Below are 59,595 nucleotides of genomic sequence, written 5' to 3' on the forward strand. Positions count from 1 at the left end.
GAGGAAGGACGGCCTTTAAACTATACAGCCATTACCATGGCAACTACATTTTCTACACTCCTTCCTCGCTGGAATATATTTTGCTTGTTTCCTCTCTTAAGGATAAACTAGAGGCCACAGAGTGAACTAGCATTGGGATTCCTCAAAATTGATAAAAAAGTGATTTAACACCTGTGAAGTGTTCAGTTTAGCTGGAAAAGTTATTTTCCCATGTAACATTTACATTGTGGGACTTAGACGTGATGAGGAATCGACAGATGTCACTTATCAGAATGTGAAGTGCTCAGAGCTCAGAGCTAGATACAAACACGACTGAAGGTCAAGATTACAGGTCAGTGGAGCACAATGGCCTTGTAATGGGGGAAAATGTGTGATCTCGCAGCAGTGTTCTGGTGTTTCTTAATGGGGGGGGGGGGGGGGGGGGGGGTTATGTCAGGGTTCAGGACTCAGAGCTCAGTGCTGGTTCGAGTAGTAATTGGAATGTGAGCTTTTTCTGTATAGGTCCACAATGACACTGGAACCTCGTGGGAACAGCACAAAGCACAGCACAGTCAACATGACTGTGATATGATTAAAAAAAGAAAGAACATAATGAGAGACTCAAAACAGTATACTTATTAACACAAAAACACAACCTGACCTTGATTTTCAAACTTATATCACTATAAATCTTTTACAGGAGATAAGAGGATCATTTAGTGTGTAGTTTGATGGCACTGGGAGTCATTGCGGCATATTTGCTTCAGCCTGGTGTGTTTATAGCTTGTCCAAGACAAATCAGGTACATTAATGGAAGTAAAGTTCAACCCTCTTCACTGTGGCTTATGTGCAGCGTACTTTGATCTCCTGAGCTTAAACTCACAACAGGGAGAATTCATAATGTTGTCAGAACTGCTTGTTCATTTTCTAGCTCCGCTATCTTTAAAACTTTTAAATCGCACTGCAGTTGGATTGTTGAAATCCTCTGAATCGATTTATATATATATATATATATATATATATATTACACTAGAAAAACTTGTGACAAGTAGGCCGAGTCTGTGTTGACATATCTGCACTTCACATTCCTTCAGAGATGTGGAAAAGGCACTTGAGATGACAGTATGTTTCAGCTCTTGTCCAGCTGATACGGCTCCACACTCTGCTGGTGAATTAACACTGATGGGTGTGGACTAATACTGTACAAACAGCAGTTGCCTTCAGCACATTATAGTGTGCACAGTATAAGAGCAGAATAAGCAGCACTTGTCCATTGAAATTATAGCTCCATGATATAGAGAACAGGGAAAGTCCACTCAGCAGCCATTCATCCTCTTTAGATGTGGACAATTATGCGCATGAATGAACACTGATTGTACTTTAGAGTCACTGTAACAAATCTGACTGTAGCACCATGCGTGTACACGCAGCAAGGGGAAAAGGTGTGTGTGTGTGTGCGCGCGCACATGCGTGGACGCATGTATCATTTCCTCAAGTTCTGTACGCGTGCACGTCTGACTTTAAAGCCTGCGCCGCTTATAGAACATGACAGCAGTCATTCCAGAGTCGCTGCTTGTCCTTTGACCTCAGCAGCTTCCAAAATAGAGAAACGACCTTGTAGAGACTGACGTGGGTCATAGCAGCAGCAGCAGTTGTTTACTGCGCAGTTTTCGCCGTCACTCAAAAAGAGATTAACAGAGTTTTTAAAAAAAGGGAAAAAAAAGTGCACGCCTACCAAGTACTCCAGAGGGAGATGATTGCCATTCCGTCACTACTACTACGGTAATCATTATTTTGCGGACAGAAAGTTTTCATCAGTTTTTCATTTTGAGGAGGAGAACAGAAGACGAGTCCTAAACAGGTAGAAGACTTGACTCCTGTCATCACTTCTTATTGGTGAGTTGTTGCGCACTGAGACTTAAACAAGCTTTTGGCAGAAAGACATTCAGAAAGTGTCAGTTCTTCCTGTTATTTATCACTTTACCGTAAATCAGGGGAACTTTCAGGTGTAGACTTAACACCTGTGTGATCATTAAACAGGGAAAATGAAAGTGTACAGTTGACGTCAAAGTACAAGTCAGAGCAGAAAGCCAAAACAAACCTTAATAAGTTTTGACTGAAGTCTGTATCACATGCTGTCTTCTTCTTATCTCACAAAGGTAAAACACCACGTTTTGTTTCCTTTGAAAGTTGCTGTGATTATTTAGGTGTAGTCTGATTCTCTCAGCTGATTCTTCATACAGTTGTGTTAAACTTGTTCACATTAAGGAAGTGACACTCTGAATTCTTTACATAGTGGGAGATGACATCTGTCTCTGCTCTTCTGTCTGGCCGCTGACAGAGTGGAGACGAGTGGTATAGTGGTTGAGTTGCCCAGAGCGTTGGCCACGCTTTAGTCCTGTGAAGCTGGCCTATTCAGGACCCTGCAGCTTTGTCACAGGGAAATGGGTCGAGTCTCTTTCTTTGTGTGACCCAACTTGACTGAAACGTGGTAATTGGGGAATCCAGGGATCCTCGCTCCCTGTGGTGATGTTGGGCCAGGCTTCCAACAAATGAATTTACAGAACAGCAAGCTGCTACATGAGAATAGGGTCAGCTTTCAATTTAAACTTCCAGAGACATCCTGCATCCTGCTCAGATTGTATCTTCAACGCATTGAAAATCAATTATATCACATTTAATGGAAGACTGCACTTGGATAATTTAACTACAGTTACAGTCGATTAATTATTTCACTAATAGAAAATGTGTTGACATCTACTCTGATGATGTAACAGCTATTTTTTGTTTGTAAAAATACTTGTTACACCATTGTGTAGTCAGATATTTTTACTCAACTATCCAGATTCAGATCGATCGCCCACTTTTGCAATCTGTGTAACAAAATAACTCTCATTGCTCTAACATGCACTGTGAGCTGTAAGGTCTTCTGTAGACAGGTGTGTTTCTTTCCTCATCAAGTCCAATCAGTATCATCAAACACAGTTGGACTCAGATGAAGGTGTAGAACCATCTGAAGGATGATCAGAAGAAATGGACGCACCTGAGTTCATTATATGGCACAGCAAAGGCTCTGAATACTTAGGACCATGTCATACTTCTGTTTTCTGTCAATATGGGGTGCTGTGTGTACATTAATGAGAAAAAAATGAACTTAAATTATTTTAGCAAATGGCTGCAATATAACAAAGAGTGAAAAATCTAAGGGGGTCTGAATACTTTCTGTACCCACTGTATATAAATCCATATATCCACTGTGTGAATGTGGAGTGAATGAATAATGCTTTCAGTGTAAAGTGCTTTGGGTGCCTTGAAAAGCTCAACATAAGATCAACGCATTGTTAATATTATTATAAATCCATGCCTCCAGAGATTGTCTATTTCTAGAAGAATTGTCTATTTCATAGAAATAGATTTCATATTCAAAACGTATCCGCCGGTACATAAAATGAGCTAACCCGATGTGTCAGATTGTTTGTTGCACAGAGGCGTCTTGGAGGTCAAACGAGAAAAATGTTTGTGAAGGAAAGTTGCTTTGAAAAGAATAGCTGGCAGACACCACCTGTCACAGGATGACTTCAACCAATGAAATACAACAAAGCGCTGAAGCAGTAAGTGGGAAGATGATTTCTGCAGAGTTTGTATGAAAAAAAAGGGGAGCGTCAAAAACAACCGCACACCACAGACAACAATCAACGCACAGGAACACTGTTATTGAATAAACTTTTGCTTTTCATCACATCTAAAGCATGCTCATAACTGCCAGTACTGTCTTTACAAGACAGTGATTTGTCCCTACCAGCACATCGCTCAGAGCCAGTTTGTTAAAAGGATTTAGTTTGGACAGTAATGAATGAAGCCCTATAGCACAACAACACCTAATTAATCAACCCATAGATGCTAGCATCAGCAGAGATAAAACAAACATGTTTTGAGCCTGCTTTTAATCTCTCAGCAGTGGGAAGAACCTGCCTTTCCTGGCTCATGTCCATCTTCCCAGCCTTAAAGCGCAGGGGGGACATGTATGAACATGGAAGGCAGTGCGTCATAGGAAATACTTCTGTCCAACACAAAGGACTTCTTATCATTATTATTATTATGTTTTTATGGACATGCGCCTGCTGTAGAGGCAGATGGCGATCATGGTGTTTGTCGTGTTGTGTACCGACTTGAGAGTTCGTAATGGTTGCTCTGCAGGAGGTGACCACACACAGAAAGGATGTTTACTTCATAGGCTGGGACATGCTGTCACAGTTAACAGGGAGATGGGCTGTAGATGTCACAACTTATTTCTGTATTTCTGTCTCAAAGTGAGTTCTTGTCCTGAAACAGGAGGCTTAACAGTGAGAGCGCTGTTCAAAAGGGAGATGCCAGATGAATGCTGTGAAGAGCATTTTAAGTGCCAACAAACCATGTTCCTCACTCACTAGGAGGAATGCAGCCTATTGTCAGCTGAACTTGTCCAAAAGCTCCTGAAAGTGCAGCATGTAGGGGGGCTGGATGCTTAAGAAAGCAGACGTGACTGCCCTCAAAGCCAGATCATCCCAGTCCTTATGTGCTCACTGCAGAAACTTCAGTTGGTCCAGTTCAGATGGGGTGCAAAGTTATTTGTGCCCCCTGTGTGAGGCGTTGATTTCACCAAACATTTGTCGGCTGGAGCGGTCGTGACCTTTGCTCTTGGTAGTTAGGAACTGCTGGGGCTGAGAGGCGGAAAGCCAGGCACCATGGTAACAAGAATGCAAGTATCTATGCTGGAAAAAGTTACTAGGAATTTTAAAGACATTTCCACAGAACAAAAGCTTAATCCTGTGGTGAGAAAAAGTCTGATGCTCTAACAAGTCTGTAAAAAAAAGCAAGAGATGTTATAGCCCGGGAATCCTTTTCTGACTATTTTAAACCAAAGTGTTGATCGTTGGTGAGATTCTGTGCCAGAGACTCCTGTAAATATTTCACAAGCATTCCTCTGAGCAGGCCAATAAATTTCCCCCTCACATATACGCATCTGAGCTTCAGCTTCTCTTTCATGGTCATATACTGATCATCATTAAATTAGTGAGTAAGACGTTTGAAGGGGAAATCCACTGTGTGTCTTTATGGCACAAAACAAGCACGAGCAGCAGGAACGACCATGGGAACGACACAGCAGAACCACCTGCTATTCTGCTTCACACATAAAATTAATTCAATTTGTGCAAAGTACTGTGCAGATAATTAGTGGAACTGTGATACTACTGGAACCAATACAAAAAAATAGACTAAATCCTGATCATTACAAAGATCAATTAAAAAGCTGTTTCTGACAGTCTTCTTTCTCAAAAGCAGAATCAGCACTCACACAGACCCCCTAATTTATTCATGTATGCAGTTTTCTCAGATTATCAGCTTAAACTGTATTTAAAGTGTTAATCCACACGAATGCTTTCTCTGAGACTACTGATATGTAAAATATGTGATTATTGAGCTTCTCTATCAAAACACTTCATCACACTTCTTTCTGATTTTATGCAGCAGTAATGTGAATCCTTCAGATAACTAAGTCATTTGTAATGCTGTGTGATTTGGCAGTTCAGTTGTAATTCTGAACATATTAGTTTATGCTTCAGTTGTTCCCTGCTTCCCTGATATTATGCCTGTTTAACGGCTTTAATTATGCAGCAATGAAAAACCTTTAATTTATCCATACTATGCAGTGAACTGCTGCTTTAACTCTGTAAGGCTGTATTTTTCTCCTGGTGAGTATATGCCTCATTAAATAACTCTCAACACAGAAATTCCAACAAGTGCAGACATTTACACACACATTATGGAAACCACAAAAGAGTAAACATTATGATTGGGACTATTTTTTCATTAGGTTTACTTACGTTCTTACATGCACCGGCTTCATGTTGATGCCATAATTTTGTTAACTGCAATTGATTGGGGTGGGGTTTTACTCTCCCCAGTGCCTAAATGATTAAGTGGTTGAGATTCTCACCCCCTGCCTGGTAAGGCTCTTACACACTAGCTGCTCCTAATGGATAACAGTGAGCTGCTCAGATGCTGACAGCAGCTAAACACTGCATTCTGTCACGAAACATTGTATCTAATGCCTTAACAGGTCATTGTAGGAGCACATTAATAGTGTGTTGTTATATGTTATTGACATATTTTTTGTGTGTTTTTTTTGTGTTCCACCAATAAAGCTGGGGCTGGCATTAGCAGGCTCCAATTGCACAATTACAGAAGTTCCTAAGAAACAAGTATCTCTTGCTTTAAAAGCTGAAGTAAACAGGCGGAGACAGCATACCTAGCATGTCGCAACATATGCTGGATATACCTGTCCCAGTGTGACAGTGTGTACAAAACAGCAAGCTGTGATTTACTGAGACACTGCTACAGTGCGTTTGCATTCTCTCATTGTTTCCACAGAGGAGCTATTTACTTTGAAAAGTTTTGATTTTCATTTCACAGTGTCAAAGCGTAATGGCATTTTCTGCGTGAATCCACTGTCAGTTTGCATTCAGTCACTTTGCTTCATAAGAAGTGCACTCATCTCACATCTGACATTTAGAATAATCATCCTTTCTGTGCCTTTAATAAACCAGAAAATGTGGGCGAGTCATGGATGTGGAAGGCTCAATTCATATTTGTAGAAAACCACAACAGCCTGTGACTTTTAGTGTCTATAAAAAGGCCGCATTCGATGTTCCTTTTGACCCAGCAACATCGTTTTGAGTTGCTAATTTGATAAGCAAATAATGGCAAACATCTTATAAATGCACTACTTTGTTTAACCAACAAATATTTGTTTTTATCTATATTTAGTGTGGTGTTTGCCATGGTGACTGTGGTGATTGTTTTATATTTTTCTTACTTTCCCAAACCCTCTCAAATCCTCAGCATGGCACATCATGGAAGGATTAACTTTGACCCTACTGCTATAACTTTGCTCATCTACCCTTGGTATTCCTAACAACAGTGCCTGAACTCAGTACTTTCTTTTTTTGTTGCTGGAACTTGATTCATATGCTAATGAGTTGAATTCCCATGGATTTCTCTCTCCTGTGCCATAGATATAGCCCCAGAAACTCTATCTTCACGCCCCCCCCCCCCCCCCCCCCCCCCCCGACCCACCCACCCATCCTTGCTTTTTGGCTGTTGTTGTCTCCTGCTCACTACCTCCATTCTCTGTAAGGGTCACAACCTTCCTCACAGTAATCTAAAACAAATACCCAGCGCTGGCTTTACTGCAGGTGTTGATATTCATCTACATTACCATCAGACCCTGTAGAGTTTCTTGTAAATCGGCCAGCATCTCACTTGTCTGAAATGCTTATTTCAAATGAATGGAAAAGATAAGGAAGCTTAAAAATTCTATCAGATAAAAAGATATTTTCAGTTGAGTTGAATCATTGCTTTATTCTGGAGAAATTCCTTATATTAAAGGGTAAAATATCTTGCTTTTAACTGCCTTATTTGTACAACACAAATACAAAAAAGAAATATAAATATAGATAAAAAATATATAGATAGAATGAAAGTTTTTATATACAAATTACAAATGTTTGTGTTTAACACATATGACAACATTGTGTGTCATTGATTGTATGTGTCTGGGGGTGTCCTTGGTTCTGGGAATGGGATATGCTTGTTCTTGTCTTGGGGAGTAGCCTACAGAGTAGGAAGCTGGTAATGAAGACACTTTTGCAAATACATAGTCTTTTTACACTGTCAGTAAACAACGGAGGAAGTAGTTGCATCACATTGTTTAGTGTGAAAATTATCCAACAACAGCCTGTGAGGTGTTCTGTCATCTAAGCTACTTTTAGTGATTATAGCTTGCTGTTAGGACCAGGCTTCCTCAGCCGCGTCTTCAGTCCAGCAGTGCCTTTGTTTGAGAATTTGGTATTTATGAATTATTAGTCAGCAGAGTTGCCTCTGGGAATGTTGCAATCGTACTTCCAGTAAACAGGCTTTGCTCGATACTTGGCTTTAAACAGAACAGCCACCCTTCTGTTTAATCTCAGAGTGCTAACATGTTTAGCGTCTTTGTTGAAACATTTATTAACCTGATTGATGTCACTTTTTTATGTGGCACACCTGTTTGCATGCTGAAAGATGTCAAGCGGTGTGCCATCTGCATATGGATTGATTTTGGGCCACTATGTCCCTCAGGATGTTTTTTAACTGTGCTCTGGCACTCCACACACCAGCTCCCAAACTTCCGACCTAACACAGCGGAGCCCCTAAAACACTCTTTAATAGATCCTTTCAATTGGGTGCACAAACCAGAACAAACACTTTCATTCATGGTGTTCCAAAAATGCTAATGAAGCAAGGCCCTGACACTTTCACAGGGATACCCCTGTCATGGGCCTGCGTTAGACAGCAGTGACGCTACTGCTCACACAGGGTGATGCAAGGTATGAGTTAAATGGTTGTTGTCTATGCAGAATTTGACCCACCAAGACTATTGATTGATGTTGGCTCTGAGCCGGGAGGGCGTACCAGGTCAAAGCAAGAAAGAATTAGCGGTCAGTTTTCAGAAACAGCTGATGAAATTCCTCAGCTGCCTTTGACATTTGATTTACCATGACTGTTTTATTTGACTAAACAAGATCCATAATGGGGAAGATAAAATAAAGTGTCATGGATTTTTTTTTCATTATTACACACTGCCGCTGTAAAAGCTGTCAGTTGTTTCAATTTTGATTAAAAAAAGTTTTTGTCAAAGCTTGCTGCTGATGGAATTATGTTATGAGAGAGACCTCATGGGCCTTGCCAGGTTGCAGCATGTTGTTTCAGAAGTAATTTATTTCCACTTTATCAGAACTTGGCAGATACCAGTAAGTCATTGATTATAACGCATGCATTATAATGCATTGTCAACAGCTGGGACCCGGGGGCGTTAGGGTTGTTCATACATATGTCTGTCCCATTCTCATGAACATGATATGTCAGGCATGCCTTGGGAGAACATTCATTTGAACCCAAGAAAGATTTTGCTGGTCAGAGGTCAAAGCACAAGGTCATGACCTTACGAAATGCACAACCCTCAAGGCCAGAAAGCAGAAATTCAACCTGTAAAAAACATGTAAATAAGATTATTATGTGACTTTTTATACTCAAGAGGTCAAATTCACTGAATCATCATAATGTCCATTCTAGTCTTTACTACATATATCAGTCTGGTCGCTGTAATCTTACCTGTCTCTGTAACTTCCCCATTGCCATCCAATGTAGATACAACCTAATATTTGTAGAGCTCGTGTTACTGCTCATATGAGACTGAAGTCCTGTCTCAGGCAGGATTTTGTTCAGACAAACCTGTTATGGTGAAAAGATTACTCTGTTTGAGAACTAGTCTGCAGGTGCGGAACGTTTAAAGAATGGCCCACATTTCTTATTTAAAAGTGACAAGCAGATTACTCTTTTGACATCCCCAAACTGTGTTTTTGGTGTTTAAAAGGGAAAGAGCACATGAAAAGGTGATAGCGTGCACAACAATGTGTGCATGCAACAAGACCAGGCAGGTTTCATCTGGATGTGAGGCTTCTGACTCAGATCTTTGGAGGAGCTGGTAATCTTCCACTAGCCCTGTACAGTAGAGCCATCACACACCACCTGATGACAATTACTTGCACTGCGTGCACACATTTCAAGTCCTCCACATAGAATGCCTTGTGAATAAACATGTTTTCACTTCTAGTGTCTCATGTTAAGCTAATGCATTTGCATGCAGCTAATCCTGCATGCAAATAGTACACACACTCACAGTGCCAGTGTCCTATTTATAGCTCCTCTGATCGAAGCAACTACACAATATAATACATATTATTGTTTTACATTTATTAATACCTAAGTCTGGTAAATACTATGGACTCCTGACCAGCAAAATATATTAAAAGACTTTGCATATGGCATCCAAGACTGCTTGACACATTTCAGCACACATATTAACAAGCACATATGGAGCTAAATATTAAATTAGAGCAACTGTCAATAAGAGTAATACCTTTAAACATGGCTGTGAAGAGAAATATTTTCTAGGTGTCATCCTACAAAATATTAAACCTCTTGCAAAGGCAGTCAAAACACTGAAGCAATGCAGCTTGTACTTGTATAGATGGCTGTTTTTTTCTCAAAAATTCTCTAGATTTGTTGATGTCTCAAAAATAAAGACTTTACCAGGTCAACTAAATACCACTTTAGGCCTTCGAGATTATCCCATAAACTAATTACCAGCTTAGTGCAGACCATAGAGCACAGCATTGCTCGCTTATCTGCCTCCCTGCAACAGTGGTGAACAATGTGACGGTGTGAAGAAGGTGTGAAGAGGTCTTCTCATGGCCTCAGTGTATAAAGGGAGGAAGCTGACTGTGACTGCACGTCTGCACTCTCTCTTTCTCTGTGCTGCTAGCTGTGGAAAACTGATTAAGCTCCTGAATGCCACTCTTTGTTACTCTACTACTGGAAAGGACATATTTCTATAGTGATTCATGTTGCCTTTGTCAATCAGGGGACATTGACTTTTTTAATGTTTTTTTGTCTTTTAACAATTATTATCTCACAGGCTGAAGGAGTGGTGGAACTTTTTATAAAGGGGATACTCAACATTGAGGACTGCTTTTATGTATAAGGAATTTTCTGTTGTCATAACACGCTATGTACTTGCGTGTCAGGCTAGCTCCTGTTTATTAAGGCAGTTTTTCATGTCATTCCATGCACCACTGAGTACAACTTGACAGCACTTTGATGAGCATGTCGAAAAACCTTCCACAAGCATGCATGCTATGCAAGTGACTTTTCTTTTTATGATTGAGGAAAGATACTACTGTTCTGGCAGTATACTGATTGATGACCTGAAAATGTATGAGTTTTTTTAACTATATCTGCATCTAAGATCATTAAGATCTTTGTTTTGGTCACTTTAAACAGGAATAAATGATATTCCTGTTTAAAGGATATATCACCAAAAAGCACTGCACTGGTAATTGTTTGTTTATATCTAACCTGACACGTGCCTGTGTATTGCTGGCAATATTTTTGTTGCCGTGACTCAGGGTTTTGAAATGTAAGCAGCAGCTACACATGTTTACATTGAACCTGTTAAGCCTGCCCCTTTACATAACACTGGATGCTCAGGTTGGATGTTGATGTTTGCTTGAATTCCAGGCCCACATGATTACTAGCTTGTTGAAGCTCTGTGTGGACACAAACAGAAGCCAGGCACACTTTAAAGCAGCAACTCACGGTAGGACCTGTTGACTGTGGAGGTAAGGTTAGGAGGCATGTTTACAGGAGAAACATGGCTTTGGGCAGTTAAATGCCATTTAGTACGTCTCTACTGCTTATGTTACAACAAAGGCTAGTTGAGATAGGTTTATCTGTGTTGTTGTGTCTGGAATTCCTCTGGAACTTTACAGGAAACCTCCTTGTTATGACAATGATGATGATGATGATGATGATAGCCTTTTTTGATTTGTCCACACTTGGTACTCAAGTAAAAGTACATCTACCCAGCAAAATACTTGTGTATAAGTGGAAGTGCTACATCAACAATCCTACTTAAGTAAAGTAAGCCTTAAGTACTTACTTTTAAATTTACTTAAAGTATTAAAAGTAAAGGTACTCACACAATCAGTTGAGTGCCATTTTGATAAACAGTGCCCGCAACTCTTTTGTTTGAGGCCGACACAGAACGCTCTGATATATCCACCAATTGTTTTTAGGACTTCTAAATTCAAACACATCTTTTAAATATACAAAGGACAGGAGGCCAGAGACAGTCTAGTCTACTGCCGCGCTGTTTCCAAATGCAAGCTCTGCTATCACTGGAGCTGATAGAGCCACCTGATTGGTTTAAACTTTAGAGATAGCAACACAATCTTTTTTTTGTGTGTAAATCAACATTTTAGACAACATATTAGTGAAACTATATTCATAAATGTACATTTGTATGTGGTTTTCGATATTTTGCTGTCTGTTCTCAGCCATAGAAAAAACTATTTGAAATAAATGACACCTGGATCAGGTACCTGTTACTACAGGTTTCACTGCATAATCAGTAGTAAACCATTTATGAGAGGCCAGAACACTCATTCTCTACTGTCACGTGACAGCCTGAATGCTAGGAATGACACCTAAAGGCAGTAACCCCAACTCACTGACGTTACTTTGTCTACTTTACTAATATATAGTGCTGGAAATCTGCAAAAGCACCTTTAGTGCTCGTTTGTCATGTGGAGTATTGAGCATCAGTGGATGTTTTTAGACGACTGAAACCTCCCTCATAGCTGTCATTGTCTGCGTTGACAGCAAAACATCTTTTGTACATATGTCTCCTTCTGTGGAGAGCCTTCATTGTGTTTCACGGGTTACCACTCGCTGAAATCTTTTCCATTGTGATTATCTATTGTGTAAAAGTGAAAGAATTGTGAATGGGTCACAACAGCTGCTGCTGTGATGTAAAGTATATAGTGGGTGCGTCTGTCCTTATGTTGATTACACTTGTCACACACACCCACGTGTATTTTAACCTAGCCCTCTCTTGCTTTTGTTTGGGAGATATTTTGTAATCATTATGTATTTGTGAGCTTTGCCTAAAGTGAGAAGCTAAAAGGTGTAATTATAGTAAAAAAATCCCAGAGGCAAGGTCTGCTTAGGAAGGAGGAAACACATCAAGGCACAGGGCAGGGCAGGTTAGTCATCACTGAGGAATGGGACGCCAGTGGAGACGTAAAGTCAGAATCTAAAAATGTGTCTCTCGTTTGTTTTGCAGGATACAATAATTTAACAAACTCAATAGAAGCGGTCATGAGCAGAGGCCCTGAACAAGCTCCCTGTGCATTCTCATGGATTTTTTTAATGTCACTGTGTGGGGAGTAAAGCATAGTAGTTCATTTTCAGTTAGTACTATTAAATGGTTTATATCTAGTCCTCCACTTATGAGCAGGTCAAAATTTGTTATTCACATTCTATACCACATTTTAATCTACTATTTTTTTTCATGGCAAGAAGACGACAGACTAAACATGCAATATGAAATTAAATATCCTTGTATGCACATGTTATGCTTTTACTGCTTTTGACCTTTTATTTATAATTTTAGCACATTTCTACAGAGCATGTGAAGCCTCGAGTGAACGTGCAGGTCTTTTTCTCTGTTGTTTACAGGAGCCACGGTCTTTTAAACATGGAACAGCCCCATTTGAAGTGATGACAACCATCTTAAATGAAGTGTGTAATTATGTTCAGCCATTCTTCACAAACAGTGACTTTATAGGCTCAACTGTGGGGAAGTTTGGATCAGTTACTTACTTTATGCCACTTTTTTATCCAGTTTTTTTTTTTTTTAAAAAAAGCAGTATAGAAAGGAAGACGTATTATTTAAAAGTAAATCCAGTTAAGCTTGTTTTTTCTTTGTAACTCTTACTAACGCGTTCTTTAAAAGATTAATCCCTTCACTTCCTATCTTGCATTATACATGTGCTAGAATAGGCATCTATAGGACTAGCAAAGAATTTCTCTTAGCTAATTTCAGACTTTAATATGTTAGGCACTGAGTGTCAGCTCATTTTCTTGCTTGGCTGACCCTACAGGGCAGAGTGCACATTGTTTACCCTCTTGGTGTTGTCATTATGGCTTCATTAGGCTCAACAAATTAACTTGTGGGTTCAGCCTTTGGAAACAATCTCAGGACAGTGTCTGTGATGCTGCCCGCATAGCTTTGCAATATAAATGGAGCCCATTGAGAGAATTGCTGGTAGATAACATCAGAGACCTCAACATAGAGAGGCTATTTAAGGTGCTTGAATAGCTGAAGGAGAAATACAGACTGAACTGAATCTTTACATTTCTCCAGATAAGAAACTATTTGCTTCTCTGATAAGGACCTTGTGAAAAGATGGAAAGGAAAAGCCAAATTGTGCCTTTTATCAGCACCATGTTTATTTCAGAACCAAGCCTTCATCTGTCAATACCCCGGAGCACTGCATGGAAAATGAAAGTACACTACCACAAAAGATCTGGTCTTCTGAGAAAAGATGATTCCGTTCCCTTTTCAATAGAGCCAAGACACATTGCATTAAAATCACTGAGACTGAGCTGGGTGTAAATGGGTTTGCATAGTTTGTGGATGGAAGGATCAAGAAAAGAAGGGGTGAGAGAGAGAGTGAGACGGTGTGAAAGAGAGAGAGAGAGACATGTCTGTACTTCCTCTCCACCCTCTCTTTAATGCTCACTGAGTAGCCCCGCAGTGCAGCCTTTGTCCCAGTCATTGTCACAGGCTTAGAGAGCCTCTTTGCCAAGTGAGAGGCTTTGGCGACATATGTCACTTCAGTGAGTCTCCTGTCGATCCTTTAGCTGCTTGAGTGGAGGGGCGGGTGGGGAGGCGTGTCCGTGCAGCAGGAGAGGAGCAACGTGAGGTGGAGGAGGAAGGACATGTCAGACAGTTGTTAGTTCAGAAGGAGTTGTAGGAATGATCCCCTGACAGTCCTGTGCTTTTATATGGAGTTGTAGTGCAGCTGCTTTGGGCCTCTGCTTGAGGTGGACTTAAGATGTAAAATGACTGAAAAAGCTGTAAGTATTGGAAAAGAAAAGTCTGACTTTATTAGTGAGTTTTGATGTACTTACTATACAAGTAGATGCAGTCTGTACTTTGCAGCTACACCTGCAGAGTGTGTAGAGTTGCTGATATGTTCAATGGACGTTTGATTATAGGAACGGGGTGGGTGTGGAGAGGGAGGGTATGGCCATTGTATACATTGTGTGTATGTTAGGATTAGTCGTGTAGTAGTCACACTTGTTGTGCCCTGGCCAACTATTGGCTTAGGTAACACAATCCCTGTGGATTTGTGGCTATGATCTGCCATGTGTTCAGGTAATAGATCCCTTGGCTCCAAAAACAAATGCTTTGTTATGTGTTTACATAGAGACTCCACCCCATTTTTACACTCTGAGGATTTTTGCCCTGAAAACGGACTGTCAGCTTTGTTTGAGTTATCTTTAAAGTGGCAGGTTTGCAGATCTCCATGTGCATAAAGTTCGGTAATTTGTCATACTCCACAAAGTTCTTCGGGTGTGCACCAGGCAGCGGATTTACTGTACATGAATGAAAGGATCAGTACAAATCTTGATAAAAAAAAAGTTATTTTTCATGTCACTAAAAGACTTAAAAGGCCTTCAACTTGACAAGGACTTTCCAGACTCTGCTGCTTTGTGATATAAACCTCAACACTGTCATTGTAAAGTTTGTACTTCTATGCATCGTAAAAAACAGCACACTGTAATAGCTTACAGCCTTATGCTGCATGAAAGCTTGTTAACTCCAGTGGAACTAACGTTCGACCAGCTTTGTTTACCATTCCATTCACAGAGTCCTTACTGCAAATAATTCTCTCTCAATTTGTTTAATTGATTCTAAATTCAAGCAGCTTAATCCTGAATCTAGTCTATAACAATTAACCTTTCTCACTAAGAGGGGACAACATATGCAGCCTTGTGTCCTCAGAAGAACTCAAAGTAGCACTCAGTCATTGTTAAGCAGTGTACTGTATGACTGCTGGAGCTCCCTGCCTTCATTCTCTTGATAGCAGGATTAGCTGGAGGGTGAACCCATTTGGCATTGCCAGTGATGCCGCCACAGTCTCAGCGCTCTGAGAACTAAGCCGTGAAACACTGACAGGCTTAGACCAATTTATACACTGCCATCTTGGATCTAGCAATCGTAGCAGACATCGGCTTAGCCTTTGTGCCAGTCGGGTGTACTGTAAGCAAGCCATGCGATGCCACCAGCCAGGCTTTACAGTTCAAAGGGTAATCTACAGACAAGTTCTATGCTGTGTTGTGCTACAACATCTCAACAATAACGGGCAACTGAAGCTAAATGGTTCAATAGGATATCTTGATTTAATAAGGGTGAAAGTTCTTTATCAGGCCTTTATTACAGGATTTTAAGGGTTTAATGTGCAGCACATTTTTTGGGCAAAGGAGCACTGTATGCATGTTTCCATTTGATCATGGTGAATGAGTGCAAGACTTGTGATGTGTCATTGTGACTCTTCCAGGTCCTCTGTGCCTTGCATACTTCAAGTGACGGCATTTCATCAACACATTCCCCTGATCTCCATCGTCTCCCTTAACCAGTGAAAGGTGATGAGGCTGGCAGGGAGCCTGCAGCTCGTCCTGCTTTTGGCCTTGACCTGCAGGGCTGCAGGGCTGAACATCCCTCTGGAAGGTAGGAGTGTCACGGAACTGATTAAGATGCTGCTTACCGGTTCTTACATAATCAGTACTGAAGAAGGTGTAATTGACATGAAAATCATGTGTAGAGTGTCATTTCTTAATTTCCATTTATTTATTTTTAGCAGCTTGTTATGATTATGCTGATTATACAGTGTTAATCTTGTATTTTCTCTTTTTTTTAAAAAAAAAAAGTTTTTTTAATTTAACTTTTAACTTTTATGTTATTTTGTGTCATATTATAGTGGAGCAACCTCCCACCATAATAAATCATTCATCAAGACCCATTATTGTACTTCCTTTTGACAACACCATCACCATCAGGTGTGAAGCCAGTGGCAACCCACCACCAGAGTAAGTGAAATCAAGTGACGTTAAACAAATAAAGATGGCCTGTAAAAGGACATCAAAGCTTAAATCACTGATGCAAACCTTCTTCCTGCATGCGCTGCTCTGACAGATACAGATGGACAAAAGATAAGCAAACCTTTATCAATCCAAATTCTACAACAATCAAAAGACATCCCTCAAACGGCACCCTTGTGCTTCACAACAAGCCCCTCTTCCAGTTCCAAGGTAAATACAGGTGCTACGCTTCGAACAAGTTTGGAACTGCCATGACGGCGGAGATTGAAGTCATAGTTCCAAGTAAGTAACATCATTATATCTGATACTCCACAAAGTCATCATAAACCTGTATTTTTTATGATAATGTTTTATTTTCAATTTCATCAGGTCTCCCAAAGTTTCCAAAGGAAATATATCTACCGATTGTTGTTAGGGAGGGAGACCCAATCATCCTGCAGTGTAACCCACCAGTAGGTGTGGCTCCACGGCGGATCTACTGGATGTCTCTTGGTAAGACATTAAACATTTGTTTAACACACAGGTGGCATAATTCAGACAATGCTGGAAACCAACAATACTTCATTTATACTATGGTAATAATATTGATTATGAGTGTGAGGGATCAATATCCTTGCCTGGACCCTCCAGATGAGTTGCAGTACAGTGGCTGATCACACCGTGTGTACTGAAGCAGGCACTAGCTGTCTTTCCAATCCACTGCCATCAGTTAGATGTGCCAATGCTTTGGGCCCTCAGGTTTATCTCACTCAAGGGCCCTATTTCCACCACTCCTAGAGAGAGTGATTTACTACATAAAAGGTCACAGTGCTGTCTGAAGTGCTTTGCTAAAGGGGCTGAAATTTCTGTCAAACCCTGAAACGTCCTCAACCGCCTCCAACAGGCTTCAGTGAAGAAAAACAGCCTTTCAGGTGCTCAAGAGGATGATCCCACAGGCAGGCAGGAGAATGCATAAAAACACTCACCAAGCTTGTTTTTAGTTTTCACACGTTAATGTAAAAGTCGTAGTGGATTTTGTTTGTCTGCATAGAAAAAAGTCTTCCAACCAAATTCACACATTGCTGCTTATCTGTGCTCTATGTAGCTGTTTAATCTGGTGTCTGTGACTTCAGTCCCAGACTGGCATTTAACCCATATCAAACACAAAGTTATAGTGTAATGTAACATAAATTTGAATATTTGTTTAAATATATATATATATATATAAATAACTTCCCTTTAAAACAGCCAGTGTCTTAAGGCTATGTCGTAAATGAGCCTTATAAAAACTGCGTATGGGCCGACACAGAGTGTCACTGACCCGTTACTTAAATAATGGCTCCATATAAAGCAGATATGCTGCAATAGAGCACTAGGCCAGGTCTATTTTTAGGAAACTCTTCAGGGCATTGCCATTAACATTTATCAAACATTAAACTACAGTGTGCTGTGGTTTGTCATTTTGTTGCTTCCTTAGCAACCAAATTTCAGAAACATGGGTTACGATCAGATCCAAATGTTTTTTTGACATTGATGGCGCCATATTGATACAAATATGTTGTTTTCCAGGTCTCCGGCACATTGAGCAAGATGAGAGGGTTACCATGGGAACTGATGGCAACCTGTACTTCTCTAATGCCTTACAGAAAGACAGTCGCTCTGATTACACTTGCTTTGCTGAGTTCACCAGAATACGCACCATTGTCCATAAATCCGCCATGGCTGTCATGGTCAAGAGCTGTAGGTTTACACACGTAATCAATAACAGAGCCGTAAAAAGTTAATAAGATATGTTGACAGACAGAAAATCATTTTAAATCATTTTGGTCTTTCTAACAGCATTTCAATGTGTTTCCGTGTACTGTCATATTTTGGATATTCCTCTGTTGCATACCAAAAGGCAGGGCATGCCTCATCATGTATAATACTGATGTTACCTCAGAGTAGACTGAGTATTATCACAAGCTGGTGAAAGCATCACTACCCATACCAGCATCATTCTCACAGTATTTTCTTTTCATTCCAGTGAACCATGAAAATGAATCTTCAGAGAGCAGCAGTGCTAGTGAGTAAAAGTCACACCTCAAACAGCTAGACATCATACATATATAGCACTATAATTTAATGTGTAGTGGAAATGATCAGTAAATGAATTTATACAGGTAAGTGAGGAGGTCTGTTCTTTCTTCAATGCAGTTGAAGTCCCCGTAACCAGAAAACCCAGAATGCTGCTGCCCTCTGGTGTTCAGACAATGAAGGTGGTTCTGAAAGGAGAGGACCTGCAGCTGGAGTGTATACCAGAAGGATTGTATGTGTACAATCTGTGTTATCATTTATACAGTCATATGTGTTACAGATATTAAGATGTCATCTTTTTATGTTGTAGTCCCACTCCCACCATAGAATGGATGAAAATGGGAGACAGTCTGAGTGCCCGGGGAAAACTGAGCAACTTTAATAAGCTGCTGACCATATCTGCTGTTGAAGAGAGCGTTGAGGGAAAATACATGTGCACGGCCCAAAACTCTGCTGGAAAGGCTGTACACTACTTTGATGTGATAGTCGAAGGTCAGCATCCGAAGCTTTTGTGGTTTCAGGAGTTTTTGCTTTTGCTGATAAAAAGCTGTGTGAAGATTTGACTTTGACCAATGTGGCTCTTTTTAAACATCTTCCCAGAACCAACAAGGTGGCTGACGGATCCTCCTCAAAGCCAGCTGACTGTGACTGGGTCTGACGTTCACATCAAATGCTCGGTCAGTGGTAACCCACCACCAGTCATAACATGGGGGAGGAATGGCAAAGTTTTCAGAGGTAAAAGGAAGTAATTGTAAAGTCTTTTTTTAGTGTTATTTAAGAATTGTCACCTGGGATTCAAAATACAAAGTGCACTGAATTGGGCATACACTGATATCACTAAGGAATTGGTAATAATTGGTTCTGATGTTGCGTCTGTGTTGCTGTTGCTGTCAGATGACCCCCTGAACAACAGGCGAGTGCTCGATGACACCGTGGTTCTTCACAATGCCAGACCAGGGGACAGTGCCGTCTACCAGTGTGAAGCCTCAAATCTTCATGGCAGCGTTCTGGCCAATGTGAACATCATGGTCACGAGTGAGTACAACAGCAAGACAAGAGTGCTGCACAGCCAGACACTGTTTTCTAGCACGTAGTCTGTGAAGTGTATGTGTAGACTCAAGCATCTTGCAGGTATTTCAGATTCTGAGGTTCATTAATGTTACAAATATTCTGTTATCTGATCTCAAAGGTTCTCAGAGGGTGTTATCATTCAGGAAGCCATTGACTGAAGTAGCTAATATCCCAAAGAAAATGTGTCCACATAGGTTCACCTCATAGTTTCTGAAGAAGAGACGCTCCCAAACACAGCTGCACAGCCTTGAAATTGTAGTGAACCTCTGCTTCATCGTGCTACCACTACAGACGCACAGGTTACCTCCTGATTTGCCTGCATTATAACTCCCTTAGCTGGCATCTGACTGCATCTTCTGTGTACAACAGAGCTCTTATTCAAAGTGTCTTTACCGCCTTTCATTTGCACATCGATGGCAAATGGTTGCAATGCAGAGCAAGGTCTAAACACTGAACAAAAATCCCCTTCATAAAATTCTTGTAGCTTTCATTTTAAGCAAAGCATTCAGACAATTTATGAGGAATGACTTTTATCCAGGAATAGGCTCCAGCCCCCCTGTGAAGCTGTACAGCAGGACAAAGCAGGTTTGAAGATGGATGAATGGATGGATAGATGGACTTTTATTCATCTGTCTATTGGCACTGCACATTATATCTTCTGCTTCACTACATTGTGGAGGATTTTTTTTTCTCTTATTTTGTTATGAATATTTTTGCACAATAACATAACAAGCTTTTAAAATCTTTAAATGCACTACTAAAACCTGTATTCTAGTGTCACTTATAATAAGAGTAAATCTACATTGCTGTGTGGTTTATTTAAGTATAGGATCTGATTTTTTTATCTCTTCTTGCTTTTGTTTTAACACTGAGTCACTATTACCTGTTAATATTGCTTCCAGCATGAGTCACTGTCTGGAGGAGTAGATGTTAACTTGCAATGTGTTGCTTAATAAAAAGGCCGACATATGGGGGTTGTCACCTCCTGGGTGGTCTCTGTTTTATTATGTAACTCAACATTTCTTTTTATTTGGGCACCATGTCACCATATTTTATTATATTTTACTGACAGACATTGACAGATTGTCATTATCAATTGTAATCAATTAATATATTATTATATTGTAATCAAAATAGTTGTCCAGTATGATGTTTCTGTGATGCCAGTGTCTGAATTCCTTTGGTATTTTCATTCATCTGTTGTGCTTGACATAACTTGACATCTGAGGCAGTGTGATGTTGACCTGGTCTTTCAGATATGGCTCCTCTTATACTGACAAAGGACTACCAGGAGTACCCTGTCATACTTGGAGAGGACATCATCATGAACTGCAGAGTTTTTAGCTCTCCACCGTCCAGCATCGTTTGGTAAGTCCTGTAGACACCATATAAAAATAGCTTCCTTTATTATGGGCATGTAACATATGACATGTAATCACATTAAATCGGATAATTAACATACACAGCTGAGTAAATACTGGGTTTTATTCATACAGAACATCTTTAACAGGACATTCTAATTAATGAATCATCGCACATGTTCTGTATCACAGCAGTGAGTCATGCTATTAATCCCACACTGCTTTAGGTGCCTGTATGACACACTCTGATGTTTACACTTATGTCATTTTAATGACACTATCCTCCTCCGTTTCTCAAAATTGGGATAATCCCCTTAGCTGTCACTGCAACATAACTACAGTTACACAAAGGAGCAAAAGGATCTTGAAAAGTCCACAACCACTTTCAGTGTTACATGGTATGTAGTAACACTGCTGATTTTACTGATAGCACGCAAATGTGGCCCACTTCAGGCATTGATACAGCACTCATGGCCTTCATCTGGCCCTATCGGAATGGATGCAAGCCTCTAGTGGCCCACATGTAAAATAGCAAATGTGGGCCTCTTTTGCTAAGATGTGGCGCAGTAAGCACTGGGTAATCTGCCTGTGAGGCTATAATGGCCCAGCTCTGGGCCACTTGCAGTTTATTTGGTTCATTTTGGTGGAGATGTGACTATGGTCTGGCCCACTTGTGGCACAGATGTGGCAAATGGATGTGGACCACTTGAGTGCTGTCATTACACGCCATAAGTGGGCCAGATAAGAGCGCAGAAATGAGCCAGATTTGGGCCACACTAGTTTTGCTGCCTGGGACATAATCGGCAATTTTTATTTCACTTATTCTGTAACTCAAACTGTTTCTTACCTAAATTCCTCACTAAAATAACAGCAAAATTTAATACAAGCATAATGTGAAAAGAATACACACTGAAAGATGTCTGAAAACTTTCTCTCCTAGGACTAAAGATAAGACCACCATCGAGGGGGAGCGATTCTTAGCTCTTGAGGACGGCCAATCATTGAAAATCATTAACACAGAAAAAAGTGACAGTGGGGAATATGTGTGCACTGCCAGTAATATGGAGGGAACAACAAAAATGACTGCTGTGCTGGATGTGAAAGGTATCTCAGCAACACAGGACTAGTAGTACATTAATATAAATCTTGATTAACCATTCTTTACCTTTCTTTGTTAGAACAGAGATAAGACGTTTTCATCCCTGGCCTTGTGTTTCATCTTTAGATTCTACAAAAATACTAAGTCCACCTCAGGATGTGCAGGTCATCAGTGGGACCACAGCCCAGTTGATGTGCCTGGCAGAGTATGATAAAAGTCTGCAGGACACCTTTGAGGTGGTGTGGAGGAAGGATGGGGAGGAAATTCAACTTTCTACAGGGGAAGATTCCAGGTAACTGGCTGTACTAGTGTAATAGTTTGTACTGTAATAGTTTGTTCTCAGCTATTCCTGTGGTAAAAAGACTTTGTTCAGTGCCTATATACCAGTGTATAAAGTATAAAGACCCAAAAGCATTGCTCCATGTCCCAATTCTAGTTAACTTGTTTAGTTATATAAATTATAATATCAACTTTCAGAATGCTAATGTTTCAGTATATTATATTTAATGACTAAAACTATACTCTTTTTGTTTAGTTTAAGGAATATGGCTTTAGTGGGGGTATTGTACTATATTCCCACTATATACCATAAAACCTGATAACTGAAGTGAATTTGCAGCCTAAACTAAAGATGTTTTGTTGGTTCAGATACTTTGTGGATGCTGGCAAACTGCAGATCATGAGTGTGAACCTAAGCGATCAAGGAATGTATACATGCATTGCTCAAACAAGCTTAGACAAGGACAACGCCACTGCACTGCTCACAGTACTAGGTAAGATCGTTTTTGACCAGTGCATGCTGTAATGCATTGTGATGTTCTATAAGTATTGATCACATTTTGAATTCATTTAAAACATAGACAGAACTACAATATGCGTGCTGGTTAAGGTGTCTAATGTCATTGTGTTTTGTGCTGCAGATGTTCCTGATGCTCCATTAAATTTAGTGATATCTGAACTGTCAAGTCCTAGGAACATCCAGTTGTCTTGGACACCAGGAAGTGATCACAACAGCTCTGTAACAGGTAAACCTTTGTGTAAGAGAGGTAGAAAATGTCAGTTATATAAAGAAAGAATGCAAGCCCATCACTTCACAGTCTGCGTGGGCTGAGAGTTTGTTGATGGAAGTTTTAATTCATTTACTGCATACGAATGAATGTTCTTATGTTTTCTGTGAAGCTGAAGATCCATACCTCTAGTTCTAGTAGAGCTCTGAGTGATGCCTTTAAAAAGCTGAAAGGCTGAAGATCCTGACAGAGATGCAAGCCTCTCATTTATGCTTCTAATTATTTCTGGGCTAATCATTTTGAAACATAGTGATAGTCAATATCAATTACAAATGTATGTTTGTAAAGCTTTAATATATGTTACAGTAGATTAAACTTGTTCAATTTGCTAGTATTTGTGTGTGATTGTTGTTATGTTTTGTGTTACTCACTGTAGAGCATAGAGGGTTAACTTCTTTTCTCATTATCCACTTGCAACACCCCCTTTTTCATTGAGTTTTTATATTTCATATTGGTACATTGCTGCATTTCTTGGCGCAATGTGAGTGTAACACTATTTGTGAAATTCCGAGTTGCATTTGTGAGCTACTTTATGAAAAGCACAAAAGACACCTACTTGTACAAAAACTACCCTTTTAGAGATCATTTGATATAAAAAAAAAACAAGTGATGATGCCACATTGTGTCTTCCTGACTCTGTGCTAAGATAAACCAATTTTCCGCTTCATACTAACATGTAAGTGTGACTGATAGCCTCATCTGCCATTCAGAAAGCAGTCACACATTTTTAAGTTGATCATTATTAAAAGGAAGTTTTGTATCTGTACTCTTGTCGATAATCTGTTCTGACAACTGAATGTGTCTTTTGTCTCTTTAATGAGTGCAGAATTTGTGGTGGAGTTTGAAGAGAGCCGGTGGGATCCTGGAAGGTGGAAGGAGCTACAGAAAGTCGTTGGTAACCAGGCAACAGCTGAGCTGGCGCTACACGGACACCTTAACTACCAGTTCAGAGTTTATGCTGTTAATGCTGTCGGACCTGGACCCCCCAGTGAGCCCTCTGAGACCTACAATACACCCCCTGCTGGTGAGACTGGCTCCCTTTTATGTGCGCTTCCTGATGTGATTGTCTGTTGTTTGTGAAAACACGCAAGTTGTGAAGTTTTGTGTAGCTATTTGGATGATTGCCTGCATTTGATCACAGGACTTTGTAAGCAGGAGGAGGCGTGGATATTTTTGGCCCAAAGACTATTATCCAAAGCACATTTTGCTGCTCCACCTTGTTACAATATATGTTATAGAAGTAGTAATTGGTTTTTCCTACACCTACCAAATAGAAGGAAGGGTTAGTATAACAGTAAATTTTATTATCATGCATCTCTCCAAAGCTCCTGATAGGAACCCAGAAAACATCAGAATTCAAGGCCATCTTCCTCATCAAATGGACATTAGCTGGGAGGTGAGGGATTTTTCTCCAAAATAAAAAAAAAATCTTCAAGGTTGTGCACTAGAAGCCATTATTGTATGGAAATCAATTTTAAAGTCATAGCTGTCATATTGCAGCCGCTGATGCCTATTGAACACAACGGCCCGGGCCTTGAGTACAAAGTGAGCTACCGGAAGCTGGAGGTGGAGGACATCTGGAGGGAGCACCTGGTTAAGAGACACACTTTTGTTGTGAAGAACACATCCACCTTCATCCCCTATGAGATCAAAATTCAGAGCAGGAACAGCCACGGCTGGGGACCGGAGCCCAAAGTTGTGACAGGTTACTCCGGTGAAGATGGTGTGTATCCATGTCGTGAAATGCATAATTTCAGTGTATGATATGTTTATATTCAACTCACTTCATTTAACTTCTGTTTCATTACAACACACCCCGAAGCAATAACCAGCACCTTTGGCTGTTGTTTTGTTTTGTGACTCACTCTCAACTTCATGTGTTATCGTTTCCTGCTGTGTCCTCAGTTGTCTTTTGGCATTGTCTGCGGGAAAATGTGTCAGGTTAAGTTCTCCTCTTTTTTCCCCCTTTTACCTGAGGTTTTAACCCCGTGCAGGTGTGCAGTAGTGACTTTTCCTCCCCTTTGAAAAAGAAGGACGAAAAGAAAAACACAGTTGCGATATCTAGCAGGTGGCAGATAACCTTTGTGGTGGGAAGGGATGTCAAATTTCCACTTCTGTCTCAGAGGCTGTTGGAGATTTGACAGATCACAACACACTTAGTGCTGTAGGCCTACTGAGGCACAGAGGGTGCTTCTCTCTCTCTATCCTCTGCTGTACTCCTGTCCTTTCCCTAGTTTTACTGCAGCATGTAGAGCAGAAGATATTGGCAGCATTTTTATTTCATGTTGGATGTAGTGGTTTCCCCCTGCTTGGATAACAAAATGCTCTTTTTGTGTGTATTTTCTTTGTGTTATAACACACTCAGACACTTTTCCTCTATACAATATTATGCAACAGCTTTGTTTTATTGTTTATTGTTTTATTTATAAGTTTATATCTTCATGCTTTGGCAGTCTGCCGCTCACAGCAGTTCTGTGTCTGACCTTCCTCTTATTCCTCCTTCAGTTCCTACTGCAGCACCGCGGGACATAGCAGTGGAGGTGATCAACACCACTGCTCTGAGAGTTAGCTGGACCCCAGTTCCACCTGCCACAGTGCGAGGTCATCTGGGGGGCTATGATGTAAGTTTATATGGACAGACAGCCTTGTATAACTGCAGACTATTCAAGGCAACGGAGGAAATGTGGCTGATAAATATATTAGTGCAAAGCTGCCATTTAAAATAGGTACAAAGAGATATTTATCTGCCATCTATTATGCTTTCAACCATCCTTTGAAAGAATAGTGTCCCATCAGTGTGTTTTAAATAAAACCGTTTTATATAAACCATGTAGGACACCAGGCTACAAGAGTAACTTTGATTTGGAAGATCAAAAGCCTGACTTTGCCTGATGAAGGTCCACACTGAACAGATAAATATCATTTTCCTAAGTGTTTTTTTTCTATGATTGATCTGCTTATTATTTTTCTTGGTACTTGACTTATAATACAGAGACCTACAGAGGATCCAAATATTTTAATACTTTTTTGTTATGTTCGAGAAAAAGCACCACCTGCCGAGGACAATCTCACAAATGACCTTTCTACACGTACACTCATAACAGCACAGTGAGAACAGCATATATATGGCTTAAAAATGAAGTAATTAAGATCACAGATTGCAGATTAGAAGGCGTGTAAGTTTAATAATCTCGTCAACTATCTAGGCAGTATCCTGGTACAATAAAAGAGATGTGTGTTAAGTAATTCTCTCATTGATTTACTCTTGTGTGTCTTCACTATTCACCATTTTCCATAACTCTCCTCCAACAGGTTCACTGGGTGAGAATAAGAAGCCTGCAGAATCCAAACAAGATTTTAAACGAGCACAAATCTCTGTCCTTCCCTGGAAAGAGGAATCATGGCGTTGTGCCAACCCTTGAACCTTTCTCAGAGTACAAACTCACCGTTCATGTTTTCAACAAGAAGGGCAATGGACCCAAGAGCGATCCGGTCACCTTCAACACTTCAGAGGGAGGTAAGGACGCACAAATGTACACACATGCTGCAGCTAACAATACTATACTTAGTATATTTGATTTATTTGTTTTAATTGAACATAATAGTAACAGGAAAAGAACACATAACACAGAAAACAAACAGCACAATGTGTTTTTGTTTGTCTGTTCAATGACTATAATAATTCATTCACATAGTGCCAAACCAAGTGCCCATCCTGACTGCCTCCAACATCCAGAAGAACTCCATTTTGCTGGTATGGGGTCCACCGCTGGAGTCAAATGGCATCCTTTCTGGTTACCTCCTGCAGTACCACCTCAGTATGTACAGTAAACACCACCAGTCGTATTACTAACTTCTAATTGACTACGTACACCTTTGGCCCGCTGTGAGTTGTTTTTCTTTTAGACTTCTTTGCTGTAGCTTAGTGCTTTGTCTGCAGTGTGAGGCGGTGTAGGCGAGGTGTAAACAGAATTGTAGCGACATCGTTAGTAGAAAAGAGTAAAAAAAACAAAAGTCCAGGTCAGAGGGGAGGAGGGGGTGGATCTGTGATAATGCTCTTTAGTTTTACACACAGGAAAATCTGAAAATCTGAAAACAAACACCTGCATACATCTTACCTCCATCCCTCTTTTCTCCTCCTGTGTGCTATCATAACAGACAGTAGATGGCAGTGTTTAACGTTGAACCCCCTCCGCCACATCCCCGTTGTGCAGACTACACAGCTTCCTCAGCGTGTCTTATCTCACATGCTCCTGAGCGGCAGGTTTTCCTCCAAAAGGATCATTAAGACTGTGCTGTTTGTGCAAATTTCTCTGGCATTTATCACTCAGAAGCACCTCTCCTTGAAAAAAAAAAACCCTTTATGCTCAAGTACGGTTAAGGTGAACAAGTGAGTGAGGGGCTTTCATTAGGCTCTCTCTGTTTTCAAAGCCTACAATCTCGTTGGCTGACATTTCTGAAGTCTTTTGTGTAAAAATGTGAAGGCAGAGACAGCCGCCTCCACCCGCACCCACAGAGTCTGGCCAGCTCTTCAATACACTCTGTCCCCCTCTCCTTTCTGCTTTTTTTTTCTTTCCCATATCAGATGTCAGACTTTACACAGTTATTCCCACACAGTGCAATCTGTGGGTGTTGGAGGTTTTTCAGTTGAATTGATTCACCATGTAACTCAACGCTTTTTTTTTTTTCAAATTTTGTTTACTGCTAATTTTATGAATAATTTATTTTGCTGTATATGTTGCATTATATGTGCAGTCTGCATAAACAGTTGGTGTGTGATTAATCAGTGGATATTAACCAGTGTTGCAAACAAACATCAGATTTTTTTCAAAATGGCTAAGCAGGCTCGGCACATCCACCCTTCACCTGCAGTATGACGCTGGCACTGTAATGTCATCATTGAGGGGGGTTTAGGATGAGCGTGTTGCTGCACACATACTGTACTTTAATCTGTAATGCATGTTTCATGATTAGTTAGGCTCCTTGTGATTGCTACTCTTTTGGTTTCTGTCTTTATGTTTTCCTTTCAGATGTTCTTGTAATTTCTTTTCTTCCTTTTGAACAGTTTTTTTTCAGCTTTTCTTCCACAATGCTCTCCTCTCTTTCCTCTTTCTCCTGCTGTTCTTTTTCCACATCTCCTCCTCCTCCTCCTCTTTTCATCATCATTGCCACTTGTATACACCCACCCCATCCTCTTGAGCTCTATATTTTCCCCTTTCATCTTCTCTCGCCTTTCTTCATAATGTATTCCTCCTCAGCTCACCTGTCATGCCATGTTTCTGCTATATTCACTTTCTGCATGAGCTAGCATGACATCTCTTCACCTTCCCCCTCCCCCAGACTATTGACCCTCATTATAGTTGTGTTCCATTAATGTATAACATGAGCCAACTGTGGGGACTTTTTTCTGTCACTCACAGTGGACGTGATCTGACCTCACATCCTTCTCTCTTATTTTTTTTAATATACATAGTAAATGATACCACCATGGAGGTGGTTGATTCACAAAAGGTGAACCTCACAGGAGCTGACACCACGCAGTGGCAACTTCAAGGATTAGAGGAAGACGGACTCTACCGTGTCCACCTCAGTGCTTGTACTCGGGCAGGTTGTGGACCGCCAATGGCTGAGGAGTGCAGGACTGCAAGCATAGAAGGTGGGTAGATGATTTCAGTTAATCTGTGCTATTAGCAAAGCTGTGACAGAATCATGCAGACCAAAAGTGACCACAGCATTAGAAGATCAATTAGTTTTTGTTTAATAAAAGATAAAAAAAAACAACTTTATCACAGATACAGAATTTGCTAAATAAAGAACACAAGACTTTAATCAGCAAAAATACTTTCAAAACAAGGCTGTCTAGTCGTGATCCCAGAGGACGAGTAGCAGTGTCTGAACCATATCTTAGGAGGGAAAACAAGGCCAAATGTTTGGGTTGGGCTAACACGTACCAACATTTCAAAGTCCTATTTACTGATGAATCCAACTCTAAGATGAATAGCAGTCTCTGATGTGGGTATGTAAGGACACAAACTGGAGAGGATGGTGTCAGATCCCCCGTTGAGTCCATGCCAGCAGGAGAGCATAACGTCTGAAAGAGTTTTTCAAAGTGATGTTGATGTATCAGATTTCAGTCTTATTGTAAAGATAATGCTCTCATTTGTAGTAAAATTTCAACATGAAATCAGACCTTAAATTAGACTTATTAAATCATGGACCATGTGAAACAGTTTATGTGTCAAAACCCTTATAAATGCTTTTCTGCATATTAAAAAAAAGGTGCAACTCCAGGTTTTTGTGTGACAGTGGTTTTGAATATTTAGCAGACCTACAGAGGATCCAAGTGAGTGGCAATAGATGAAAGCATAAATTAGCTTTGTGGTATCTTTCTAGCTTTACCTGTAACCTTTAGAACCAAAGAGTTCCAATTCTTGGTTTATTCATGAACTTGAAACAAACATGTTTCCAATTATAAAGTTGTTAGGTAAATCAAATCAAATAAAACTGCATTTGGAAAAGACAGAGAATGCATGAGAAATTATGAGTCTGCCATGTCTAAATATTTTAATAAGAGCCTCCTTCATCCTGGCTTTTATCTGCATCTTGTGTGTCCAGCCTGGGAGCCATTAGATGCATTGTTTGTAAATATGGTTGAGTAGAGGCTCAATGGGGAGATAAAATAGTTCTGTTTCAGAGAGGTGTCCTCAGGGCATGTTAGTCACAATGCGGTGGAGGAGATTTATGGATGCCAATAGCACAGAGCAGGGGCACCATGAGTGTAGAGACAATAATGGAAAGTGATGGAGTGACAGTGGGAAAAAAAAAGACAAAATGAATGTGTGTGTGAGTGAGTGAGTTTGAGCTTTCAATTTCACCTTTTATGACTGAATCAGCTTTTAATGCTTTTGACTACTTAGCCAGGATAAACAGCTGGAGAACTTAAAAATACTCTGAGCAAATCATAGGCCGACAAAAACAACTGTGCTGATATCAGCAGATGTGTGTGTGTGTGTGTGTGTGTGTGTGTGCCTACATGTCTTTGTTGTAAAGCAAAGCGAGAGGCTAAAGTGCGAGACAGGGAAAACACACACACACACACAAAGATTGGTTGAAACACAAGAAAACAGGAGTGGGAAAAAACTAAAAGAGAGCAGCTAACAGCCACAGCACCAGAGTGTGGCAGACAGAGAAAAAATATCTATTTTTCTCCATCAGGTCTCATGAGATAACAAAGCAGCAGAGATAAAGCAGGCTGCAAACTAGAGAAAAAGCACAGTGGAGCATATACCTCTAAAGTCACACCAAAATATCCAGCTCCTCCAGAGATTAAATTATTTGCTCTTCGGCTCAGAGTTTCACACTCAAGTTGTTATCGCTGGCAAATTTGTTAATGTTTTTTTTTAAAGAGTTTGGTTAGAAACATAATAATCAGCATCTGAGTTGAACCTTGCTCCTATCAGCACACGATTGGACTATTATGTTATGTGAGTGGAGAAGAATGTGACATGTTTGCCACAGGATGTGAGACATTTATTTCAACATAGTACAACAAAACAATGTAACAAATTGAACAACAATTCGTTGTATATTTGTTAGCTAAGGAGTGATTCCACACAGTTCCTGCTTAGTTGTGGAAGCTGTACAGAGTGCCCTCTAGTGGTTCACCTCTAAATCTGAAACTGCAAGCAGTCATCTGTGTTTGTGAGACTGCCCATTCATGTATGTGTGTGTGGTCTATAAACCTTAAAGCTGGATTTTCATATATCTGTAATCTTCTGCTGTATTTCATTTTCTTTTTATCCTTCTGAAGATTTGTCCCCCACTCCAGCTGTGGCCCCTGTTCAGAGCAGTACGTATCACCGCCTGCAGCTGCCGCGGCTGTAGTTGGCATTAGAAGTGCTGGTAAAGACAGACGAGGTTGTAGGCGTCTTGGCGTAGCTTGTAGAAGGCTGTAGCCTCAGCAAATTTTCTCCTTTGTAGTTGTATGAATTGGGTGATTCCTGAACGCCTGGACAGGACATTTCTTTTGTGGAAAAACCTTGTGTGTCAGATTTATTGTGCACTGTGCTGCAGTTACAGTGTGTCTCTAAGCTGCACTCTACTGTGGCACTGTTGCTATCATTAATACAGTTTTTCCTCCTTGCTCTAACAATCCTGCCCTTGTGTAGTCAATAGAGCTGGCTTGTTGCTCAGAGTAGATTATTAGACCTGACAGAATTGCAGCAGAAATCTAACATCTGCGGCTTCTCTTTCATTCCAGACAACAACTGCTCTCTCTCTGTTCCCATCTCTATCCCAGGCAATTCTCCTTTAGGTATATAGCTCACACTCACATGCACATTGAATGATATCCTCTGTGATCTTGTCTTGATATACCTGAACTTTCAAGTAACAATGGGATTGGAGACGTGGAGTCGTTTCTATCTATTCTGATCCGCTCTTGGTGGAAGCGGCGACAGGAAATGCCAGCTTTGGTTAAGGAGGAGTGAGGACTACATGTCACTCCCACCCACGATCTCTATATCTACCCTTCATAAGGCAAAATCCAGCTTCATTCATTTAAGTGTGAGGCTCAGAATTGCCTTTTGAACTGTTGTCTTAAAGGGTGTCTGTTGTAGATGCAAGTGTTCTGAAGCTGCGGGGGATCCTATTTGCCTCTGCTAATCCTCTTTTCTTCCTTTTCTCCGCTGCCTGTCTGCATTTTCCTTTCCTCCTTATTTTCCTCCTCCTATTTCTTCTCTCTTTATCAGTTCCACTCCTGTTGAACATAAGCTCTTATGTGAGTGACACCTTCGCCAAAATCAGCTGGACTGCCAGAGGAGAGCAGCGAGACTTGCAGCTTTATGTGGCTTATATGAATAACCGTAAGCTACTTTTCCTGTTTCCCGCCCTGCTAAACATTGATATGAATGTTGGGCGGCACCATGTTTAGGTACACCTGGGAATGTTTCATATTAGCATCTAAAAATATATTCTAATCCCTAAGGCTGCTTCCATCATTTCCACGATTACCTCTAAATATATTGAAAGTTATATATGGTGCCCGCAAACATATTTTATGTTGTGATAGCATGGACGCTAATACAGATTCGCCGCTTGTGCACATCTTGTGCTTGCTTGTGTAGGTGATGGTAACTGGTGGATTTCAGAGGCTGTAAACTCTTCTCAAAGTTTCCACGTTATTGATGGGCTCAAACCCGGGACGGTGTACACCGTACGCCTCATGGCCAAGAGTCTGCTCGATAACTCTAGTATTTACGAAGATGTTATCCAGACTAAAGTCTCAGGTGAGAGGAGAGAAAAATGTCACTTTTCGTAGAGTTTAGTGGTTTGCTTGATTGTTTGTGTGTTTGTTTTGTTTTCTTCCTGTCTAATATTTTTGTAGAAGAAACAGGAAGATGGTTATAGCTGAAGGGGTGTGAGTCAAATACAATGTGAGAGGAAAATGGTATCTGTCATAGCCTTTTCTGTTTTCACTCAAAGATAAAGATGTATGAGGAGCGCTGGAGGGGATTGTCATACTCAAATAGTCCGGTGTGTAAAGTTTTAAACTCTGTGTCTTTTTGCTTGTTTTCCTTCTCAGGTATGGCAAGTAAGGCGAGTGACTTCGCAACGCAGCGCTGGTTCATTGGGACCATGTGTGCCGTGGCCCTGCTCACGCTTGTTGCGCTCATCGCCTGCTTTTTGCAGAAAAACAAAGGTGGCAAGTATGCAGGTACGCCGCCACCCCAGCGACAAGAAATGTTCTCCGTGGAAAAAGGTCAGTTAGTCTTTGACCAGAGTTGTGTCCCCTTCTCATGAACCAAACATTCAACTCATTAAGTGTGGCTAAATCATCTGGATCTGCTTACAAACGTGTTTCTGCACGCATGCATGCATGTCAGAGAATATCCTTGAGATGCTTGCAGCCTGCATGATGAATCATTTGTATGCACCCCCTAGTCCTGCTTGGTACCTCTGATTACACACCTTGTCAAGCCAGACGAGTGGGAATCAGCTGGCTTTGTTCCGCACCTCCCCACCCCTCACCTGTGGAGACCTCCCTGGCTCTTCCTTTGCACCTTTGTGCTGCCCTGTATCAGAGCCAAATTCAGTCTCACAATGGTCTGTACCTGCAAAGTGTCTCTCCGCTCTGTTTCTCTCCTCCCAACCTGGTTTCCCGTCCTCTCCCCCACTTCTTCGCCTGCAGTAGCTTTTGACATGGAGCTCTGAATATTTCATCAGCTCCTTTGGATTCCCCCCTTTGCCCATCCAGCTCTTTTTCCATGAAACCTCTCTTTTGTCTCTGTCTCAAAAGCAACTGGTATTTTTTTAAAAGCATATTTGCTTAAAAAGGGCTGACATCCAGCGCTCTGTGCAGACACAGCAGAGAGGCTTTCCATGTAAAGAGTTGATCTGATGTTTACACAGACATATTTAGCTGACTTCAAGTCTTTTATGCACTCAGATCTGATTGTGTTTGGTTTTCCACATCTTTGGCTTTCCAAGAATTGTGGTGAATCACTCTCCTGGAAGATTATATGACTGAAGCATGTAGATTCTGCTTTTTAAAAACAAACTGTTCTGCTCTTTCTGCAGTGAAAGAAAAGGAAGATTTCCACCCGGACATGGAGTCACAGGGAATGAATGATGACACCTTATGTGAATACAGGTGAGCAATATGCTCTGCGCTGCAGAGAGAAAGTGCGATGACACTTTTATTTCCTGGAAATGTATCACTTTGAAGCCACATTAATCAGCTATGTGTTGCCATGAATAACTGATTTCTGTCTTATGTCACAGTAATGTTTTCCCCTTCCTCTCTAAAAAAAGCAAACCATGCATTCATGAGCTTTACCAGGATCCACCTAGAAGTCAGTGTACCCGTCATGTAATGGGCGAGGTAATTACACCGTGTACGGTAGTCCTCTTAAACTTAGTTCCCCTTTAGTTGGAATTATGTGCTTTCACAGTCAGAAAGCATGCGTATCACCTTGTTCCTATAGGCATTAGTAGGCAATTTTGTGTGTTTGTCAGTGCACGTGGATGCATATTTGTGTTTCTTTGTGTAAACTGCCCTATAGTTGTCAATAAATCATCAATCACAGCTGATCATTAGACACCTTTGATTGCAAAGGTGCAGCAGCCTCGACAAGTGTTTATCTGGGGGCTGCAACAGCTTCAAAAAGGTGGATTGAAACAAAAATCAATATGCAGATATATGTATGAGACATTTACTTGGGTTTGACCCTCAGGTCTAAACTTACCTTGTGGATTTACCAGTATTTGAGCAGAACAGTAAATTAAATGAATTTTTCCAACCTTGCTAACCTTAATGGGTACAGATGAAAAGATAGCAAGACGTCCTTTTATTCATCATTCACTCCCCTGACCAGAACATTTGTAAACAAACATTACAAAGCCTGCCTGATAAGCTTGGGCAGTTTATACTGCCATTTATAATGCCATCCCTTGCAAACTCACTGGCATGTCTGTCACCAAATCAACAATCAACACAATCAGAACATTTCAGTTGTAGATTGACTCTTAGGACAGCTGGAACCCATGTCCCCTCTAGGACACTGGAGGTGATTTAAACATTAAACATGGCTGTCTACTCAATTTTTAAAGCACTAATTCACACTCTCTTAGTATTGAATATGAATGTATTCCTGTTGAATACGTTAGCCACCGCTGCTCGTGCACAGATTTCACACACAGTGGAAGTGCTGATGGAAAATATCTCATGTTCAATGAAGCAGGCATACATTAAGCATGGCAAATGGTAAAGAAAAAAAAACAGGCTGTAGAGCCTGAAGCAGACAGCTGTTGTACTTTATAATAGCTGTTGAATTTCCATTGTTTGCATTGTTTAGCCTCTACGGTGACAGTTTAGGGAAATTGACTCAATCCTATTTTGCTTGACAGCGCTGCAGAGACTGTGTGACAATGGCGTGTTTGTTTGTGCAGATATTCACCTAAAATAGCCTCTTCTGTCTGCTTTGATTCTGCTCGTCATCGTATTATTCAGGACATGATTACTCACTATAGTCTGCTTGTTGCCAATTGGCTTCCTGTGGTTCCTGCCAAAACAATAATTCTGTTAAACAGGAAAAAATGCATTGTCTTTGTAGAATAAAAGGTGTTGTATCTGTGTCTAGCCTGTCGATATCTTTGGAATTCTATTAATGCTACATTACTACAAAAAAATCGCTAAGATGATAATATTGATATTGATTTAGCTCTGATACCAACATCACTTTGGAGCTCACTGAGCAGGAGGATCTGTTGTTTGTGAGGCAGTGCAGCTGTTCGGCTGTTTAGAATGCTTCTCATGGTTGGTTTCATGAGGCTGCTCTGAGTACTGTCCCCCCAGAGTGCCCTTAGCCTTGCTATGATGTTGTTTTCCTGGCTGTAGAGCTGGAATCTAGGGCTCTCTCGTGCCCTTTGAATCTCTGAAGGCAATAGACCACCCACTGGTATGCCACGTTTCTGGGGAGCTGACAAGTGGTAATTATGCTTCAGATGATTTCTCTTTGGAGACAGCCCTCTACTGCTTTGCCCTCTCTGTCCACTGCAGGAACAGCAGGTGTCATAGCTGGAGTAGGCTGTTAGCCAACAGTGTGGTGCAACTTTACCCTCAGCCTGACTGTTGATTTTTATTGTTGATTTATTTGTCTTACCGTCTCATGTTTTATGTGTAATTTGGGAGAAAGCGGCAGATGTGAGGAGGGTTTGTTCCAGACACCTTAAAACTAGAATAAATTGAACTTCAGGTGCAAAGTGGGACCTCACAGCCAAAGTTTCTGCGCTGCCCCCAAACCAAGTCAGCACGGGTCAATGGCAAGACAAATTTAATTATGTTCTGCTTGGTGATGTGGCTCCATCTCTTACCTGCTGGTGAGGCTGTCCCCTGTGAAAACCTTTTCACAGGGGACAGCTGAGGCTGAGCTGGATCCAGACCAAGGTCTTGAGTGAGCTGGGGCTCAAAAGCACTCAGCCCCATTTTATCACTGTATTCAAAGTCACTGTGGGCGGGCTGCGGCGACTGTGTCATTCCCCTGCTCTTAGATAACAGCCACTTATCTTTGGCGCTCTAGAGTCGTCAGAGAAAGAAGGTGTGATAAGAGCTGAAATGTGGACCTTATGTGTTTTGCATCGTAAACGGACTCATGAAATAGGACAGATAAGATTGGTTATTAAAAAATCCCTGTGAAGGAGACTTAAATTCTAATCTTAGTCTCTGCACAGAAATCCTGCGCAGAAATGTCAAGCTCGTATTTTGACACAGGCGTCAAGCACAATACGCCTCAGCTGGCGCTATCATACAGGAGCCACCTGAGTGTGTTATGAATACACAAAACAAAGGAGAGCAAAAGAAAGAGATGTGTTACCAAACATGGATAGTTTAGGGAATTGGAAAAAGAGGACAGGGAGGAAAAATATCCTCAGCGCTTTGAGGTGACCCCACATCTTGTAGTGAGACACCTGCATGTTGGCCAGTTGCCCAGCTCTAAATTGGCATCTAATCTCCTGCGTGTGAGCCCCTGGGAATACCGGGAATGACAGGCTGTTTGTCTGGGATTGCATATGCCCCACCTCTTCTCCTCTTTTCCTTCTACCTTTCTCAATCTCAGCCTTCAACCCCCAGCACGCACACACACACACACACACACCTCCCATTTGGCTTTCTTTCTCAGTGCACTCTGGCAATTTCCATTGCTGACTCTAAAGAGATTTTAAATTGCCTTTGGTCCTGAAGCCTTGGCAATTAGCAATTAGTGGAGTGATTGTAGCAAGCCCTCCCCACCTCCCCTGTGCTCGCTTTCCTGCTGTGCAGTCGCTGCATCCACCCCTGCTGACTGCCCCTAGTGATGTATTGAAACCATAAGAACCTGCTTCGTAGTGGTCTGTGTGTATCGGTGTGTTGAGCATTCTGTCTTTGATTTTTCTGTGTACAGATTTTGATTATTTGAAATACATGTATGTGCACGTGTGTCAAATACAGACTGTATGCTTTGCTTTGATTATGTGCTGCAACACTGACCTCGGCCATCCTTCTTTGTTGTCATCTGTGACAGTGACAGTGAAGAAAAGCCACTGAAGGGCAGTGGCTTGTGTTCCCTGAATGGAGATGACGTGCTCGGGGACAGTGTCAGCAGCCTGGTCGACTACACAGACGGCGAAGGAGAATTCAGCGAGGACGGCTCATTTATCGGAGAATATGCTGGACTCAGACACGGAGGCACTGTTAACGGACCCAGTGTAGTCACTGCATGAAGCCAGGATCCAAGTGAAATGGTCCACTTCGAATCCTGTTTAAGTTCAGCTTCCCTGACTTTGAATATACCTTGAATAGCCAAAAAAAGGGGAAATAAAAATGACTCAAATATGAAGATGGCTCTGTGACAGGCAGAACAAGAGGAGTGCACCCATTATACACACAAGTATAAAAAACACACAGCATCATTGTAAATATAGTGCTTTTCTACCAACCAGCTACTATCGACATTAATTTTTTACTGTAAGAAAAAACGTTTTTCTACAAAAGAATGACTGTACGGTAGATGTGTGTATCCCAATTCATTCATCATATACAGTGCTGGATGTCCTATTTATTGAAGACAAAATCATTCTTGTGATGATGAATATTTAGCCATAAATGCTTCCTTATACTTTAACTGTACATTTGATTTTTTTTTTGTGAATATGAAAAAGTGTGGAAGTTGATCATTTATATCTTTTTTATATATTATTAAAAATACAATGTCATTTTATATCAACATATCAAATCTTTTCTAACCTTCTCTTGGTTTTTCTGTCAAATACAATATCAAAACAAAACTCAGCCTCTGCTTTGGTTGATGGGAACAGCAGGGACAGAATCTTAGCAGGAAGGATAAAGTGATGAGTATAATTCTGCATGTATTTCCAGAGTGCTATTGTGAATGGATTTATTTAAAGAAACACTAATTGGTGAATAAAGCTTTCACCTTAGGGCCTCCTCACCAGTGAAGTGGAAGTTTTTAAAGTACAGCAATTTGTCATACTCCTATTTAGAAGATGTTGTACTTTTTTTAATCATTCTGCCCGATATCACAGAATGAATCACTCCACTACACCCTTCTACAATTACCAGGCAAACGAGCTTTTTATTATCGCGGAATTCTTAAAGTCGGGTAGATTTTTTATTTTTTTTGTTCTTTTTTGGGTTCTGTGATTCATCAGTTTCTATTTGCTGCTCATTTTCTGCAGTTTAGAAGGACCACCTTCTAAAGTGTGATCGCTTTTAAGTTGAGACGTCCTTCTGTGTAAACAGAATTATTACAAACTTTTCAATTCTCAAAACAGTCAGGAACATTGCATATGCTAGTAATACGTGTTTTTGTTATCACACCAAAACATGCCATAAATCTTCACATATCTAGAGATTTAGATTAAGATTCATTCGTTGAGAGGATTTGGTGTATACACTGCCTTGTTATGGTAGTTGCATGAAGACATCACAAAAAAGAAAAAGAAAACAAAAACATCACAGTAAAAAGAATGCGAAAGCAATAGTCTGTAATAAAGAGAACCTTTACTTCAAACCAAAAACAACACAAGCAGTCATGTGAAGAAAGTTTAGCCATGAAATATAGTTTTAACTTTGTATCTCTTTCCTATTACTGTACCAGATCCCCTGGCTCCAATTATCTGAACCAAAGCAGTACTTGCTCTTCACTTCTGAGGGGAGAATGTAGCACCTTTGATGAGGCAGAAGCCCCAACTAACGAAGATGGGAGATGATCGACTCATCTGTCATTTGGAGGGAGCTTCTTTAAATCCTTTTTAAAACTGCCCAACTAGCCCTCTGATATATTCTATTATTATTTTTTGAGCCTTTCAATAAAAATGGCTCCGGGCTTCTCTTCCTCATTTACCATATTTGTTTGTACCAAAACTCAAAACTTGTGATTCAAAGACAGCATGATGCACATTGTTACACTATCTTGAGTCACAATCTAGAGATTTACTAAAGGGCAAACCATGTTCTTTTTTGCATTTTATTTCAACCATTCACTGGCTTCTTGCATATCTCTAAAATACCTCAGAGGCTCTTATCTTCTGGTGTGAGGTTGTATAACTCGTCTATAGCCTGGCGATTACAAATAGGCATTCTCGTCGTAATCAAACCAGACTTGGGATAGTGGGGTTGAAAAGCACTCAATGCCTCATGGCAAGATAAAGGTCATTTAAAGAGATAATCCCTGTATTGTCAGGGATTACGCCCTCATCCGTTTTAAAATTGCTTTTTCTGCGCAACGTTAAAACCTCTAAACAACAACAAAAGATTACTCCAGTCACAGCCCCCCTCCTGAGTGTCACAGGCACTCCTTTTTTTAAAATGTGTAGGTGACACTTTTAAGGCGGCCGAGGTCATAATAGCCCTGTTTGGAATGGTGACATTAAAATCACCTGAATAGAATGGAATGACCGTGCTTGTTGGATGGCTATTTGTCCATGATATCATTGGTGAATGCTGCTCACACACACACACATAGATCCAAGCTCAAGGCAGATCACTCCCTCTCAGTCGATTTGATCGGAGCTGATATTTAGGCCAAGTACCCCTGGAAATTGCCGGTGGGAGGAAATCAATAGCATTCTTACACATGCTGTGAGTTCGAGTCACCGTTGCATCAACTTTAAACCAACTGAAGGGCACAAACAGAGAGGAAGATTTGCACTTTTCTCAGGGCGCTATATTTTGCATTTACGATACAAGTACCCGCTCAAGAAGAAGGTAGCATGATGGCTACGAAGACCTCATCAATATTGAACACTGTCTGGGTTCACAGAGAGGGGAAATGTGACAGGTGTTTCAGGAGATGCTCTTAAAGAAAGACCTTCTTCTCTTGGTTGGCTTTTGAAGGAATGCAGTTAAAGCATTTGCAGAGAAATCATTATCAGGAGTCAAGCCAACATCACTGCTCCTGCTTTTTAAAGGGACAAACATCCACTCAGGCCTATTTAGAGTTTCCACACAAGCACTCAGTCTGTGGGCGCCTCACCACAGAAAGGGGGGGGATCAGCATTAAAGGTTGTTTTTTTTTGACAGCATGCTCTTCCCTGAAACATATTTTGGCAACCTTGACACTCAATCAGTGGCAGCGTTTTATTTTCTATAGGCTTCCAATGCCGTCGCTCGTTCTTCTTGCATTTTTAAGTGGATGTGGGATGAATGCTTACCTTTTTTTTATTAAAATCCAAAGCAAACCAACAAGAAGAAAAAAAAATAAGCACAGCAGTGGCGCAAGATATTTATGTCTAGACACACTTCCAATATTTTGCTGTTACAACAGTCTAAAATGCATTTCTCTTTCATTAAAACTTTCTAACCTGTAGCTTCTATTGATTTCACTTTTGGAATAAAAACAAATCTAAAATGGATCAATACCTGAAATAAAAGCTGCCTCATCCGCATTAAGAATGCCATCTCATTTACGTGTCCCTTCCCTGTTTCTGCTCATTCTTTTGTCATCTCAACATGCTGCTATACTTACCTTGTACTAAAATTGAATTTGTCTCACTAGAATTCAAATGGAATGGGATGATTCTGCATACGGAGAATCCTTTTAGAGGGCTATTATTTCCCCCAGTAAACTGCTTTAGATGCAAGCGCAGACACTCTCAAATGCCAGCCAGCAATTGAGTGGATGTTTGTGTGTGTGTGTGTGTGTGTGTGTGTGTGTGTGTGTGTATGAGAGACACAGACAGAGAGAAAGAGAGAGGGGAGGAAGCAGGGACACTCAGCCGTGGCAGAAACTAATGAGACATGCATTGGTAATATGATTACAAAGTCCGCCTGGCCATGTCACAGACCAGAGGGGCGCTCGGGTGGAGACGAGGTAAAAGTGGACACTGAAATGCTGTGTGCTGTACCTGTAAAGGTGGAGAAGATGAAATAAAGATGCTCAGCTGGCTGTCATTTGCATAATGACAACACTTTGCATCAACAAAACCGTGCTTGATGAAGGTTGATTAAAAACTCAGGTGTGTGTGTGTGTGTGTGTGTGTCATTAAAGAATGCAGTGTGTCTTCAGCTGATCCTGGAAAAGATTTCATCTTGTACTGCAGGATTAGATAAGAGACTTTTAAGTGCTGTGTGGGTGGAGAATAATTCTCACCTTCCTTGCTTAGCTCAGGGCTGTCAAAGCGACAACTTGGCAACAATCTATACACAATAGTTTGCTCAAAGTCTGCGACAGAGCCGCGTGAAAAAAACACTCCCATAACTTGCACATTTAAAACAGAAGTGGCTTTTTTATTTGTTTATGTTTGAACACTCCACCTGGTCACCCGCAGTGATGTTTTGTTATTTCTGCATTTTTTTTTCCAACAGTGCTTGTTGATAATGATTGAATTGTTCTGGAGAGCGTTTCCTTTTTCTTTGCTTTTTAGGCAGTAAGTGGACACAGTGACAGCGTCTCAATTACCTCACAAATGTATTAGATGTGTTATTTCTGTCTGCTGATGTTAATCAGCAAGCGATCAAACAGAATAGAGATACACTTTAAACATGCGTCTGTTTTTTTCCTCATTTTTTTCTTCTTTTTTTTTTCAATGATTTTGTTCCTGCAGTGTGTTTTTGTTGTGGAACACCACTGCTGAATTATTCATGTCGCCTTCCCTTCATTAAAACAGCCCACATTTGCATAACACACAGGGGCCGCATAAGATGCATTAGGGCTTTTGATCCTAGTGTACATGTCAAATAATTTAACACACAACCTGGACCACCACAAAAGCCTGGAAACACTTTAAATGTCTTGAAAAAAAATTGGTAATAAGCCTCACTTAAAGTTTAAAAATGAGAAATTATGCAGAGATGTAAGTGGGTCAGCGAGGCCCTCCTTTGGCGCATTAGCCCACTTGAAGAAGTAAATAAAGTATGATAAAGCAGTCCTAATTTGCGGGGACATTATAATTAAGAGTTATTTTGACGTAGGCAGTGGTAGTTGTTTGTCAAATGTCATGTTTTAATTCTGTTTGTGTCCTTGTCCTGCTCTAATCTAACCCTCCTGGTCCACTCATCCATCCTATTTTAAACACTGTGCAGTTAAACGCTACAGAAAAACACATACCAGGTTGCCTAATGCCACACACACATAAAATAGGGCACATTCCAGGCAAAGGCATGTTTCACCTACAGCATGTGTGCCTAACAATCTGTATAATGTAGCATGTAATATAGATTTGATTTGCTTATCCTGCGGGTGCCCTCTAACTCTGTAGGAACATGCTATAATGAGATAATGTGTGCACCAATCTGGTCAAAGATCCTGTATAGTGTAACCTGGGCATTTATTTCCTCTCATGTGCTCAGATGGAGGCCTCACAGCGTTCATCTTTTATGATTGACACCTCTTCTGCACCAATAGAAGGACAGCGTTTTAATCTATGACATCAACAAAACAAACGAATCACATGGAGGCTAAACACGTCGTGCGCGAAGAGAAAAGTCCTCCCTCCTTTACATCCTACGGAACTAAAAGTGTTTACAAAATGTCAGGAACTATTTCAAAGTGACACAGGCAATGGATTACGCGTGATAACAAAACACCAAAGGTAAGACTGAATTTAAAGTAATGCGGCTGTAAATGAAGATTATTTTTGCTCTTACTAGTTGTTGTTGTTTTCATGATGTTGGCGTGTTTTTTTTCACGCGGTCATTCAATTGATTGGTGTTGGAAGTGTACTTTATGTCTCAGTTCTTGCAGAGCAATGTGATCGTGCTGTGGTGAGCTACATGTGATCACCTCCTGCATTCAGCAGCTGTCATCATGGTGTAGATGTTCTACATTTAAACATGGAGTCCTGTTTGCCATCTATTCTCCAAGGCCCACATCCTTTGTTGACTCTATTCTCCAAAACAATCCTTGCTTTCATGTTTGTTATAAATTAAATTGAATGGTAGTGACGCAATCAACAGAAGGTCTACTGCACCATGACAACAGGGGGTGAAGTGCTCACAATGACATTATGCAGATGTTGAGCAGCTTTAATATTTGCCATGTTCAGTCTTCTTGTTGGTGTGCGAGCACTTAGCATTAGTTAGTATATGCAGTGTGAACAAGGATAATTTAACTTAAATATTGTCATGGCTCATCTAACATCATGTAGAATGCTGCTTTGCCATGTTTAGTTCTAATTCTTGGGACGACCAGTAGGCCTGGTCCAGGTGTCCTCAGGGTCCAGATGTGTGTTTGTGTGCTGAGCTGTTAACAGGGTTGTGAGGGAGGATGACGATTCTTTGAGTGACAGGAAGCCATTTAGAGAGTTCTAGAACTGGAGTAATATGGTCATACTTACACAAAGAGGATGCAAAGGTAATAGGAATGTCATTAGTTGCAAAGGTTTTAAATGTAATTCTAAATAGCTTTCACATTGCCATTTAAGTAATTATGATATATATAGAATTTTTCTTGAAATGCTCCGATGCATCCTACTATAAGTATATAAGTGCCCTATTAAAAGCCTGACATTTTTTCTGCAACTGCATTATTACACCATGTTCAAAATTCTGCAGCATTAACAATGGTAGATAATTATTATTATTTCAAAAACATAAAAACAATCATCCTTACGTTTTACTGTGACTCGCTGTGTTCTGTGATTGAGACAGCTGGAATCTTAATGAGTGAGAAGCAGCAGTGTGAGATGACTGACAGCTGTCAGATGATGAAACTCTCACAAACATTCTTCACGGTTACCTTCATAATATCACCCATCAAGTTATTTATTGACATGATAAATTCAAAATTGTTTTGCAACAAAAACTTAAAAAAAATAGCCCAGGGTTAAAAATAGCAGAATTATCCTTGCTTAAATGTAAATGTCAGATCTAATTTGATCCACTCTCACCTGCAGTGTGACCTTATTCTAACCTTTCTTATCCGATACCTGTCACTGGAAGGTATGATTTTTCTCTGAGCCGTCCGTTTTGTTTGGTTTTTTTTCTGAAGCTGAAATGTTACATGTCATAGATAATACCCGCTGAGTGTATGTGAGGTTTACATCTCAATTTGCTGTAAAAAGGCGAGAGAGCGTAATGAATGAAAATGGCAAACAAAAGGCATCATTTGGCCAGACAGAATCACACAATCGCCTCTTACATCCTGGTGAAAGATGAAAGCCTGCATTTTTGTTGTGATTTTTTTTATTTATCACAGACTGATTACTGTAATGGCTTTTCCCATGCTACACCATGAAAATACTTGATCCTTTTGCATGGTGAGCATTCAAACACGCACACGCGCACACTCGCACACTCGCACACTCGCACAATAACATGCACATGCAGCAATAAGCACAGATGGGTATTATGTGTTCAGCAGGGTTTTTCTATCTCTCACTGTCTTCTTTTATTACAGTGTTTATTATAACGATGCGATGTCCCTTCTAGGCATAGTTCAAACACTCCTATGTGATAAAAGCTCAGGCAGATCGCAGCAAACATTGTTGTGGTACTAAAGCATGGACATAATCGCTCAGACAAACTTGTGTCTTTGGCTGCTTTTTCTCTTTCCCCCGTTTTGCTATCACAGAACTGTTGCTACTTGCGGATAATTTGCCATGTTTGGGAACTAACTAAACAAGCAGTGCTTTACAAAATGGCAGCAACAGACAACAGTTTACTGGGAGTTAGAACAAAGACACCATCTGATGTCTACAATGATTGTTCTGTTTCATGCTGCAAAGAAAAATAGGCAGAAAAAACATTGCACTGCAGATCAGAGAACTCTTCTCAACAGATAAGTATAATGAGTAGAGTATAATTAAAAACAGAGAGATGTTCATTCAGATGTTCTCAGTTGCTGTTCCCTTTATCTAAACATCTGTACTGTAAGTGGGCATTTACATTTTGACCATCTGTGACATCACCTTTAGGTTTCTGCATTGCTGTTTTGATTATGCGGCATTGTCATAGTCTGCCTAAACTCCCAGTTCCAGATCCAAATACAAGCAAAGAGGGGGTGTTGCGGGAGCAGAAAGTAGAGATATGTTGATGAAGATTCTCAGTCATCCAAGTCATTTTCATTTAAAAGAATGAAGTTCAACCTTTTGAATCTCGGACATTGCCATTTGTTAACAATCTTAGACCTTATTATATATCAGTCATGGTTTGATTGGGCTAAATGTATTCTCCGCATTTCTATTTCTGTTTTTTTGTGCGGATCAGGATCTTTTCCAAGTGATGAAGCACGCTGAGATGATAAACAACAAACTTGACTGCACACACACGATAACATACCCTTGACTTACCCTCCTGTGTTCACATTGTGTGAACTGCGTGGAACCGACCTCCATGTCAAACCTTACCTGCAATGTTGGATTTGACATCTCTACTGTCCATGATAAGAAGTTAGGGACACAGAGTTTGACTTGTCTGGGCTCATAATACCTAAGTTCTTATAACTTTTCACACTCCAGTGCCTGCAAGCTCCCCTAAGGAGCTGTGTCCTCTGCATCTTTCAGTCTAAATCACCTCATTTCTTTTGCCTCCATTATACTCTATCACACCTTATATCTCCTGTATGACTTCAAGAAACCTAATTTGCCCTCCGTTGTCTCAGTGACATGCAGTGAGACACACACAGGGGCGCCTCTTCCTCAATTAGTGGTCAGTCATCCTCCTCTGGAATCCATCAAGCCATGCCTACCTCGTTTATCCGCACTTCACTCTTCTCCTTAACTTCACATTTTCTGCCCGAGAGAAATCTCTCCTGACATGCACGATTACTAGAAAGCCTCTCACTGTCCTTTCCCATCATACTTATTCAGCTGTGATGGAGCCTAATTCGACTCCATAGAAGGTGGAGTGTGAAATTCAGTCTTTCCTATATGTCATTTGCTGTACGTGGATGGTTATTTGCTCGTCAAGATGGCAATTTTCTGTCAGTCAGTCATCTTTTCCCTCTTTATTTGTTGTTGCAGAGGGAAAAGGGCTGTGAAGCAAAACTTGTGTAAACATTTAACACACATTACGTGTTGTTATCAAGAGACTGTGAAGTCAGCATGTAAGGATCAAGAGGTGTTTGTGCGCTATCATTGAACTCTTCTCTCTCCAGTGAGGAGTTCCACTCTCATACCTAGAAAGTGTAATCATTAATTTGTCATGACTCCTGGAAAGAGGAAGCTTGTTCAGACATCATTCAAAGCTTCAGAAAAAGAACTTGTGTCCTCAGAGACTAATTGTCACTTGAGCACTGAAGGAGGAAGGACTGTGGAAGGCCATGCATAGACTTATATAAAAAGCTCCATTTGCAAAATATATGGTAGCCTTTGTTTTTATTGTATTATGTAAGCATGCAGTGTATAGGATTTATTGTGCACAGTGTGCATTTGTCTTTTCAGGTGAGCACCGAGATGTTGCTGCAGCATTTTTCCTCTGTGGAACTTAGAAGAAGTAGATTTTATAACTCTTATCAAAGATTGAATAAGTAGTGGCCCTGAAGCACAACTGCAGTGTAACATCATATCAAATGTAATGAATTACCCACTGCCTTACATAACCAGGATTCCAGAAGACCTGGTGGGCTCTGTGATTCCTGTGGGTTGGCTTGTTCCCAGAATCCTGAAGATGGTAATGAAGAAGATGAATGAAGATGGTAAATCTTATTGTCATTTCCATTATCTTTTATTGAAGGACCATGTGTTTCCTTCTCCCCAGACAGTAGGTAACTCAGTGGTATATATGGTTTCTTTTTTTGGATGGTATCCATGCCGTGGAGTGTAATCACAAAACAACACAGCAAATCAAAAACAGCACAGCTTTCAGAGAGAAATTTGTGCTCTGTGCTGTTCTGCTCTCCCCTTCTTTACAGGGCAAAAGGAAACTTTTTTTAATGGTTATTGTATGTAGCAACCTTTGCTTTGGCTGGCTGCAAACTATGGTATTGTAAGCCTGATTTTAAGGCAGAATTGACTAATAGTGGGGCATGGCCTGGTCAATCAACACAAAGTGTGTGGTGTCAATATCATGATATTCAAGACTTTTGGATGTTTGGCCAATAGCCAATGAGAGCAAGCCGATGCGGATACATCGGATATTACATTTTCAGCGCCCTCCTGTGGCCATTTGAGAATGTTGTTCATGTCAGATGTGTTGTTTTTGGGCTTTAAACAGTGTTAGTGAAGAATATGGAAGTTTGCTACAGATGAGGATATTGTGCCTTGTGGTCACCAGTGGTCTCAGCAGGATCAATTTATTTACTACAAGACCCAGAATTCTGGTGAAAGAACAAGGTTCTTGAACATCATCTGTTGGAAATACAGCAGAACAACAACTGGTGTATCTGTTTACAAGGGAGCCAAACAAACTCACACAGCATTAGTAAAGAAGTCAATCAATAATTGGCACGCAGTGCAAGTAGTTTTCCAGACAGCAGCAGAGAACAGGGGAAGGAGTTTCTTATATTGCAGAGGAAATAAAAATTGTTGTGCTTGTTCTTTATTTGTATTATTATTATTATTATTAATAATAATAATAATAATAATAATAATAATAATAATAATAATAATAATTCCCTTGTTGTTAGCTGTCAGTGCAGACCTCACTAAGTTTGTGTTGTTAAAAGCCACTAATTCAAGTAGCCACAGATGCTGATTTAGGGTTTTCATAACCCTCTTACAGAGCCAGGCGTGTGACTGTTCACACTATTATAGAGAATAAGAGTCAATTACTGGATATAAATCATGATTTACAAGACAGGTGTTAGTGATAAAAGGTAATTAAATATTGAATAAACCTTTAATTCTTTGATTTCATGTGGTTGTCAGAATAATTGTTACTACTGTAAAGCATTATTTCCAAATATCAGAAGTCACCTTTTTACAAAAAAATGCAACTGAAGCTTCCCTTAGTCATAAAGGATGCATTTGTTTATGGACCACATCCTGCAGTTGGAAAGTTAGCCAGAGAAAAGTCTGCTTACAAGAAACGCTTGAAGCAACAGAGTGTGTGACTGCTGAGTGGATATTTTAAGCTTTTCTAAAGAGATCATTTCTTCTCCTCGTCCTCATGGATTTGTGGAGTGTACAATTTTCACTTGCAGGGTGACCACAGACAGAGATATATTTTTTTTTCCCATGACGACAAAGCAGATCCTACCAGAGTCTGCTCTGTGACATACCACTTTTTTAGACAGAGAGAATTATAGCTTGTGATCAATATGAGAGAGAGAGAGAGAGAGAGAGAGAGCACTAATACAACACAGGCAACTATCACTGCAACTGTAATTTGGAGCATGCATTATTCAACAGTGCTGTAAGATCTGCAAAGCTTCAAGATTATTTACACTTTGAAAAGTACTGGCATCATAGTTGCAGGCATGTGCTATATAGCACAGAGGTAAAATCTCAACATATGAGATGAAGTAGAAGTTTTCTAAATTAAAGCTTGGCACAATTTATATTATATTCTAACGCTTCTCCATCATCATCAGTTCTAACTGCTGACCATAAATAATATAGCAAAAAGTCAATAAAATGCTAAGAAAATTTGCAAACTCTGACTTGTCTAATGTTTGTTTCAAGAAGACAGCAGTCAGTATTGCTGGGTATAATGCTTCTGGGCTATTGTGTGCTGTATGTCTAGCCTTTTACATTCATTATGGTAATTATCCATGGCAGCCGGCGATGACTCCTGCATGCTGTGTGTCCACTGAACTGGCGTCACAGGAAGGGCATGGCCCACGCACTGTGGCCTACATTAAGGTGCTCTGTCGTCTGCATGTGAGTGTATTTGTGTGTCGATGTGTCTCTGCTACGGGCTTTCCCTACAAATATATCTCCAGCTCTCCGTCCTCTTTTCTCAGCCTTCCTCTTATTCTCTATCCTTTCTGCCTCTGTCTGTGTCAAGGTGCTGGGTGTGATCCTTAGGCTTTGTAGCTGTAAGCGTAAACATCTCTCCATCTCCACATGAAGACAAACAGGGGGGCTTTATCAGGCAAAGGGATAGACCCTGCATTCAATCTTCAACTATAAATAACCTCCTACCACTTCCTCATTGACATTCATGAGGTGAAATAGAAGCTTGGAAAAGAACGGCCCCTCTGTTTGCAGGCTTATTCGTCTGATTTGTTTAATCAAACATCGCTGCATAGAATCTATCACCTCCTTGTCATTCTGCCTGTCCTGCTTTATATGACCCTGTTCACACCGGACAATTCAAACTGTCATCTGATGACATGTTTTTTTTCCCCCAACATTAGAATTATTGGTGTTTTTGGTGTGAATTAGAGACGACATATAGTTTTCTCATGTGAAGTCTAACAGCTGTATGTTAACTCTGCTTAGCTTTAGGACAATAAAAAGGGAGCGACCCTTATTTTTAACCAAACAAAGACACAAGTGTACATAATTACTGCAGCATGTTAATAAGATGCCGAGTTGGAGTGGGGTGCATATTTAATTTTTCTGACAAATAATTAAATAAAAAAAATGACAGACTGCGTGGATGTTCATGACTGGCACATTTTGGTCGGCACATAAAAAGGCAAACCCGACTTTCAGACTTTCAAACATGCAGCCGATTCTAAACTCCCACTGCATATTCTGCAGGAGATGGAGTTCAGTTCAGCTGGAAAACACTGGAGAGCAGGGATAATGCAAATATAATGCAAAGTTAACTTCTGTGGCTATCTGGTTAACAAATTACCGGTAAATAGATTGTTCTGCCACAGATGAGGAGTTATTCCCTCACATTCTGTGGTCAATGTAACTCTGTCAACCTTTGCGAGATAACAGTCGGACAGATTTCTCCCTTAACAACACACTGTTCACACTTTCTTTCAACAGGAAGAAACCATGAATACAGTTAGGTTGGTACCTTGACACTGAACTTGCATCTGTCTTCAATGTGAACGTCGCTATCCTCTGAAACAGCACCTATGTGCACACCAGCACTTTTGCACACATCCTAAAATGTCATGTGAACCCTGACACAGTACATGCATGTGGCCAAAAAGCTGTGAGGATGTCTGTTCTTATGCATGCTGCATGCCAACTTACATATATAACCAATTTTAGGTGTCAGTAAAGTCCTATAATCAGATTTGAGTTGCTACAACATGGTGGTCGGTTAAAGAGAGCAGAAGAAAAGGGAGGGCAGTGTGTTAATCAGATCGCTGTTTTAAGAATATGCCGAACACTGAAGCGGAAAACTTATGTCAATAATGCTTTAATTACAGGATGGCATACTATCCTGTAATTAATATATGTATATATGTATATATAATAATGCATGTCATTAGCTGAGTAGAAAATTTGCATACCTGCTTAACCACCAAGCAGTCACGATCCAGTTGTGTGATGGGGCCAGAGATACCTGCAGAAAAGGTGCAGGAAGTGAGCAACTCATAAGTACTGGACAAAGACAGTCACGTACAATAGTTGCATATAAATGCGTCGAGAGTGGCAGTAAGGAGAGGGGAGGAGGTGCTCAGAGCATCATTGGCAGTCTCTCAGTAGCCCAGGCTAATGGGCTACTGAGAGACCATAACATATGGTTCAGGGTCACCTGATCAGGTGGATGCAGCCAAATAATTTATGCTTAGTGACTGTAATCAATAATAAAGAGAAACCTGAAGCAGAAGGGTTTCCTGTAGGGAGGAGAGGAAAAAAAAATGTTTCAGTGTTGCTGTGAATTCTGACAGCTTCTGTCAGGCTTCACACAATATACAGTATACAGTATGTGTGCTGTGAATTCAGATGAGTAACTACTCAGGAGGAACATCTGGTGAGCCGGGACTCAGTGTGTTTGTTTGTTAGAGATGACAACTGAGGGCCAAAACTTAAAAGAAGTACAGTGTGTGAACTTGTGCTCCTGGTGGCATGCTCAATGTTTTTCTCTTTGTTATTGCAAAAATGCTTCACACTGCAGTCGTTGTTATTGCTGTCTTGGAAAAAAGAAAAGTGCGGTGGTGGGAAAATTATCATTAAGCCATAACTGCAGTAAAAAAAACTACATTCAGAGAGCAACTAAAAATATACACATGCTGCATACAGCAACTCTTTAATATGTAGTGTGTCACTTTGTAGTTTATCTACTCAAGACACACACACACACACTGAGCCATAAAGAAATACAACTGGGAAATCCATCTGCAGATACTGTGATTCCTCCTCCTCCTTCTTTTGACATTTATAATTCAAAACCAATCCTTCCCATTGACAGAAGATTTACAGTTTATTTTATCTGACAAAAACAGTAATGTTTTTACCACAAAAATCAGAGATGTGTTGCTATGGAAACTGAATATCAGCGTGTGACTGAAAGTCTGTCTTGCAGGGATGATGGCTCAAACATCACCCTGGAGTCACATCTTATCACACTCCTCGCTTGTTAAAAGTTTGTACCACTTTGGTGCCTGATCTTCATACTTTGTCTCCTCGCTTCCAATCAATGCACCTGACATTTCTTTTTTAGCCTGAATAGAACTTAGAATAGAACAGTCTGCCTTTACACACATTATAAAGTCTAACAGTTTAATAGGTTTTAGTGGGTTAGATGAGGTCAGTTCATCTTAGAGGAGACTCTGATGATGCTTGACCTAATTGATGCAGAATAGATACTGATGGGACTGAGGATTTACTCTGGATCTGAAACAATCTGAACATCACACCATGTGTGTGTTACTGCACATCGTACAACAACACCAGTCACAGCGTGCCAGCTCAGACCTCTACATTTAGAGGCCTTTTTTCATGATCATGGCCACCTGAGCCACAGCTGCCTGATGTTCAGTTCATATGATTAAAGAGGATGAAAGTGCTAACATGCAGATTTGTGAGGACTGTATTCAAGAGCAACATGTCAGTCATACACGTAGCATCTGATTGACTGTGTCCTGTCTCTCCCGACTAGAGAATTTATTGGCCTTGAGCTGGTGTGCAAATGTTAGTGTTAATTGTAATTGCAGCCAACATGTGTATGGTTCATATTTATGTTTTCTGCTCAGTACAAACTTCACTTCAGAAACCTTGACTGTCAAAGCTGTAAGATCCTTTTGACATTGTATCAGCATTATAAATCATGAAGAGGCCCTTATACACACTGACCATGTACAATCCTCCCGGGATGCTGTCATATCTGTAAATCAAGCTTCTGGTGTATCAGCATATGATCCTCAGTCACAGGAGGATTATTGGCTATATGCCTGCATAAATCACTCATCTGGCTCATGAATCTGTTTAGCAGAACGTTACCATGTGAGAACACACATTCTGACCCCAAGACCCAAGAAAGCCACTGCATATTACCATTATTAACCTCAGTTTACCCCAGAGGAGATCACATCTCCGCAGAGCTATTGTGTTTCCAGCTAACTCCTGCTTGAAACACAATCTTTGCAACGATGAGCTGTGAAATTCGCTACCTGTGAATCCTTGGTCATAAAAAATTAATAGATGAGTGGAGTATTGACCTAGGTAGCCGCTGACTTTGGAACATGAAGTAAATACAGTATGTATATTATTTTCGTTTCAATGATGTTCTTATTTTCGGCTGTCGAGAAAAAATGTTTTTGTTCCACGAAAATAGAATTCTCTCATAAATATGACAAAAACATATTTTTTGTTGAATACACAATGGGCTGCATGCGTTGCTCTGAGCTTTGAAATAACTAAACAGCAAATACGTTCTTGAGTTCTGAAAACAGAACAAACCGGTGTGAAGATGTGAGCAAAACGCCTTTGCTGTGCCTGCTTTTGAATCCAAGTCACTTTGTTCGTTTGATTTTTTTTTTCTGAGCAGCAAGGTCAGAATTGCTGCCAGAGATTTCTGTCTCCTCTATTTATGCGTTTGTATTTGTGTCAGGTCTTTGAGAGCGGATGACTAACGACACAGAAGGATCGACAAGCCGCAGCCTCAAGCTGTGAGAAAGATATGATTTATCCCTGTTATTAACCTGTGCCATTTCCCTCAATACTTATTCAAATTCATGACTAAATCTATCTCTTCCCCCCTTACCATTTTTTTTCATCCATGTGCTTTTGCATTTTCCCTGTTTTGATCTATATTCCGGGATAAAGATTTGCTGTTTATACAAAAGGAGCCATTCAGATTGCAGTCGGCAGTACAGAAAGGGAATGGATATGAATCTTATACGACAATGTATTTGATTAAAAGCAGCATGAGGTGTGATCTCCAGAAATGGCTGCGCACAAAAGTGCACTATCAGGCAAGCCTAGACTGAAGCAAACAGCCACACACACACACACACACCAAATTTGCTAGAACAAAAGCCTACAGTTTTGGTTTAAAATGAATTTTTATGACATTTCAGCAAATGCACATGACATGAAAGATGGGTAGTGCTGTTTTGACAGTTAGACAGCAAGTCAAGATTTATTGTTGCTTTTGCTGGAAGGTATATCAATACCTCTGTCATTCTCACAACTGTTTTCCAACACTATATTTTCCCTTACTCTAAGTGATAAACTGTGATTTGTACGACAAGGGTAGGCAGGTTTATTTGTAGATCACCTTTCAAACACAGAGGCAATTTCATGGGAGAGGAAAAAGTGCAGGAGAAAAACAACAAACACAAAGAACAACAAAAAAAGAGATTAAATGCATGTGAATGCAATTTGCGTGTATGGTGTATTAAGAGTAGAACTAGAAAGCAGGGATTTACCGATTCAATTTAAATGTCAATATAATAGCTAGTTTGAGTATTGGAAAAAGGGGCTGATCCATGGGCTAATCTATTCATTTCAATTCTATGATTGTAAGGCGTGCTACATCATCTGTCAGCCAGTACTCTAACAACAAACACATTAACACAATACAGAGTGAGCCAAAGAGTCAGCTCTTCAGCAAGTCCAATGACTACTTGCAGGATCTGTAAAGGAAATGAGTCTGACATGAAAAAGTTAAAACTTTAACACCAAACATCCACTGGGCCTTTGTTGATGTCTTAGTTAGCAGCTGAGCATATGCTTAAATACCACCAGAGGGTCTCACTATCCCTCTGTGCTACATCTATTTAGACCTGCTGGTTTGTTATTGCGTCCTTTTTCACTCAAAGTACATACAGGGCACAAAGCTTTTGTGTCACAACTGCAAAAAAGCAAGTACTAGTAAAATAAACAAGCCGCTGTGGAGAGGGAATCCAGCGGCAGCCTGTCCTTACCGGGAGAAGTAACATGAGGTTAAAATTATATGGAAAATGGAACATGTGTGTGTATTTCTGCAGCTGCATGTGTTAATGGGGCCAGGGATGGTACCCAAAAAAGGCATCCACAGAACGGAATGGTTTAATGTGTTTAATGACAGAACTTGGTGTGTTTTTATCTTTACCCCACCCCTCAATCGTTTTTTTTTTTTTTTTGTGTTTATGCTGAATCCATCTGCGAATAGAAATAAAACATAACAGCTGGTAGATACAAAACAGCTTGTGGTGTCAGGGGACTTGAACCCCAGACTTCTGTTGCATGTACTACCACCACTCCCGACTTACCTCCTAATGCAGCCTTTTGTAGCTGTGTCATGATCAGATGACGTTTGGGCAATGTGTTCTGGCAACATAAATGTAACCATGTGTCACATGTGCTTGATGTATTATCACAAATGTGGACATGTTGCTTTGCCTGATAGTCACTTCTGTTTCTGGGCAATACATATATGCCTAACCCCTCTGCTCTCTTTTGTTTTGTAACTATGTGTTAATCTGTGAAGTCCATGACAAGAGTCCATACAACATCTTATTTCGTCCATTCCCATGGGGAAACATTGTTTATCGTACACATTGTAATTTTGTACAGTGGCCAGATTCTCATTAAAGGCAATGCAGCTGAGAGCATAAAAGCAAACTGTTATTCATTGTTGCAGAATACATACCGCTTTTGTCTGTCACGATCCCTGACTTAAGAGAATCCAACAGAGTGTAATGTGTTTTTTACAATGTCTGAGCTTCAGACAGCACTGTTTTTTGGAGAGACAGGTTAAAAGAATCATAAATCCAGCCGTGAAACCAGTAGTGATATAAATAGTTGTTTTATGCTCTTGTAGGTCTAACAGCTCCATTTCTCATCCACCTCTTGGCAGTTCAGGCATGTTCTTAGTGACTATAACAGCCAGAAAAATCCATTCCAAGCATGACCTGAAACCTAAAGCAGCCATTCAGTGCCCCTAAAAGCTTTGGGAGGAACTTTACTTGCTTTTGGAGTTTATTATTTGAGTTTCACCTCACCTGGTTGGGTTTGTTTTTCACCCCTTTTAAACCCACCTGCTGTTTTTTGTTCCCATCACCACAGGCTTTTTATACAGGCTGTTTGGATTTTTTTGTATCTGACCGCTAATTACATAGAAACCTAGAAGTCCTCTGAGTCTGATGGGTTCATTGCACAGAAGTCACCCTGTGATTCTGACTTTCACAAATGACCCAGTTGGAGTCCGTTAACATAGTCGTTTATGAGATGTAAAAAAAAAAAAAAAAAATAGAAGAAACAATTGAAAAACAAAAGCCAGCCACAAAGGAAACATGTCCTTGACATAGTTATATTTATAAATGATGCCATCTCTCACTGGAAGCTATTTCATAGAAAGTCACTGTATACATGCTGTGTAAAACATAGCAGGGGCAAAAAGAGAGTTCTCACATTTTTTAATAAGCAGCAGAAAAATTGGGTAATTGTGTGCAGCTTTTTTTAATATGAATGCCTACAGACACAGCTGGACACCCGGGATGAACTCCCCTAAGTAAAAGTTCACTGCAGGAGAAGCTGCATGATGAGATGCAGTTCACAGCAGGAGCTTCCTCCTAACCCATGTACGCATATCAAAATATAAGGCTGCATCTAATATGTATGCCGCCCATCACTATAAAGGCACCGCTCTCATGCTCTGTTTGGCGTGTTGTCCTGGTGCAGCAAGTGAAGAATTTTAAGGGTGCTGTGCACCAAAATAATGCCTCCAAGTTTGACCTATTTAAAGTCTATTCAAAGTCATTTAATGTCTTGTGCATAAAATCAGAATAAATGCTTCACACCTTTTTTTTTTATTATGAATTGATGTGTCGTATGAGTAAGTAATTATTTTAAACTTAGCAGAGTTTAGAGGTTTGAAGGGTGTTTTGACAGACAGGGTGCTTTTGCTGAGGAGGCTAATTGACTTGCAGAGACTAATTAATTCAAAGGTTGCAAGGTTGTGATAACAGTGTAATGAGAGAAGGGAATGTCAACACCAGTTGATATTAGCCCTGCTAAATATAGATGAGATAATGTTCGACAGCATTTCCATGGGGAACTGGGGTACCAGATGTAAAAGCAGATGGTGACACAACGCAGAGACGACAGAGAGCTTCAAGCTGTACAGTAGCTGTATGACAGGTTACAGCATCATGTTAGAATAGACCCACAAAATTCAGGTTCACGTGACTTCGAAACAGCCTTTTGGGAAGCACAAACTACATATGCATATCACGGGTTCTGCACAATTTGATCAGAAGTGCAGCTATGAAACAAAGGGAGTCATTATGTAGCAATAAAAACATTTAGAAAGCTCTTGTTTACTTGCGAAGGATCTAAAACCAAGTCACTGATGCTGAACGTGAAGTTTCTGTCTGAATCTATTGTCACCCTGACTTTAAATGCAGTAGGAGGATGTGGCTCTAACTTTGGCTGTAATAACACCTCTGTGCATGGACTACACCTACCCATTGTAATCCAAACTGTCAAAAGTCCTGCCAAGTGTGTGTCAGTGTCAAGAGCGGCATGTCTACCTGAAAGGCAGTGAGCCTCTTAATAACCCCTTCCATTCAGACCTGGCTATTCAGGCATTGGACGGGCATGAAAAAGTTAAGACAACTGAGAAAAGTTAGACAATGACAAAATAAGTGACATTTTATTCCAAAGTTCATGCTGAAATAACAGAACATAATAAGATACAGATTTATAGCTGCTTTTCACATTGTTGTTTGAAAAACCTTTAGAGACTCACTACAACAACCTCATTTCCACTCAGCCAAAGCAGAAATCAATCCGTTTTAATTGGGGTCCATTTCCTTGACCACGCAGTTAGGCTGACTTACTGTGTCGATGTCCATTATCAAGAAAACCACTATTTGTCTAAAATCTCAAGCTTACGAGTTTTAAAGCTACAGTGAGGAATGTTTTCATAGAAATGAGTGTGACTTATGCAAATTCTCACAGTGCTAATTAAGCCTATCAGCAACTTGTAAATCTCTCTGTGTTTCACGGTGTCTTGAGGTTTAAATCTGATGCCTGTGGTGTTGTTCCTGCCTTGGCATTCACGTTGCAACAAAGCAGCACAGGAGCAGCCATTACCAAGTATCTGTAGTTGGCAAGCAAGTGTCAGATGATCCAGATATATAGAAGAATAATACAGTTTTTAATTCTTCTCACTTCCAAAAGGGGGAGACAAAAGAACTGTATTGTAGCTTTAAAAAAAATGATGCAGCAATTTTGCTGCTGTGAATACGTGCCTTGGAAAACAAGCAATGCAGGAAACCTCGAGAGCCATCTTAGTTCAATCATGTTTTCTCGGGCTTGAACATATTTTCTAATTATGCCCTGCATCCCCTTTGGCAGAGGGAAATGTTCTGAGAGCAATAAAGTTGTGACATTTTAAAATGAGGGATGCCAGACAATTAAGGCTTACAGTGGGATTAACTCCTCATGTATGACCCTAACTTCCATTTTTACAAAGAAAATGAGGGTTCAGCTAATATGCTCTTTATTATTGTCTTATATCATATTTTTTTGGCTTGTCTAAATGTCACATTAGAATGCAGTTTATGATTCCTTTTTTTGTCAAGAGTTGCTTGGGTGAGAGCACCATGTCACATGAGTGCACAGCAAGGCCACTGACATCAGTCTAACCCAAGGGTCCGAGAGCAAAATGTCAAGTTGCATACTCGTATAAACAATAAGGCTTCTTTCCTTAAACTGCTTTTTCATTTTATAGTCTGTATTTTGTTGTTAATCTCATTATAAAGCTCTTCCCTCATGTCAGAATCTTTTACAAGAACATTTTCCAAGTGGAGAGGAGCTATAGACAAAAAGAGACAATCTATCATGCCATCTTGAGTCAGTGTCAGAAAGTAACACCCAGCCACAGCCTCCTCTTCAGCGCCTGCATAAATAGCTGCTGAGATCGCTGATTGATAATTATCCTTATCTCCAAATGTCTCCTGTTACGAGGAAACAAATAAGGGGGAGAGGGAAGCGGGAGCTGGCAGGCAGAGGTCAACGGGAGGACTTCTACATTTCATCCGGCACACGTTGAGAGATGGAGGTGCCACAGTGTGACAGTCTCCGACCCCTAGGTGAGATCTGAAAGGGATGATAAAGGCAACTGACGGGGAGAAAATTGGCAGATAATTACAAAGGCTAGAGGGGCACATTTTGTCTACCCTTGTCTCTTTCTCTCTGTCATATAACACACACACACACATGCATACACCAACACACACACACACGTAATGCAACAGTGACATGTGAGTGTATATCCACAGGTGAACACTGAAATCACCTGTGCTCTGCTTTGGTTGAATAAATATGGCATTTCATAGGTTTATAGAAAACCATGATTATTTATAAGTTTATATAAATACTGAAAATTGTGATTGATGTTATGTTAGTATAGTTTTACTTTATTTTTTTATTTTATTTTATGAAAATATAAGCTTCTACTCCTCCGCTATGGAGTTAGATGACAGCATCATTGTAAAAGGTACAAACATGTTGAGCTTTTCTCAACATGTCTTAAGCCATAGTGAGGTGGTCAGACAGATGTATGTGAGTGTACTGTTGCATGTCTGACTTTCCCTGCAGGAAAAGTCAGCACACTCTAGCCATTCATGTTCACATAACCAAATAATTTCCCAACCAACAAGTGTTACTTTACCCTGATCATACATCAACTGTCAGACTAACAGTTCAGAAGCAGGAACATGGGTGTGATTTATTTTGTTGAAACACTGTTTATTTTTCATGTCAGAAAAAGAATATAGACAAATCAGTGTGTTGTGCTCGTCGAGATGTATAGAGTCTCTCCAGGATAACTGCAGACTGGTGATAAAGATCTCCTGTGGTGATTTGGTGATGCCATTTAAAACCCCCACTCGTTCTGTTAATATGTGTGAGGGTGTGTTGCAAATGCAGAGATGGGTTTCACCTGTATTAATCTGTTCATTTAGATGGCACTCTCAATTAAAAATGTTCCTAATGTTGGAATGTGCCCCCCCCCTCGCCTTCACCCCGAGATGCTGCCCATTAATCATGTCATGCGTCCCACAGTGGACGAACCCCAGGGAACACTGTGGGATTCAGAGGACTGCCCTGCACTTGAACTGGAAAAAAATGCACTAAAGCAGCTGAACCA

At 40.4% G+C, this 59,595-nt stretch overlaps 1 protein-coding gene across 9 annotated transcripts; it reads left to right on the plus strand.

Moving 5' to 3' along the window:
• Positions 1-1,528: 1,528 nt before the first annotated feature.
• On the plus strand, positions 1,529-38,003 carry chl1a (cell adhesion molecule L1-like a). Of its 9 annotated transcripts, none has more exons than XM_028409132.1 (28): positions 1,529-1,875; positions 16,029-16,198; positions 16,449-16,557; positions 16,664-16,851; positions 16,939-17,061; positions 18,118-18,288; positions 18,575-18,613; positions 18,745-18,856; positions 18,935-19,116; positions 19,225-19,359; positions 19,519-19,659; positions 20,952-21,063; positions 21,997-22,160; positions 22,282-22,447; positions 22,804-22,928; positions 23,076-23,180; positions 24,049-24,246; positions 24,548-24,618; positions 24,723-24,945; positions 25,728-25,843; positions 26,535-26,739; positions 26,918-27,040; positions 28,696-28,878; positions 31,973-32,086; positions 32,348-32,509; positions 32,806-32,982; positions 33,801-33,873; positions 37,283-38,003. In XM_028409132.1, the coding sequence occupies exons 2-28, from the start codon at positions 16,117-16,119 to the stop codon at positions 37,479-37,481; spliced, it is 3,798 nt and encodes a 1,265-aa protein (XP_028264933.1). In that variant the 5' UTR covers positions 1,529-1,875; positions 16,029-16,116; the 3' UTR covers positions 37,482-38,003. The 9 variants fall into 9 exon arrangements, with proteins under 9 accessions (XP_028264933.1, XP_028264934.1, XP_028264935.1 ...); XM_028409133.1 differs by lacking the exon at positions 1,529-1,875 and adding an exon at positions 2,026-2,138; XM_028409134.1 differs by lacking the exon at positions 1,529-1,875 and adding an exon at positions 11,196-11,237.
• The last annotated feature ends 21,592 nt before the right edge of the window (positions 38,004-59,595 follow it).

The sequence above is a fragment of the Parambassis ranga genome, chromosome 7, assembly GCF_900634625.1.
Source record: "Parambassis ranga chromosome 7, fParRan2.1, whole genome shotgun sequence".
Classification (NCBI taxonomy): domain Eukaryota; kingdom Metazoa; phylum Chordata; class Actinopteri; family Ambassidae; genus Parambassis; species Parambassis ranga.

Coding starts and splice junctions, on each gene's coding strand:
- chl1a (XM_028409132.1), top strand. CDS start 16,117: ATGAGGCTGGCAGGGAGCCTGCAGCTCGTCCTGCTTTTGGCCTTGACC. Junction 21,064..21,996: donor CCACCGTCCAGCATCGTTTG/GTAAGTCCTGTA, acceptor TTTCTCTCCTAG/GACTAAAGATAAGACCACCA. Junction 24,946..25,727: donor AGGTTACTCCGGTGAAGATG/GTGTGTATCCAT, acceptor TTCCTCCTTCAG/TTCCTACTGCAGCACCGCGG.